The sequence below is a fragment of the Capra hircus genome, chromosome 2 (assembly GCF_001704415.2).
Source record: "Capra hircus breed San Clemente chromosome 2, ASM170441v1, whole genome shotgun sequence".
Lineage (NCBI taxonomy): Eukaryota > Metazoa > Chordata > Mammalia > Artiodactyla > Bovidae > Capra > Capra hircus.
Window position 1 is genome coordinate 65,353,327 of NC_030809.1, and position 72,089 is coordinate 65,425,415.

A 72,089-nucleotide genomic window follows, 5' to 3' on the forward strand; every position below is an offset into this window, starting at 1 on the left:
ATTGTTTGTTTATTGTCCAATCAGAGCTCATGAAGACTCTTCAATGTCCCCAGGCTCTGTCTCTTCCTGTTCAGGCCCAGAACCATCTCTTTGTATTCTTTATTGTCACGTGCACATTCCTGGCTAATTTCTTATTTCCCACTGCAAGGAAACAGTGGTAACACTATTTCAATTCTGTGCCATGTCTTTCTGTAACCAGTTCATAAACTTTTTGCGTCTGCAGGTCCCTAATGCTGTATAATTCATGCTGGCTTGCACTGTCACTCCCGAAGCTCCATGTGCCATCGTGCTGCTCGTGACTACTGACTTCACCGACCTTAAGTTAACTTTGTGCTTTATTTACTGATGACCACATGGGCAAGTCCTGCCCAAAGATGGCAAGAAAATGGGAGCAATAATTCATTTTCCGGTCATGTTAAATTTGCCTCTTGGAATTTTGTAGCATAAACATAAAACAATATATATCTTCCACCCATGTCCTCTCTGGAATCATTAGGCTGTGATCACTGTGTCCCCAGAATACGATCGTTCTCACTGCGGCCCAAGCCCCAGCCTTTCACTCACGGCCCCCAGCCTGGAGCGCAGGCAAGGGGGCGTGGCCGGAGCCCGAGACTGGGGCATGCGCATAGGAGTGTTCGTGCCCTCTCAGGCACAGCTTGAGACGCGCTAGGGGACTGTGACGTCACCACACCCGTTGGTCATAAGAGAATGCATCAGTTGGAAAGACCCTTCGGCATTTCTCCAAAGCCTTCAGAGGAGATAGGCGTGGCCACCCGTGTGCTCAGCGTGTGCGTGCTGTTTCTCCTCTGTCCATGGGATTTTCCAGGCAGGAATGCTGGAGCCGGTTGCCATTTCCTCCGCCAGGGGAATCTTCCCAGCCCAGGGGTTGAACCTGGAAACCGTGTCTCTTGTGTCGCCCTGCACTAGAGGGTAGATTACTTACCACTGCACCATCTGGGACGCCTCCTGGCCACCTGTAGAGGCTACCTGACTTGGATCCTGGGGAAGAACTGTGGGTGCCATCCTGTGTGCCAGTGTTGGGAGACACAAGGGATGAAGGAGGCCTGCCACCACTCCGCTGCCCTCAGGTGCCATGGACTGTGGAAGCACTGGTGGTGGAAACACACCCAGCAAGACTCAGCCCACGGAACCACGGTGGCGGCTCAAGCCTGAAGCTCCACTGTGGACTGTAATAGCTCAGAGCCCCAAATTCACCCTCTGTCTGGCATGAACGCGAGTTACCCCAAAGCAGCATGTCAGCTCCACTTTAAGGGTGAAGGTCCAGGCCAGCCAGTGAAAGAAATACACAACCACCCAGAAATTTGATCTACTCAGCTGTGATCCACTCCTGGAACCACAGACTGCTCATGGGGCCTTAGGAAGTCCTCGGGGGCTTCAGTTGTCTTGTAGATGCCCTGTATTGGGTAGAGGGCCTGAGAGCACCTGGAAAAACAGGGTTAGTGTCCTCACCAGTCTAAATCTGGTGTAGGGCTGCCCTGCTCAGACGCTCTTCCAGCCCTGCAGATCTTAGGTACTGGAAAGGATCTAAGAAGAAGGGTGTGGCTAGAACCTGGGAACACATGAGATCTGGGGATCTGGTCTGGACCTCGGGTACCCCGCTTGGACTCCTAGCCAAGATTGGTCCCAAGTACCCAAGGGGGCCCAGAGAATTTCAAGGAAGGTAGCCCCTTTTAGGTACAGGGCCAGGGCAGGGGTCAGCTTGCCTAGGCCTAAGGGAGGTACTTCCAAAGAAAACACTGAATGAGATTTTAAGTCTAAGGTTCATGAAAGACTGACCTGCATAAGAATTTCTCTGCCCTGTCCAGCATTCAACCTAGTTGCTCTGGGCCTGGTGGGCTTCAGTGGGGCAGATATACTTGGCCTGGGGAGTGATGGTTCAGGTCTCCCAGGGAGGCCACTATTTGAAGAGAGTAACTCACTGGGCCCGTGCCTCTCCTCTGGCCCTGCCTCTCCTCTGGCCCTGCCTTTCTGTGCCAGGGCAGAGGTGCTCAACCAGGATGGGCACTGCAGTTATCTGGTGATGTCCCAGTCCCATGCCAGACCAGTTACATTGAATCTCTGGGGGCTTCTGTGCTCAGAGAATGGATGAAGAGGGAAGAGTGTACAGCACTGGCTTTGAGGTCAGTAGAAAGAGAAAGTGTTGGTTTCTCAGTTGTGTCCAACTCTTTGCGGCCCGATGGACCGTAGCCCCACCAGGATCCTCTGTCCATGGAATTCTTCAGGCACAAAACTGGAGTGGGTTACCATTCCCTTCTCCAGAGGATCTTGCAGACCCAGGGATCAAACCCAGCTCTCCTGCACTGCAAGCAGATTCGTTACTGTCTAAATCACTAGAGAAGCCCCTTGAAGATCGGCAAGACTGAGTTTAAATCTTAGTTCCTCTATCTATAAGCTGTTTGACCTTGAACATGTTAATTAACCTCTCTGAGGTTCAGTCTCCACCTCTGTAGATGGAATAGGACTCTGCCTCTCAGGACTGTCACAAATGCAGTAATTGAGACCTTGGACTTGGAGGTCAGGCACGTTCTCTGTTCTTTATTAGCTGTGTGACCTTGGGTGATTATCTAACCTCCTTTGAACCTTCATTTCTCCAGTTTTTAAATGGGCATTATAATGTTACCTCCTAGGGCTGTGGAGATGGAGTAGGATCAAGTATGTTAAATACCTAACATAGTACTTGGTGCATTATTAGGAATTTTTTAAAAGGATGATTCTCCTGCCTGCAGACCTGACTATAAGGAGTGGATGACCCAGATCCCTCAGCGGTTTTTGGTTGTTTCCACTTTTGCTTTCCTGTCTGCCTCTCCCGCCCCTAAGCCTGACAACACACACCTCATCAATCCTTCTCTACCCTAACTGCTCCAGTCATATTAATCTTCCTTGTTCTTTCTTATCTCCCAGCCTTTGCTCCTGTCAGGTGCAACAGAGTGATATCCCCTCTTCTCTCTGCCAAACTAGGCTGAGCACCTCATTCATGCCTTTGTCAAATTAAAATCTTCTCCATGGCAAAAAAAATACCATAAAGAAAGTAAAAGGACAAACCACGGGAATCTATTTACATATTTATATCCGCACAACATGAGCTCTTCCAAATTAGTGAAAAAGAATGATCACTCAATTAAAAACTAGGGAATGGACACATGAGACAGCTTCTAAAAAAGGAAACAAATGGTCAATAAACATATGAAAAGCAGCTCAGACTCACGATTAACAAAAATGAACATCAGAGCAATGAGATGCCATTTTCACAATTTTGTTGGCAAAATAATGGTGACCACAAACGATCAGACAAGAGGATGGAGAGAAAGCCAGTCGGGTACTGTTAATGGGGATGTGAGCTGGTGCAGCCTCTTGGGACAACGGTTTGACAGATTTACCAGTATTTTTAAAGCTTATCCCCTTTGAGAGGGCCGTGCCACTGCTAGGAGCTATTTCACAGTTGTAATTACATGTGCACCTCTGTTCATTCAACGAATCTGCCGCTAACCCCCACTGTAGATGCTGTTCTTGGCAATGAGGGGAGGGCAAGACACAGTTACGTCTGGATTAGCTTCTTATGGCTGCCAGAACAGATTACCATAAACCGAGTGACTTACAACAACATGGCTATATCACCGCAGATCTGGAGGTCAGGCGTCCTACCATCAAGCTTTCATCAGGGCTGAGCTCTAATGCAGGCTCTAGGGGATGATCCTTTTCCCTGATTTCCCAGATTCTAGAGGCTTCCTGCATTCCTTGGCTCACGGCCCCTCATCCTCTCTCTGACTCTGACCTTCCTGCCTTCCTCTTAGGAGGACACTGTGAGACATTTAGGGCCCACAGGAGTAATCCAGGACGATCATCCCAACCCCAGATCTTCATTTTGATATTTTTATGTATTTGCTTCTGTCTGGGCTGGGTCTCTGATGCATTGTACAGCTTTATGTCTAGTTGTCACCACAATAGTGGAGGCTATTCTCTGGTTGTGGTGTGTGGGCTTCTCATTGCAGTGGCTTCTCCTGTTGTGGAGCACAGGCTCTAGGTGAGTGGGCTTTGGTGGTTTTGGCTCATGGACTCGACTCAGACTCAGAGCACAGACTCAGTAGCTGTGGCACATGGGCTTAGTTGCTCCAAGGCATGTGGGGTCTTCCCAGACCAGGGGTCAAACCTGTGTTCCCTGCATTGGCAGGCAGATTCTTATCCACTGAGCCACCAGGGAAGTGTCATAGCTTTAATCACAACTGTAAAGTCTCTTTTGCTACAGAAAGGAACATGGCCAAAGATCCTGAGGATTAGGATGCGGGCATCTTCCTGGGTGGTGCTAGTGGTAAAGAACCTGCCTGCCAATGCAAGAGACATAAGAGACCCAGGTTCCATCCCTGGGTCAGAAAGATCCCCTAGAGAAAGGAATGGCAACCCACTCCAGGATTCTTGCCTGGAGAATTCCATGGACATAGGAGACTGGTGGGCTACACAGTCCACAGGACTGTAAAGAGTTGGATTGACTGAAGTGTGTTCTGCCTGCAACACAGCCTTTTGGGGTTAATATTCTAGTGATATTTATACACAAAGATATTCATAACAGCATTACTTGTAACAGCAAGAACTTAGCAAAGAAAAGCCTAACCATCAGTAGTAGTGAACTAGTTAAGCTGGTTATGATACACCCGTTTAGTGGACTCCCAGGCTGCCTAGGAGCTGAACAGTAGAGCTGTATGCAGTCCCAGGGCTCCGTCTCCCAGACACTTTGCTGCGTGAAGAAGTGACTCCAGAGCAGGATGAAGAGTAAGCTGGATAGAAAGAAAAGCACTTGTACTTCTACAGGTATAGACTATATATGAAACAATACACAGGAAATTGCGAATGAAGACTGAGATGGGGAACTAGAGTTTGAGTCAGAGGGAAACTTACTCTTCATAATATATCCAGTCATAATTCTTTTCTTTTTTTTTTTTACCATTTGTGAAAATAACTCTTCAATTAAAAAGAAATCTAGCTAAAGAAAAGATAAAATGCTACCTTCAGTGTCTTATCTATCACCTCCATCACTTCCCCAAAGCTCTACCTCATCATCTTCCTCCATGACCTCCCCCTCCCAGGTGCCCCAAAGGAAGAAGGAGTTGTCTACAAACTTGAAGCAGGAGACACCCCCATCCTTGGACGACTGGCTAGAGGGCCAAGGGTGCTCAGAAACTTCAGGCTAAGGCAGCGACAGAGTGTGGAGAAGGGAAGTAAAGGCAGGAAAGAGAACCCAGCTAGTCTTCATTCATTCATTCAACACAGAGATGTAGGAAAGCCCTGTGTGTAGGGTCTGAGTCAGGGCCTGGGAGGGGGAGCTTGGAGACCTCCCAAGGGGATGAGTTTGAGCCCCATCTCATAAGGTCCCCCGTCTCATTTCAGACTCAAAAACGTGTCAGTTGGCCACCCTCTGCCAGGTCCTGCGTTGGAATTCTGCCCCATGGAATGATGAAGTCAGATTTGAACATTAGAGATCCCTTTGGGCTGCACGGGGCCCAGAGATTGGATGGGCTGAGGATTAAGGCAGGAGATACACTGGAGGCTGGTTCAGGGGAGAGGGGACAAAGATCCAGATTGAGACAGTGGCTGCCAGGGAAGAGGGAGAGGATCTGAAGGTGACTTGTGATAGAAATGAAAGGACTCGGAGAACTGGAGTGCTTGTGCCAGGAACTACTGGCTCTCTGAGAGACTGCTTAGATGACAGCATCTTCAAGTGGGAGAAGCGATCTGGTGAGCAGGTCTTAGGTTGGGTCTGTGCAATGGAGGCACCCGTGGGGCCCTCAGAGGGTGGTGAGGCTGCAGCGGTGGAAGCCAAGGCGGCACAGGCAGCAGGGGTGACACCCGGGACGGGCAGAGCAGCAGCCTGCTGGAGGGGAGAGGCTGCGTGCGCCTGCGCGGCCCTCTGGCTTAGGTTCCGCCCATAGAAACAGCAAGGCCTTCTAAGGTGCCATCAGCCGAGCTCTGCTGGAGAAGGAGAAAACATGAGCTCCATGCGAAGCATGTCACTCACTTTTTTTCCTCTCTCCTTTTTCTTCTTCCTCTGATTTTAGAGGGTGCTTTGGGAGGAAGCAGGTGGAGTTGCAGGATAATCATCCCCAGCCACCCCTTGGCATAATCCTCACTAGGGAACGTGTGGACAATGAAGAGAGAGGGAACACCCATTTTTGAGTGACAGGCAAAGGGAAAGAAGCCGGGGAGGAAGGCTGAGGGAGAGTCAGGGAGACAAGTGGAGTGAGACTCCAAAAAAGATTGAGAAAATCAAGGGGAGAGAATGTTTCAAAAAGCCCTATGTGCTTTTTGAATTAAAAAAAATGTTTGTTTGAAAGGAAGTAATGATTAACACAAGTATCTCCAATATCTATGTATCTATCTATCCATCCATCTACCTAGTCAGTAAATACTTAAGACATGCCTGCCAAGAACAAGACATCATATTAGAATCTGTAGGTAATGCTATTAAGGCACAGTATACGCTAGTCAGTTGAAAACTGAAACTAGCTATAAAATATTTAAATAGCATTTTAACCCTGGAGTCACAATGGAAAATACTGAGAAATTTGACTGCACAAAAACTAAAAGCTTTAGTATAAGCAAAGAAAATCTTCAGGACAAACTGTAAAGGTATTTGTAATGCATATGACAGACAAAAGACTAATTTCCTCCACTTACACTGTAAGAATCATTCTGAGACAGACCTCAAATGAGCAGATGTGAACAGGAAGTTCTCAAAAATGAGAGCTGATATGAAAGTAGTCTCAACCTAACGCATAATTAAAGCAGTGTAATTCAAAACTTCATTAACCACATCTCAGGCTGGCAAATATGAAAATGCTCATTACTATCCAGTGCCATGCAGAGTATGGGGAAACAGACCGCCTCTTACTACTGGTACCAGTTCACTGCTGCAGAGCTTTTATGGCAGGTAATTTTGGACCAGGTCAACGTTTAAAATATATTTCTCATTTGACCTAGAAATCCCATCCCTAGGAATGAGCTTTATAGGGGTCTTGCATAGACACCAAGGTGGACCAAGAAGGGTGCTCCTGGTGGCAAAGACTGCACACAGCCTAACATCCATCAGCTGGTGAGTGGAGATATAAGTTATGCTGTGCCTGACTGTGGAATATCATGTAGCCATCAGGAAGCCATCAGCTCAGCAGAGAACAGTGTATCATCTCTCTTTATGACATGTCACTGATAAAAATTATATACACTATATATGGATTATATTTACATTTTGTTTTGGAAGAAGATTCATGACGCTAATAACTGTTTCTGTCTTGAGACACTATGTGAATGATTGTTCCATCAAGCGAGATAACAGATGCAGGTGCAGGTCTTTGGGTGAAAATCATGTCTGTTGACTCTTGAGTTTAAAATATACTTGGGAGGAGGTCTGAGCACAGTTCAATATAGAAACAAAGTCTGCTAGTATCTAGTTTATGTTTCCAAGTTCATATAAACTTAAAAAATTATGTGCATATACTATATTTTATAATATATAAAATATTTTATAAAGATTTAAAATAAATTGCATATTAAGGCAATACTTGAGCTGTTAGCCCAGGGCCACATGTGAGAAACATCATTCAACTTTTCCCCCAACAAGGGCCAGGATGGGAATTCTTTGTGATCACCCTGATGTACCACAAGTTGTTTCTCTACTTTGTGAAATCCTTTAATCACTTTTTGTTCATGGAGGTCCTTAGGAAAAACCCCTGAAAAATTCCTGAGATGCAACGCCCCCCAACCTCCACACCCAACCCCACCATCTTGCCTCAAGATAACCATAACAAGATTTTGTTCTGAATCATTTCCGCTTCCTTGTAGTCCCCAAACATCAAAGTATGGTCTTCGCCAAAGATCTAAAGAGTCACCCAAGTGGCGCTGGTGGTAAAGAATCCAGCTTCCAGTGCAGGAGATGCAAGAGACACAGGTTCCATCCTTGGGTCAGGAAGATTCTCTGAGGTAGGAAATGGCAACCCACTCCAGTATTCTTGCCTGGAAAATTCCATGGACAGAGCAGCCTGGTGGGTCATAGTCCACGGGGTCGTAAACAGTCAGACATAACTGAGAACGCATGTCAACATTAACATTTAACAAATCACTAATTTAGACAACTGTGTGTGCCTGTGTGTCTCTGTGTGTGTGCATCCCAAGGTGAACAGAACAGTGTGATCGGTGGACAGAGCAGTGTGATCAGTGGTCCCTGAATCAGGGACCAGAGGACTTGAGTTCTAATCCAGCTCAGCAGTTGACCAGCTGTGTCCTGCAGCCATCACAATGCCTCTTGACCTTCATCACTTGTCTCTTAAAAGAAGAAATCCAACCTAGTCATGGTCTCTAATGATCCTCGCAGGTCAGACATTCTGATTTTTCTACATTTCTTTCCTGGCCCCAACTCAAAGCTTATATATTCTTCCATTTCTCTACTTTACCTAGAACCTTTTGTAGGGCTGAGCCTGCAGAGGTCTGGTGTGCATGGCTTCCTGGGGTGGAGAGTTTGGGCCTTAGAGGCAGAAAACGTTGGCTTTGAACTTCATTTCTGCTCCTCAGCAACCATGGAATCAGCCGGTTATCTTCTCTGAGCCTTGATTTCTCCATCTATAATGTACATTCAAGGTGGTGGTACAGATTAGAGAGTGCCACCTCCATCTGAGGGGCCTGGCACGTAATGAAAGTGAGTCACTTCAGTCGTGTCTGACTGTTTGCGACCCATGGACTGTTGTTGTCCCCCAGGTTCCTCTGTCCATGGAATTTTCCAGGCAAGAAGACTGGAGTGGGTTGCCATGCCCTTCTTCAAGGGATCTTCCCAACTCAGTAATCGAACCCAGACTGCCCACATTGCAGGCAGGTTCTTTACGGTCTGAGCTTAACAGGTGCTCAATAAAAAGGGAATTATTCTAATGGTATCAGAAAGCCATGGCAGAAGGGCACAGGATGCCTACTTCCTTACCTCCTTCGAGGCTTACCCAACACCCTTCCTCTCTCTGGGCATTCGTGCCCTCTCTCTTCTGACAGTGTGTATTGTATTCTATTGGAATTGTCTGTTGATGTCTCTATCTCACCCGCTAGACTGTGAAATCCTTGGGATCCTGAATCCTGAACCCTAGTGCCTGGCACAGTGCATGCACTGTGATACATAGAGGTCTATGTGTCTGTCTTCTACAGGCTTCCCTCGTGGCTCAGACAGTAAAGAATCCACCTGCGGTGTGGGAGACCTGAGTTTGATCCCTGGGTCGGGAAGATCTCCTGGAGACGGGAAGGGCTACCCACTCCCGCATTCTTGCCTGGAGAATTCCCATGGACAGAGAAGCCTGGCAGGCGACAGTCCATGGCGTCTCAAAGAGTCAGACATGACTGAGCGACTTTAGATATATGGTCTTAGCTAAAGATAGAATGAATTACTAACTTGGACAACTGTGAGTGTCTGTGTCGAGTGAGAGTACCCACCTGGTTACCTGACACAGGTAGGTCTGGGAGGCCTGCAGACTTTGGGGGTGGTTTTGCCTCAGGCTCAAGCTATCCTCGGCCCACGTTTCAGCTCTGATTGAGCTAACCTAGGAGGGTTCCTGTATGCAGTGGGGAGTGGGGGGCTCTCTGGGTAAACTGATATGAGAAGTGACCCCTCAGCCCAGTGCCTGTTGGAGATTCAGCTGTCAGCCAGCCAGGAGTCTCAGGGAGAAGCAAGTCCATTCATCCAGGAGACAAAGAGCCTTCAGGTGCACTGGAGAGCATCTGCAAGCGCCACTCACCAGAGAAGGAGGCTCATTTTTAATTAATTGCAGCCTCTTTCATCAATGACAGCAGGGGCCACAGTCAGCATCACAGAATCACTTTAATTGCCTCTGAGAACTCTCCACACTTCGGGTCTACTGGGAAGGTCTCCTTGGCAGGCCCAGGCAGCCCCACGGGCTCTCCTGTTCATACCAATTGCACAACTCCTCAAGGGTTCCCACAGGTCAAACCCAAGCTTTTCTTTCCCTCAAAACGCCCTCTGCTTCGCTGACTAGCACAACTACACTCCTGGGCACCCCAGCCAGGAGCCCAGGAATAAGACTGGAGACCACCCTCCTCTCCAGGCATCTGGTTGGAGAGGGCTCATCCTGTGCCCCTCTCCCCTGTTCAAGGCCTTGACATCTCTTAGCTGGGCTGCTGTGCCAGTCTCCTCACCACTCTTGACCCCTAAAAGTCCAGCCTCCCCCTCTCCCCCCCGAACCTCCCCCAGCTCCCTCTTCCTAGAGCATCTTCCCTCTGCCCTCACTCCCCGAGCTGACTTTATCCACTCCCTGCCCCGGGGTGAACTCTTGCTAGAAGCTGCCCCAGATCTCCATCACCCCTCAGTGGTTCCATCCTCCTCTGGGTCCCTGGGCTCTGTATCTAACAGCCTAGCTGTCTGTTGATGGTTCTGTTTCCCAGTTGGATGGAGAGTTTTGGAGGGTCAGGCTGCAGGTTGCCTCCATCACCATACCCCCACACCTGACACATTCAGTGTGTCAGGGCAGAGTATGTTGGAACAGAGTTAAATCCAACATGTTTATAGTGGAAACAGCCAGAGGAGACAGACAGCTTCTGCCAAGAAAAAGATGAGCTGTTGAGTGCTGGGGGTATCACCTGATGACAGAGGGCGTGAAGAGTAACCAGCAGCCGCTTGGTTACTGAGGGGCTCACTGAGACCCTGGGTGTGCACCTGTGGTGTGGGTCTCTGCTGCCCTGCTCGCCTACCTTCCCAGACCACTGGCCATCCTCAGGCAGGCCTGGGATGGGGAGACTTTTCAGAGGCTCTGGCCCTCTGGTACCCAGGCCTTAATTCTTCACAGATGGCATAGTCCTGAGACCATATGCATGAAGGCCCCCTCTTGGCTCTCTTCTGACCTCTCTGGCCAGTCCTTGGAGGAAGCCCCTAGTTAGGGAGTTCTCCATGCACAAACTGTTGGAGATGTTGGGGGTGGGGGAGCTTGGGAAATGACCTAATCTCATCCCACCTTGTCCAAATAAGGAAATGGGTGCCAAAGGGGAAGGACCTGACTGGAGGTCACCAGCTAATATCTGACAGAGTAGAGGTTGGGAGTCAGGTCCCTGACTGTTTGATGCCTTTTCATTGTAGAATTCTACCTCAGTCTCCTCCAAGCTTTTCAGAAGTTCTTCAATCAGACCTGCTGTGGTTGCCCCCTCCTCCTGCCCAGCTTCTTTTCCCTGGGCTGTGGGGCACCAGCAGCGATGGCAAGAATGGGGAAGGACATGAGCTTTGGGTCAACCTTGGGATTTGAATTTCTAGCCCTGGTGCATATCAGCTCGCTGGTCCCCCTGGGTAAAAAAATCTAACCTCTCTGAGCTTCTTAGTAGAATGAGAGCTATAGAATATCATTAGATTGTTCTGAAGAACTAATGTATATAAAGAACCTCACACAGTACCAGTTCACAGTGGGTACTTAATGAATGGGAGTTCTGCAACATCCTAAAATAAAGGTGCTGACCCCCTAAATGGTCCCTTTTGAATGGCTTCTGTCCAGGGCCAGCAGTAGATTGGTTACTACTGGGCATCAGGAGGAGAAACGGAGGAGAGAGTTTCGTGGATGCCCAGACCGGGCACAGATGAAGCGTGCGTATTTCTTCTGAGCGGTGGGCTGCGTCCAGCCCTGGAGCCTTTGCTGGGATCCGCGCAGTGGCAACCCACTCCAGTACTCTTGCCTGGAAAATCCCATGGCTGGAGGAGCCTGGTAGGCTGCAGTCCAGGGGGTCGCTAAGAGTCGGACACGACTGAGCTACTTCACTTTCACTTTTCACTTTCATGCATTGGAGCAGGAAATGGCAACCCACTCGTGTTCTTGTCTGGAGAATCCCAGGGACAGGGGAGCCTGGTGGGCTTCCGTCTATGGGGTCGCACAGAGTCGGACACGACTGAAGCGACTTAGCAGCAGCAGCAGCCTCTCTAGTTCCGTCCCTGGCGGAGCCGGGCAGAGACTGAGGTCGGAGCCTGGAGGGCTGAGCACGGCCTGCAGCGCCCCCTCGTGCCCGCAGCGGGAAGGCGGCCTCCTCAGCGACAGGTCTGCAGGCCTTACTTTCTGAGCGGAAAACAGGGTCCAGTTGATCATGCCGAGTGGGAGGCAGCCAGGTTGTGTTTGTGGGGCAGGAGACTTCCACAGACTGTCCCCTGGTCGCAACCCTGCCACCGTCTGCAAAGGTCAGTCATTGCCCAGTGTTTACCGAGTTCTTGGAGTCCCCCAAGCCTGTGGTACGAAGCACCGTCTGTGTTCCATACAGTATTCTTCCCAGTCCCCACCAAAAGGGGCAGAGGGCCATAGCAGAGCTCCCATCTGCTTATCACAGGACTCCAATCAGAAAATCCAGAAAAATGTCGTTCTAACATGCATTTTAACAAGCATGCAAATTTCTTTTGATGGTTTGTATGATTTTGAGTAGGGCTTCCCAGGTGGATCACTGGTAAAGAATCTGCCTGCCAATACAGGAGACGCAAGACACAGGTTTGATCCCTGGATGGGGAAGATCCCTTGGAGAAGAATTGGCAACCCACTTCAGTACTGTTGCTTGAGAAATCCATAGAGGAGGCTGGAAGGCTACAACCCATAGGATCGCAAAGAGTTAGACGTGACTTAGCGATTAAACGACAACAATGATTTTGAGTGCATTTAGTGAGGAGTTACCATACAGCAGTTTGGTTCTTTAAGATTTTATCATACAGATTTGGGCAAGTGGTAGGGAAGGAATCCCACTGGTCCTGGGCCTGGAAGAGGGGAGTTCAGAGCGGAGACACCTCTGGCCCCCACATTCGTGGGCCAGACCAGCCCATCACTCTGTGCTGATGTGCTCACTTGTGGTTTCCCCCCTGAACCCTGACCTCAGAGGTCACGAACTAGGTTTTTAATCTTTGTGTCAGTGGCTCCCTGCATAGCACCTCACATGGAGAGGCACAGGTAAATGCCAGATTAGAGGGGCAAAGGCAAGTATAGGAAGGTAAGGTTGGGAACACGGTTGTGACAAGTGGAAGGGAAAGAGAGGTTCAGTGCAGAATTAACCACAGAGGGGCCCCCGTTAAAAACACCCCTAACTCCCCTGGCAGGACATGAAACCACATTCATTCATGTACCAGAGCCCCCAAATTTGCCATTCCTGCAGGAAACAGGACTTGACCAGGTGAACACCAGGTTAAGGTGGTACCCAGCAGGGTGGATGGAGTCTGACTATGCAGTCTTATCAAGTGCATGTCCAACAGGTGTGTGTGCGGAGGGCCACTCGTCTCTGTCATCAGAAACACCAGGTTCAAATCTTGCCTCTGCCTCTTGCTAACTGTGTGACCTTGAACCCACAGCTCCTTATCAGTGATCCTACCTTGCAGATTGTTCTGAAGTTTGAGAATATGTGCCTGGCAGAGGGAACCTTCAAGATAGTTGCCCCAGTACTTCCAATGTTTCCAGCAAAGGTGGCCATGCAGCCCTCCCCACCCCAGCTTCAGATCTTTCTCTCTCCATGTGCCCAGCACCCATTCCTCCCCAGACCCCCTCAGCTGTTGACTTTGGCTCCTGCCCTCTGAGAAGATAGAAACAATCGGATGAGAACTCCCTCATTCCTCATCTACCAAATCCGCTGGCTTCCGCATGTTTATTCAGATCGCCACCTTCCTTCCTGCTATCCGAGAACTATTCCTGTCCCTGCCAGTTGCTCAGAGCCCTCTAGTCCTCCTAAGGACCTAGCTCCTGAAATCGTGCCTTCCCTCTTGAATTATTAATTGAACCTATCTACTAGGTCATTCCCATCGGCATATATACTGGACTTTATCTTGTTAAAAAAATAAAGTCCGCCCCTGCATCCCACCTGTCTCCCTCCAGCTGCAGCCCCATTTCTCTCCACAGCCACACAGCCAAAGTGTCTGCTGGGCCCTGTCCTGTCCTTCCAGGAGCCTGTGCACCAGTGACTCAATGGCACACAGGGACACTGGGGCGAAAAGTCTGAGCTGGGGAGGAGGATAGACTCTGATGGACTCTGTTGAGTCCATTTATTGTTTACACTAAATAATTTCTTTTTTCCTTTAAAAAAAATTATGTTTACATTTTTAAATTGGGGGATAATTGCTTAACAATGTTGTGTTAGTTCCTGCTGTTAAACGAAGTAAATCAGCTATATGTATACAAATATCCCCTCCTTCTTGAACCTCCCTCCCACTCACCCCCACATTCCTCTGCTCAAGGTCATCGCAGAGCACAGATCTGAGCTCCCTGTGTTACACAGCAGCTTCCCACTAGCTACCTATTTTACACATGGCAGTGTATATATGTCAATACTTCTTTCTGAGCTTCTGTGAAGGGTCCTGAATAATCATAATAACCCAGACTGAGCATTTACCACATGCCAGGCAACAGTTAACTTGCTTTCTTTTAATTTATCATTTCTTTTGGTTTTTCTAACCTTTATTTTGTATTTATTTATTTTTATTGGAGTATAGGTGCTCAACACTGTTGTATCAGTTTCTGCTGCACAAAAAAGTGAACCAGTTACATGTATATTTATATTCACTCCTTTTTTAGATTTTCTTCCCATTTAGGTCACCACAGATCCCTGAGGAGAGTTCCCTGTGCTATACAGTAGGTTCTCAGTAGCTGTTTTTTACATAGTAGTGTATATATGTCAATCCCAATCTCCCAGTTCTTTCCCCTCCCACTCCACCCCCCCCCAACCTTGGTAACTGTAAATCTCTACTTCTGTGACTCTATTTCTGCTTTGCACATAAGTTTATCTGTACCATTTTTCTAGATTCTACATATAAGTGATATTATATGAGATTTTTCTCTTTCTGAGTTATTTCACTCTATATGACAATCTATAGGTCCATCCACATCTTTGCAAATGGCACTATTTCATTCCTTTTTATGGCAGACATAATATTTCACTGTATATATGTACCACAGTGGCTTTATCCATTCCTCAGTTCATGGAATTTAGGTTGCTTCCATGATATTGTAAATACTGCTACAATGAACACTGAGGTGCTTGCATCTTTTCAATTATGGTTTTCTCCTGATATCTGCATAGGAGTGGGTTTGCTGAATCATATGATAGCTCTACTTTTACTTTTTTGTGAAAACTCTGTACTGTTCTGCACAGTTGCTGTATTAATTTACATTCTCACCAATAGTTTAAGAGAGTTCCCTTTTTCTCTACATCCTCCCCAGTATTTATTCTTGGTAGATTTTTTGATGGTGGACATTCTAACTGGTGTGAGGTGATACCTCATTGTAGTTTTGATTTGCATTTCTCTAGTAATTAGTAATGTTTAGCATCTTTTCATGGGTTTTTTAGCCATGTGTGTGTCTTTTTTGGAGAAAAGTCTATTTAGGTCTTCCACCTATTTTTTTTTGATTTTTTTTTTTATATTGAGTGCATGAACATGAGCTGCTTACTGCTTATGTATTTTGGAGATTAATCCATTGTCAGTTGTTTCATATGCAAATATTTCCCCCTATTCTGAGAGTTTTCATTTTGTTTACAGTTTCCTTTGTTGTGCAAAAGCTTTTAAGTTTAGTTAGGTCCCATTTTTTTAAAATTTGTTTTTATTTCCATTGGATCAAAAAACATCTTATGGTAATTTATGTCAATGATGTTTTGTCTGTATTTTCCTCTAAGAGTTTTGTAGTATCTCCCTTAACATTTAGGTCTTTAATCCATTTTGAGTTTATTTTTGTGTGTGGCACTTGGGAGTGTGCTATTTTGATTCTTTTACATGTGGCTGTCCAGTTTCCCAGCATCACTTATTGAAGATACTTTTCTCCACTGTATATTCTTACCTCCTTTGTCATAGATTAGGTGGCCATAGGTGATTGGGTTTATTGCTAGATTTTCTATTCTATCCTGTTCCATTGATCCATGTTTCTGGGTTTTTTTTTTTTTTGGGGGGGGGGAGTACCATACTGTTTTGATTACTGTAGCTTTCTAGTATAGTCTGAAGCTAAGGTGCCTGATTCCTCTAGCTCCATTCTTCTTTCTTTAGGTTGCTTTATCTATTTGGGGTATTTGATGTTTCCATACAAAGGGTACATTCTTTTGTTCTAATTCTGTGAAAAATGCCTTGTAATTTGATAGGGATTGGATTCAACCTGGAGATTGCTTTGGGTAGTATAGTCATTTTAACAATATTGATCATCTAATCCAAGAACATGGTATATCTCTCCATCTCTATCATCTTTGATTTCTTTCATCAGCATCTCATAGTTTTCTGAGTATATGTCTTTTACCACCTTAGGTAGGTTTATTCCTATGAATTTTATTCTTTTCAATGTGAAGCGAAATGAGATTGTTTCCTTAATCTCCCTTTCTGATTTTTCATTGTTAGTGTGTAAGGATGCAAGAGATTTCTGTGTATTATTTTCATATATTGCAACTTTACCAAATTCGTTGATGAGTTCCAGTAGTTTTCTGGTAGCATTTTTAGGATTTTCTATGGATAATATCATGACATCTGCAAACAGTGACGGTTTTACTTATTTTCCAATTTGGATTCCATATATATATTTTTTTGTCTCTGATATCCATGGCTAAGACTTCCAAAACTATGTTGAATGGAAGTGGTGGGAGCAGACAGCCATGCCTTGCTCCTGATCTTAGAGGAAACACTTTCAGCTCTTCACCATTGAGTATGTTAGCTGTAGGTTTGCTGCATATGGCCTTTACTATGTTGAGGTAGTTTCCCTCTAGGCCCACTTTCTGGAGAGTTTTATCCTAAATGGATAAAAACTTTGTCAACAGATTTGAGATGATCATATGTTTTTACTGTTCAATTTAATGTAGTATATCACAGTGATTGATTTGCATATATTGAAGAATTTTTGTATCCCTGGGATAAATCCTACTTGATCAGTGTGTATGATCCTTTTAATATGTTGTTAGATTTGATTTGCTAGTGTTTTGTTGAGGAGTTTTGCATCCATGTTCAACAGGGACATTTGTCTGTAATTTTCACTTTTTGCAAGATCTTTTTCTGGTTTTGTTATCAAGGTGATGGTGGCCTTGTAGAAGGAGGTTGGGAGTGTTTCTTCCTCTGCAGTATTTCGGAAGAGCTTCATATGGGTAGGTGTTAACTCTTAGAATTTGCCTGTGAAGCCATCTGACCTTGGGTGTTTATTTGTTGGAAGATTTTTAATCAGTTTCAATTTCAGTACTTCAATTAGTACTTCGATTAGATATGTTTTCTATCTTCCTGGTTCAGTCTTGTGGCATTATACCTTTCTAAGAATTTGTTCATTTCTTCTAGATTGTCCATCTTATTTGCATATAGTTGCTTGTAGTAATGTCTTATGATCCTTTGTGTTTCTGTGGTTTCTGTTGTAACTTCTCCTTTTTCATTTCTAATTTTATTGATTTGAATCCTCTCCTTTTTTTCCCTGATGAGTCTGGCTAAACGTTTATCAATTTTGTATATCTTCTCAAAGAACAAGCTTTTAGTTTCATTGATCTTTGCTATTGTTTTATTTGTCTCTATTTCATTTATTTCTCCTCTGACCTTTATGATTTTTTTCCTTCTATTAACTTTGGGTTTTGTTTGTTCTTCTTTCTCTAGTTGTTTTAAGTTGTTTATTTGTGATTTTTCTTGTTTCTTGAGGTAAGATTTTATTGTTATAAATTTCCTTCTTAGAATAGTTTTTGGTATGTCCCATAGGTAGTTGTATTTTCATTGCCATTTGTCTCATTTGCTGTTTTTTATTTCCTCTTTGATTCCTGCAGTGATCCACTGATTACTCACTAACATACTGGTTAGCCTCCATTTTTTTTTAACAGGTTTTTTTTCCCCCCTGTGATTGATTGCTAATCTCATAGTGCTATGGTCAGAAAAGATGTTTGATATTATTTCAATTTTCTTAAATTTACCAAGGATTGATTTGTGACCCAAAATGTGATCTGTTCTGGAGAATGTTTCATTTTTATTTGAGAAGAAAGTACATTCTGTTGTTTTTGGATGGAATGTCCTATAAATATCAATTAAGCCTATTTGGTCTAATTCATGTACTGTGTTTTCTTATTAATTTTCTGTCTGGATGATCTATCCATTGGTTTAAGTGGGGTGTTAAAATCCTCTGCTGTTATTATGTTACTATTGCTTTCCCCTTTTATGCCTGTTAGCATTTGCCTTATATGTTGAGGTGCCTATATATTATATACTGTGTGCATATATATTTCTAATTGTTATGTCCTCTTGGATTGATCCCTTGATCATTATGTAGTGTCCTTCTTTATTTCTTATAATGGTCTTTATTTTAAAGTCTGTTTTATCTGATATGAGTATTGCTACTCCAGCTTTCTTTTGATTTCCATTTGCATGGAATATCTTTTTCTGTCCCCTCACTTTCAGTCTATATGTGTCCTTAGGTCTGAAGTGGGTCTCCTGTAGACAGTGCATATGTGGGTTTGTTTCTGTATCCATTCAGCAACATCCATACCTTTTTTTTTGAGCATTCAATTCATTTACATTTAAGGTGATTATTATTTTTTAATATTTTTATTTATTCATTTTGCTGTGCCAAGTCTTAAGCTGAGGCATGTGGGATTTAGTTCCCTGACCAGAATCGAATACAGGCCCCTTGCTTTGGGAGCATGGAGTCTCAGCCACTGAACCACCAGAGAATTTCCCCAAAGGTGATTATTGCTATATATGTTTCTATTGCCATTTTCTTAATTGTTTTGGGTTTGTTTTTGTATGTCTTTTTTTTCTCTTGTGTTTCTCACCTAGAGAAGTTTCTTTAGCAATTGTTCTAAAGCTGGTTGGGTGGTGTTGAATTCTCTTCGTTTTTCTTAGTCTGTAAAGCTTTTGCTTTCTCTGTTGAATCTGAATGAGATCCTTGCTGGGTGGAGTAATCTTGGTTGTAGGTTTTTCTCTTTTAATACTTTAAATATATCTTGCCACTCCCTTCTGGCCTGCAGAGTTTCTGCTGAAAAATTAGCTGATAACTTTATGGGGATTCCCTTGTATGTTATTTGCTGCTTTTCCTTGTTGCTTTTAATATTTTTCTTTGTATTTAATTCCTGTTAATTTGATTAATATGTGTCTTGGCATGTTTCTCCTTAGGTTTATCCTATATGGGACTCTCTGTGCTTCCTGGACTTGGGTGACTATTTCCTTCCCCACATTAGGGAAGTTTTTGAGCATATTCTCTTCAAATATTTTCTCAGATCCTTCTCTTCCTCTTCTTCTGAGACTCATAATTCAAATGTTGGTGCATTTAATGTTGTTGCAGAGGTCTCTGAGACTGTCATGACTTTTTTTCATTTTTTTCCCCCTTTGCTGTGGCAATCATTTCCACCATTCTATCTTCCAGCTCACTAATTTGTTCTCCTCCCTCAGTTATTCTGCTTTTGATTCCTTCCAGTGTATTTTTCATTTCAGTTATTGTATTGCTCACCACTGTTCATTTATTCTTTAGTTCTTCTAGTTTCTTGTTTAACATTTCTTCCATCTTCCTAATCCATGTCTCCATTCTTTTTCTGAGACCTTGGACCATCTTTACTATCATTACTCTGAATTATTTTTCAGGTATATCTATTTTCTATATCTTCTTCATTTATTTGGTCTTGTAGGGTTTTACCTTACTCCTGTGTCTGCAACATATTTCCTCTGCTGTCTCATTTTATCTAACGTACTGTTTGTGGTCTCCTTTCCATGGGCTGTGGGATTGTAGTTCCTCTTGCTTCTGGTGTCTGCTCGCTGGTGGGTCAGCTTGATTCAGGGGCTTCTGTTGGTTCCTGGTGGGAGGGACTTGTGTCTACCCTCCAGCGGGTGAAGCTGTGTCTTGTTTCTCTGATGGGTGGGGCTGCATTGGAGAGTGTGTTTTGGGGTGTCTGTGAGTTTAGTATGATTTTACTGCTGAGAAGTGGGGCTGTGTTGCTGTCTTGCTGGTTGTTTGGAAAGATTCCCTGAAGCCTCTGCTATCAGTGTCATTGTCCCCATGGTGAGCCACAGACAACCCCTTTCTTCCCAGGAAGCCCTCCAAGACCTCTAGGTAGATCTCTGTATCTGCTGTGGGCACTTTGCAGACAGCTCAAACTCTGACCTGGCCCAACACCCACATGTACTTGTCCCCAAAGTCCACAGCTGCTAAAGCTAGACCAGTCTATTATGGGGGCACTTATGTCCATTCATACAGTCTGCAGATGCTGGGTTTACCAAGCTGATTGCTGGAGTTTAATCCATGACCTGTGCAGTTTCTTGGAAAGATATCAGTTCTTGTTACTTAGTTGCACAGCCCCTGGGCTCAGTTTTGGTTTTGTGCTCACCTCTGCATGTGGGCGACCCTTAGGTGCCTGTCCCTTGCCCAGGCAAGAGGAAGAAAGGCAGTGGCTGACTAGCGTGCTCTTGCTTGCTTAGGCGGGAGGGGCAACAGGCTGCTACAGACTGGGGTGCAGGCTCACTCAGATGAGAGAGTGATAAGGCAGCCATGTATGGGGTGCATGGGTTCACTTTGATGTGATTCCCCTCTAGTGCCTGTGGAGGTGGGGAGGGGAGAGTCTGGTGTGATGGGGAGAGTCTCCCTGTCAAGGACTTTTGATGGCGACCCCTCCACTTGTGTGCCACTCAACAATGGCACCTTGCTTCTGAGGCAGACCACGTTTCCTCCAGGAGCTTTCTGGGATGTGGAGCTCCTCACTCTTGTCTCCTCAAGCTGTCTCCATGCAGCCAACAGCAGTCTTCTGCCCAGGTCTGCTCTCCTAACCCCACACTTCAGCACCTGGCCCCTGCCTGCATTGGCAGACAGCCATCTCAAGCTGGGGCTCCAGGCTATGACCAGGCTCCCTCTATTTCAGTGTACTTTGCTGCTAGAAAGGGCACCTCCCCAGATGCAATAACCTCTCCTCTCCTTCAGCTCCCCGCTCCCAAGGGATGTGGGCCCCATCCTGTTCCCTCTTTCCTTTTTCTTCCCCTTTTCTCCTTCATCCTACCTGGTCATGCTGGGATCTTTTCTTGTCCTTTAGGGTGTCTAGGGTCCTTTGCTAGAGATCAGCAGGTGCTCTGTGTGAACTTTTCAACTTGTAGATGTACTCTTGATATACTTGTGGGGAGAGGTGAACCCCAGGTCCTCCTATTCCATCATCTTGACCTTGACCTTAACTCATCATTTCAGTGAATCCTCACAAAAAATCTAAGAGGGGGAAGCTGTTACTAGTTTTTATTTTACAGATGAGGAAACTGGGACCCAGAGAGTTTCAATAATTTAATTGTGCAGGTGAAGGCCTGTTAAATGGCAACATTGGATTCTAACCCAGGATATTTGACTCCAGAACCTCAGTCCTGAGTTGCATTTCTAGAGCTAGATGCTGGGAAACTCTCTTTGCCTGCCTTGCCAGGCCAGTGATGGGGGTCTTGCACACAGAGGGTCCTTCGAGGGCCCTGCCATCTGTCATGCCCAGCCAGTATGCTCAATGCTGGTGTCTGTGCTGCTGGCCTCAGCCAGGGTCCAGCATCCCCAGGAAGGGGAAGCAGGAGGGAAGAGAGTGTTTTCAAGTGGACGGCAGTGTCACACAGAGGTCATGCCCAACATTTGGCGGCCCCAGGCCCCTAGCCTGCTCTCCAACAGTTGAGAATGCTGTCCTGCTAATTTTACCCAGTTCCTCTTCAGCCCCACAACTAGCCACCAGTCAGCCACAGCACCAGCATGCCACATGCTTCGGCCAAGTTCTGTGGTCACTGTGGTTCCAAAGGGGTTTCCTCAGCTTAGCTCAGCCAGAGAGCTAATCAGAGAACCCACGTGGCAGACGTGCAGGCAGCAACTCTCCTGCTGTGTGAATCCCCCTCTACTTCTTACTAGCTGCATGTAGTTCTCTTAGGCCATTATTGCTATATAACAAACCACCCCTAAACCTAGTGGCTTTCAACCACAACCATCTGTGATTACTTACGGATTTACGGGTTAGTCTTCTGATGTGGGCCAGGCTTGACCAGTCTCAGCTGGGCTCACTAACGTGACTGTGGCCAACTGTATGCTGACTCACGGATGATGACCTCAGCGGGGGCAATTGGGTCATGCTTCACACACTTCACACTCCTTCACATGCCTCCTCCATTAAGTTTAGCCTGGGTTAGTTTCATATCATGGTGGGAATTCCGAGAGAGATAGTGAAAGCCCTGCTTCCTGTTGAGAAGAGCAGCAGTCACATTGCAAAGGCTAACAATAGAAAGATGGTGAACTGGAGCCAACATACCACAGTGCCAAACCTCGCAGAGACTCAGTTTGCATACTTGTTAGGTGGGAATGGTGTCCTTTGTATCATGTGCTGCTGTGGTGTGCTGTGTTCTTCGATGGGATAGTTGGTCAGGTGTGGCCTCAAGAGGGGACCCAGAAGAGTTGTAGGGATTACACTCACCAAGACAGAGTCCCTACAGGTTGAGAGGGGCCCCAGGGAGTGGGTCAGCCACTTAGCCGGGGAGCCAGGAGAGGGTGAAGACTCATGGACAAGGGTCTTCACTGGGGGGTCAGCATGGGGTACACAAGCAAACAGTGCGAGGGGATTTCATTGGTGCATTTGAGTATCACTAGGTCACAGTCACTGTGGGTAGGGGGAGGAAGGGGAATTTGTGGCAGGGTCCCAGCTTATCACACCGGTGCACCTGATTACCTGGGCTGGTGCTCACAGCCTGTTTGTGGCGATGCTGAGACAGTGAGTGGCAAGATAGGATCTTTTAAAATTTACAATTCACCTTGCAAAACTTGGACCCCATTTTGTTTCAAAAGCTGATCTCCTAAAGTGTGAAAGGCCTAGTGACTAGATTTGCCTTTGGAGAAAATCTTCGTATTGAGGAACCACTGCACAACAAGGATACGTCTCTTGCCAGAGGAAAGACTGTGAAGCAATACCAATGTTGAAAAGCTAAGTGCTCTGTTTAGCATTCCTTCAGCGAGCCAGTCAGAAAATATTTATCACCAGTTTGTTGTGTAAGAGACATTATGTAAGAGAAACTGAATGAACAAAGGGCTGGATGTAACAGAGGGGAAATGAAACATCAAGGCTGCAGGAAGACTTTGTGAGGTTGTCAGGGGCACAGCCTTGTAAGTCACGATGGTGAGTTTGCCCCACTGCCTAAGGGAATGGGGAGCCATTGAAAGATGTAAGCATGGAGCAGCATAGTGAGCTGTATGATTTCTAAAGATCTGTCGGGCTGCTGCCTGCAGAATGGATAGGTGGTTGGTGGAGCATGGTGGAGGAAAAGAGACTGATTAGAAGCGCCAAGCCTCCAGGCCACGGGGCAGTGGCCTGGACCGTGATAGTAGTAGCGATGGAGAGACCTGAGTGGACTGGAGAGACTTTTGGGAGGTAGAATACTTGGTGCCTGGTGGAGGCATGGCATCTGACACCCAGTTTCTATCTTGGACACTGGATGGAGGGAGCAGGTTTTAGCTGCCGAACTTTGAGGTGCTAGCGTGGAGGCAGCTGGTGGACATATATGTAGCCAGAGCTCAGGAGAGAGGTCTTCACTGGGAGTATAGATTGGGGGGTCAACACCTAAGAGATGAAAACCAAAGCCATGGGAGGGAAGTTTTGGGTGTGTTGAACCATGTCTTTCAGCTTTCTTGCTGGAGGAGGGGAGGGGTCGGGGGAGGTTGGTCCATTCTCTGTAAGGATTTTTGCAGTTCTGCCTATAAACTATTATTTGTTCCTCTGGAAAGATTGTGTGTGTGTGTGTGTGTGTGAGAGAGAGAGAGAGAGAGAGAGAGAGAGAGAGAGAAGAGCGCATGTATGCTCACACATCCCTAAGGGTGATGCAAGGGGTCCCCCAGGTAGGAACCAGTCCCACAGTCCATCACTCTTGGAGGAGGCAGATCCTGGGAAAGGAGATGAAAATGGGAGAGTTGGGCCTGATACTGCAGGGAGAACCCTCCTCTATTTCTGTCTCCTCATCTTTCCCTCCTTCCCCAGGGAAGGGCAGGGGGCTTTCCTAATACCCTTCCTTCCTGCTTGCTCTGCTCAGACCACCTGGACTTAAAACACTGTGACCAAGTCAGCCAGGCTTGGCTTTTGATAAGTTAAATGGAAAAAACTAGAAAACTGTTTCTGCTTTCCACTCTGCTTTCATGGTTCTTCTGTTTCTAAAGAGGTTCAGGAAGTCACTTTGAGATTCAGATGGGAGAGATGACCCCTCCTCTCTGTTTCAGGTTGGACCTGCTCTTGACTTTCCTTGTGGGTGGGTAGGTGGGGGACTTGTTAGGATAGAAGGAATGGGCAATAAGCTTTGAGAGATAAGGATGTTGATAAGACCGACAAGGTACATTTGTAAAGTATTACACCTTAGAACCCTGACAGGGCCTCCTTCCTCCCTGACCTTCCATTCTTCCATCCTGAAGTGTCAAGGAAACCTGCATCATCATAGAGGTTTCTGCCAAATTAAAACAACCAGCTTTCAAATCCTGGCCCCAGCCCCGCCTCTGTGCCCAGGTCCAGAGAGCTCTCCCATCCCCCTGCAGCTCCGACCCTGGTGCTGATTTCTGAGCAGCTGCCGCCTCTGAAAGTGCAGACTGGGTCCTGGGTGGCTGGGTCCTGGGTGGCTGGTTGAGCTCCTGAGGGAGGAAGCCCTGGGAAGTCCGCTCGTCTCCCAGCCCCTCCGCTGCTCCTCCTGGGCTCTACCGCTTACCAGCGCATGCAGGTGTGCTGAGTCGCATCAGTCCTGCCCGACTCTGCGACCCCATGGACTGTGGCCCACCAGGCTCCTCTGTCCATGGGATTCTCCAGGCAAGAATACTGGAGTGGGTTGCCATGCCCTCCTCCAGCCGGATCTTCCCAACCAGGGATCAAATCCATGTCTCCCCTGGGTGAATAAAACGGATGAAAGTTCCTGCATTTATGGAGCCCACATCCTAATGAGAACAAATTTTCATGCCCCTATGCTTAAAGGTATAGTCCCTATTTTCCATGCATCCTGGTGTCAACTACATGAGGTCTTTTCATTTGCTGGCGAGTAGCTCCAGTGCTGGGGGGACCATCCACTGCTGAGCAAAGAGGCTACATCTGATTGACTGAAGGGCTGGTCATGACTAATTCTGACAACAGGTGAGCCCCAGTTTCACCATGGAATTTCAGCCCCCATGTGCCCCAGTTCTGAGCTAAGATTCCACTGTCCCTGTGCACTGGGTGGGAGTGCGAGGAGCATGAGGACTCAATGAAAGGCTGTGTGCATTGAGTGGGTGCATCCCTGAGGGATAGGAGGGATGAGCTAGTCATTTCAGCCACAGCCAGGCAGTGCCAAGTAGCGCTTTGAGCTTTATTAGCTTTATTGAACCCGCTTCAGAGGCTGTCAGCCACCCCTGGGAGCCCCTCAGAGAGCACTGCCTCCCTTCGTGGGCTGAGTGTCTTGGCTGTGGACACCTTGGGGGCAGAGTGGTGAGTGGACTGTGGGGTCAGCTGCAGTTCACGCCTGCATCCTCATTGTGGTTGCAGTTGTGAGAGCCCCAGCTGCTCTTGCTGCAGTCCCACAGGGTCCATTCTGACCCTGAACATGCAACATCATCCAGCCAGATGTTTCCAGAGCCTGGACACAGAGACAGCAAGGAGAGAGAGGAGTGTGGGATTAGGGTTCAAGCTGTGTGGTCCGTCTGTCCTCGGGGTCTTCCACAGGGAGCTAGACTGATCATTTCTCCTGCAACTGCCCAGGCCCAGGGTGAGGACGACTGTTCTGCTCTCTTATGATGACTCTGCCTCTGTTCTGCTTTCTACCCTTTGATAGAGGTCTCATCCAAGTATTTAATATGTAATCCAAGCATGATTTGAAATCTCCTGAGGATCTCTCAGGGTTTGTCTCTTCCTTAAATGCCTTTGTAACCAGGTCATTCTCAGTTCCGAAGCATTCTACCTCCTTCAAACCCCGTTCCTTCTGATATAATCGATTTCAGATCAAGAGCTCAGAGAAATTACTGGCTTATTTGATTCCAGTAATTTACACTATAATGTGACAATCTATATAGGCTTAATCCGTGGGAGGAAATGTGTATTTTTAAGGAGTTTTATAATCCAACTAGACTCAGATTAAAAAACAGGTATGCATTTTGGTGGGGTGGAGGGGGAGGGGTAAGGGCAGAGAAGATTTGGGGGCGGGAGCAGGATAAACCAGCCTAGTGTCCTGGCCAGGTCAGCTCTTGGTGGTTGTTGAGTTGTTTCGTTGCCAAGTTGCTTTTGCAACCCAATAGACTGTAGCCCATCAGGCTCCTCTGTCTACGGAATTTTCCAGGCAAGAATACTGGAGTGGGTTGCCAAGCCCTACTCCAGGGGACCTTCCTGACCAAGGGATCGAACACACGTCTCCTGCATTGGCAGGCAGATTCTTTACCACTGAGCCACCAGGGAAGCACCCATCTGCTTTTATGGCCAAAGAAAATGACCTTTTCCTGCAAAACATAGTTGAGTCTCCAGCACTCCAGGACATCTTTCCAAAACGGATTTTAGGAAATCCCTGCTCTGATTCACTGTCTCTTCCCTTCTCCTTGAAGATGATCAAGCTTGGGCTGCCCAGGCCTTTAGGCTCCAGAGAGCTGAGATGACCACTGTGCTTGCCTGCCCGACATCTTTGTTCTCCTGGCTTCCACCCCTCAGCTGTCCTTCAGAGAGCATCCCTCACAAACACTGTCGGACACGTGGCATTCTGGCTTTAGGGCTGGGTGGACAGCAGCTTCTGTCCCTGTGGAGGAAGAGAGCCTTCTTTCTCCTGGGGCTGCCAGCCAGAAGGGTGTAAGCTGGATCCCTGAGCAGTGAAACTTTTCAGTTGCTTGAACCAATCCCTTTCTTTTAAGCCAACCATGATGAGTCACTTGCAACTGACGGGTACCAACACCCTACCCAGGAGAGAAAGCTCACATCAACACCTCAAAAAAAAAAAAAAAAAAGACTCCTGGTTGAGGACTGATTCACTCACCAGCTCCCACATTGTAGAGAGCACTTCCAGAGGAGTAACCCAGCATGCGGCAGAAGACAGTGGCATCTGAATTGTCCCAGCTGTCATCACAGATTGTCCCCCATGCACCATTATAGAAAACTTCAGCTCGGCCTCGGTTCCTAGAGCCGATAATCCGGACGGTTAACGAGGAGTCACCTGGATGGCAAAACACATGTGGGAGAGGTAAAGGAGCAGCAGAGGGCTTTGGGCAGATGCAGGTTCTGCCTTTTAATTTTTGGAAGTCCTATGTTGTTGTTCAGTCACTAAGTCGTGTATGACTCTTTGCGACCCATGGACCGCAGTATGCCAGGCTTCCCTGTCCTTCACTGTCTCCCAGACTTTGCTTAAACTCATGTCCACTGAGTTGGTGATGCTACCTAACCATCTCATCCTCTGCCTCCCCCTTCTCTTTTTGCCTCGGAAGTCCTACAGTTAGGGAAAAGAAGTCTTCTGCTTGGCTGTCATCATAGCAGTAAGATCCCACATTATGGCGCTGAGTGCCCAGCACTACCAGCAGCCTCTGTGCACTGAGGCTTGCAGGCGTGAGGCCATAGAGGGAAGTGCCTCTGCAGCTGGCCTTGCAAATCCACCCTGCCATGGTTTGCTTGCGTTGTGGAGGAAAAAAAGGGAGGAGGAAGAAGGGAGGAAGAGAGGGAGGGAATTGGGGGTGGGGAAGAAGCGAGGAAAGAAGGGAGAGAGAGAAACTGTTACCTGTGGCTCTGTGACACGGGCAGGCTTATTCAAGGGACAGCCTTTTAGCTTTCCCCCAAAATGAGGAATCTCTCTGAGAACCAAGGCCTGTCCCCCAGAACACATACAACTTTCAAGTACAGAGTAGCCTCTATAGCATACATTAAACAGAACAGAAATAGCAATTACCTTTTTGACCTTTTTCTCCCTTGGATCCTTGTGGCCCAGTGGCTCCTGCCATGAGGAGAAAAACCACACAGTTTGAAGGAAACCAAGTCAGGAACCCCCTGTTCTCCTTTGCCAGCAGTGGGGAGGAGTGGTGGGGGTCAGACTCTCTCCTCCATCTTTGCCAGCCCCCTGGCATCATGGGGACTGGATATGCCATGATCTCCATGGGTGAGCAAGAAGAAATGGGCCTGAGCTACAGCAGGAAGGACTTGAGCTAGATTAGAGAAGGACATTCAAGAGGCATGGAGGGGGAGGTCTCTCCTGAGGTCAGTCACGGAGACTGTATGGTCCGGGGGCCTGGCTGGGCGTCGTCCAGCACATTGTCACCTGCTGCGCTGAGTGCCCAGCTGTGCCTTATTCACCTCTGTCTTATTCACCTCTGTAAGCTCTGGGCTGAGGGCAACCCCAGCACAAGGCTTCTCTGCAGAACCACTAAGCCTCTTGCCTTCTGGTTCTGAAAACCACTCCCAACCCCTTATAACAGGCCTGTCCTTTGAACTCTTATGTCAGAAGCCGAGACCTTACCTCTCGATCCGGGCTCTCCCTTTTGGCCACTTGGTCCAGGTGCCCCCTTGAGGCCTCCCAGGCCCAGGCTTCCCTTCTCTCCCTTCATGCCTGCAAGGCCTGGGGAAGAGAGACCACTGCCATCAGATGTTCTGCTCTGCTTTCCAGGGGAAACTAACAGCCTTGGTGTTTAATGAATGAATTGTCCTGAAGGTCCCCCCACCCCATCAGTGGGCTATTTGGATGTTCAGCCTTGGGGCAGGGGCAGAGTGTTGCCCCTGCCACCCCCCCGCCACCTTCCAGGTAAACTCTGGTTGGGGGCAAGAGGGTGAAAATAGCTGACAGGATTCCAAAGTTGTTGGTCCTCATTGGGCCATTATGTGGAAGCCATTCTGGGAGAATTTGCTAGAACATTTCCAGGCCTCAATTTCCCTGTTAGTAAGTTAGAATAGGAAAAGAAAATCCACCTTAGTAGTAATAAAGACTGCTCAGGAAATGTGTCTGAGGAGTTTTGTTTTGGCTCCTTAGGGTGGGGCCGGCAAGAAGACTAGAAATGCTGTGTGTAGGGGTGGGGACTAACGAGGACTGTAATGATAGTCCTGTGAGAAGTAGCAGGAGAAGGGGGTGCCTTGAGGGCCAGTGTGAACAGGGAGATGGACCAAAGAGACACAGGCCAGGCAACCACCTTGGGAACTGGAGAGAAACGTTGCTTAGCTCCACAGCGGCTGTGCAGCCTGAATTCACTGCCATGCGGCAGCTCCTGGGGCTTCTTTACCGTTTTCTCTCTCAACTCCACCCCTTCAAACCCTTTCCCCTGGTTTATCATTGGAAGAGCCTGAGGCTTGAAAGACAGACCCCTGGAGGCCTTGGTGCTCTGGGGGAAAGTTACTGCAGTTACAGCCCTGCTTTCAGGGTCAACAAAGCCCGCCTCAGAGAGTCCTTCCAGTCATTATTGTGGAAAATTAAAATGAAGCCAACACTTTACCTGGAAATCCTGATTCTCCTTTTGTTCCTTTCTGTCCTTGAAGTCCTAAGATCAAAATACAGAAAAGGGAAGAAGATAATAAAACTTAGATATTAAACACTTTTAATCTTAGACAGCCTCTACCTTCTGTCTGATTAATGCGGATGGAAAGGTACTTTGGTTCTCCTCGATTGTTTAAAGCCTCTTTAGCAGAGCATAAAAGCAGACAGACTGCAGATAAATGGGTACGTGTATTGGGGTGAAATAGAAACGTGGTGGGTGAAGGTCTGGATTAGGTGAACAGACCCCACACTCAGTAACTGGCCTTCTTTGTCCAGTAATAACCTGGCTTGATATCTATTCCTTCTTGTTGCAAAAGAAGGAAACGATTGGAAAAAAGATTTTCTATTGGAAAAGAATTGAGAGATGTTTTGAAAATAAAGTTATTTTTATTTCTAAAATACTGTGGAGGGGACTCAGTGGCCACTAGAAGCTCTGGGAGTCTCTCACTCTCAGTAGATATTCCATAAGTCTATTGGTTTATTTCACTGTGGCCCCCACTGTAGCTAAACAGTTAGGCAGCTAAAGGGTCTCATGTCAAGAAAATGGAAAAATAACCACTGCCATTATTTGGGATGATCCTATTTGTAGTTCTGATGTGAAAGTTCCTCCCTCCTTCCCTCCCTCCCTCCATTCATCTCTTTGTTCACTAGCTTATGTAGAAGGCCCACTATTCCCAGCACCATGATGGGTCATTACTTATTGGGGGATAATAACCTATTGGTTTGGCAACTCCGTGATCTCTCAGTTTCAGGGAAACAGGACTCTCCAAGACAGTCACATAAACTTGGGGAAAGTAAAGCTCATTACTGATCATGAAGTAACACTTTCTTGAGGGTAACAGTGGGATTGTACTTCCACCATGATCTTGACTGGGGTCGCTTCTAACAAGCCAGCTCGGCTTTAACCAAAATCCCACTCATGGGATTGGGTAGCGGAGCCCCTGCCTGTCCTGACCCACCATCTGTGAAAAGGAAAGCATCTTTGAAGATGGATGGGTTAGAAGGACAGTGTGTATAGGAGTCACCTCTGCCAGGGCTCCTGACAGTCTTCAGGGGAAACCCAAAGATCAAAGGCCCAGAGTCCCAGGCTCAGAAAGTGGCCTGCCCAGCTCTCTGGCCAGAGCTTCCTGAACCTCCACCACATCCCAGACCTGGACTCAAGGGATGCCAACCTACAGAGCCCTCCCGCACCTTCCAAGACTTCACCTGCTCTGTTCCCTTTCTCTAGACTTGTCTTCCTTTCTCCATCTGGCCAAGCCCTATTCATCCTCTATGACTCAACTCCAGCTCTTCCATCACTCCTGCAAGATGCTATACTTTGCTACCCACACCAGGGGCCACTGTGACCTTGAAGATTTTGACAGAGTCAAGTCACATCTGTTTTAAAAAAAAATCAATCAATCCATTGACCACTTGATCAATGAAAAATGAGAGGGCCTGCCCCTGGTGTGGGTTTCTAACATGGCTCTTGGATGAAGGCATCCGGGTTGTCTAACTCAAGTATGACCTTCTGCACTTGCCGTGACTGTCCACAGACATCCTTGGAAGATGCCCAGCCCTTTCTCAACCTGCACTGGCCACAACACCTCCTGGCCTGCACCTGGCTTCCTAAATGGCACATGGCACTCCTCCACGCAAAACGCTCAGCAGAGTGTGCCTGACGCCATCTGACAACAGCCTGTCTGCCTGTCTCCTGCACCAGCCAGCATGTCTGAGGGCAGGAACCAGGTCTTATGTGTCTTGGAGGCCCAACACTTTCTAGACTATCCAGTGGACCAGATTTTCTAGACCATCATGGGTGCCTGGACTTACTTAGTGACTAGCAAAGTTAGCAGTTGTTTATAAAGCAGACCATATTGGTAGGATGGTTTATAACCTCGACTAAATTGGCCTAACAGCTTATGACTTGACTAAGTTGGTGTGATGGTTCATGAACTAGTCTCTGTGAGTTGGGTAACTGTGGGTCACTCCTTTCAGCCTGGGCCCCCTGGGAGAATGTGCAATTTCAGTTTTTTGACAAAGTGAAATCGCTCAGTCGTGTCTGATTCTTTGTGACCCCATGGACTGTAACCTACCAGGCTTCTCCATCCATGGGATTTCCCAGGCAAGAGTACTGGAGTGGGTTGACATTTCCTTCTCCAGGGAATCTTCCCAACCCAGGGATTGAACCCAGGTCTCCCGGATTGCAGGCCCACCAGGGTTTTTGACAACTGCTGCCCAAATCCAGAGCCCTGACCCTTGGGGCCCCACCTCAGATCAATGGGAGAGAGCGGGCTCTACATGCACAGCTGGAAGGCAGGCCAGGAGACAGTGCGAGCAAGGTGCCCACCCCCCTCCTGTTTGACAGTGGAGATTTGATTGTGGCATTCAAGGTCTTCATGGACTCTGGGCAGAGAAAAACAGCCATAGGGCCTTGGACTCAAAGGGCTCTGGCAGAAGAAGGTGCCCTTCTTAATCCAGAGGCTTCGGGGGCCAGAGCACAGGAGACCTCTGCCTTCTTCTGATGGCCCTGCTTGGAAGTAGTCCTCCTCCGTGTCCATCACTGACACCCAGCAACTCCACTTTCCCACCTACCTACAGCCTTTGTTACCTGTGTCCCCCTTGCTTCCTTTTACGCCTTCGACTCCTGGTCTCCCAGGCATCCCTGGTGGTCCTGGACAACAGATAACACAGAGAGTGTAAGGGCTGGGCTGGGTGGGTCTCCATACATCACTCCCCCCACCCACCACAGGAGCCAGGACCTCACCTATTGGCCCAGTGGGGCCAGTGCTGCCAGTCTCACCCTTGGCACCTGGGGATCCCACAGCTCCTGGAAAGCCTGGAAGACCCTTCACTCCAGGTGGTCCTGAAAGCAAAGTCGTGAATAGAAGGCTGGGGGTTGTTGGGAGAGGGCCTGGCTGCCTATGCTTTCAACACACCTCTGTTCTCTGCAGTGGCACACGCATCTCCTAACATCTTAAATGTTCCCTGGGCAGGTTAAAAGATCTCTCTTTAGAAGCCTTAAACTAGCCCTATTAGTGGGAGGAAAATTACAGTCTCAGCAATTTATTAATTTATTTCCATTCACTGCTGCAGGGTTTGAAGCTTATGGACTTACACAGAACTCTGGGTGTGAGCGTCTGGCTTCACAAGCCTGAGCAGCAGAGTGAAGAGAAGCTCTCAAAAAGAATATCAATTAGGCCTGCCCTCTGAATGCTGCTCTGTTCCTCTTAAGGATGGGCCAGGTTTTACAAAATCTCAGAGGCTCTGGGCTAATATTACAGTCAAATACGAGACAGGGACAGTGGTACCTGGAATGATGCCCATTCCTACAACTCTTACCTTGATCACCTTTGATTCCAGGAATTCCAGCCACTCCTAAAATACAGAAGGATTTTTAGGGATTGTAGATTTACCCTCTAGCTTCAGCCTGCGAGACAAAAGGGGAACACCCACAGGGCATTAGCCCTGCCAGTGCAGACTCTTACCTGGGGAACCTGGCTTTCCTGAGTCACCTTTATCCCCCCGAGCTCCGGGGGGTCCCATGACCCCCATGTCTCCTTTCATGCCCATGTCTCCTTTCATGCCCACGTCTCCTTTCATGCCCATGTCTCCTTTCATGCCCACGTCTCCTTTCATGCCCATGTCTCCTTTCATGCCCATGTTTCCTTTCATGCCCATGTCTCCTTTTCTTCCTGAAAAACCAAGAAGTTGTGGTCAGACATGGGGGGAGGGTGGGGCTTCCCTGGTGACTCAGTAGTTAAAGAATCTGCCTGCAGTGCAGGAGACCCAGTTTCGATCCCTGGGTTAGGAAGATCCCTGGAGAAGGAAATGGCAACCCACTCCAGTATTCTTGCCTGGAGAATCCCATGGACAGAGGAGCCTGGCAGTTTACAGTCCATGGGATCACGAAGAGTCGGACACAACTTAGCAACCACCACCACCATGGGAGGAGGGCAAGCCAGGCCACCACGTCCAACTCTGATACTTCCTGTCCCACTCAAATTCCAAACTCAGACTCCTTGAACTCCTTGGTGCCCAGAAGTAGAAGATACAATGACTGCCCTCAAGGAGCACACCACCTTGCCCAGAAACCAGGCATAAACTTATAAAAAATGGATGAGAGGACCTGGCCTGGCTGATGGGAAGTGGAAGGTCCCAGAAGCTGAGCTCTCCATCAGTATTGCCTGGCTTATTTCAGTGCCTGAATTTGGAGAACTATTTTTTTAAACTTCGCAAACAGAATTCTGAATATTCCAGAAAGCAGATTTGAAGTGCTGAGAGCAGAAGTTTGAGGTGCTGATGGAGAGAAAAGCATCACAGCAGCACTTATCCTGCCAGTGGCTCAGACACAGGCTTGCCTGGTGGCCAAGGTTTCACATTTTCCACTCGGCATCAGTATTCCGAGCTTGCCCCCGTCTATGCTCTCCTCTGTCCTCCGTCACTCCCTCCTCCTTCCTGCTGCTGCTCAGAGCGTTATCAATCAAGGGAGGCTTCTCACTGGGCAGGGCTCGACAACCCCTTTCCGAACCTGCCAGCCACGCATAAAGGGCCTGCTCATTGGTACCCACTAGCTGAGGAAGCCTGGTGAGGTCCCACCATCAGCAGAGCCCCACTCCTAGCAACTCCCTCAGGGGGCAGGACTGGCTCGTTAAGATGGAATTAGGTTAAAGGGCTCTATTCCATTATTTTCATGATTTCAGAGCTGGAGGGAGAAGGAAATGGCAACCCACTCCAGTATTCTTGCCTAGAGAATCCTATGGACAGAGGAGCCTGGTGGGCTGCTGTCCCTAGGGTCGCATAGAGTCGGACACACCTGAAGCGACTTAGCATGCATGCATGCGTTGGAAAAGGAAATGGCAACCCACTCCAGTGTTCTTGCCTGGAGAATCCCAGGGACGGAGGAGCCTGGTGGGCTGCCATCTATGGGGTTGCACAGAGTCAGACACGACTGAAGCGACTTAGCAGCAGCAGCAGCAGCAGAGCTGGAGAGAACGCAGAAAGGCCCTGGCCTCCTCTGTAACGAATCAGGAAAGTGAGCAAAGTGGTCTTGAGTGGAGGCAAAGAAGCGACTGCCTCACAGAACTCTCTGGATCTAAGATTTGAGAGATGTTAGGTGTAAGTCTTGAGAACGAGATTCTTTGAGGTGGTTAGGATACTTAGAGAATGATTATTCCTTGAAGGAAGACAAAACAGCCATAGAGACCTTGATTACAACTGAAGTCCCTTACAACTGCCTCAGATGCAAAGAGCAAACAAGATTTCCATCCTTCAGAGCATCCGCTTGAGCAGAAGGGCCAAAAGGCTAGGACAATGCAAGGAATTATTCCCCTGAGGCATTTGTTCGTGCCCCGCTGCTCTGGGCCAGTCAGGGTCATCACAATAAGGCAACTGTGTGACTGTATGAGGTTTCTTTTCTCTGTCTCTGCTCTCCCACGCAGTTTTCAAGATCTTAGTTCCCCAACCAGGGACTGAACCCCAAGAGAATGGAGTCCTCACCACTGAACTGCCAGGGAAGTTCCTGTATGAGGTTTCTTGAAACTGGTGTGGGCCTGAGTGTGTGTTGCGATGACTTCCGTGTCTCCATAAAGAGGACCACCTTGAGAAGCAAAGTAGTACTGGTGAAAGTACCAGAATCTGGCACCAGCTGAGGAATCACAGCTACCTCTGACTTCAGAACCTCCCCATCATCACAGCTAAAGGTGGAGTGAAGGAGACTGACATGATCCCCTGGAACCTCATTACAGTGGTATTACCCATCTTCTGGGACAAAGAGGGGAAAACCTCAGTACTCAATACTGCAGGGGCGGGTCCCGCTTGGTCTGCTAACCCCGTCTGTGGGCAGTGGATTGGGCAAACAGCGGGTAATTTGGGAAGAGGAGTCCTGATTTCTAAAGACGTGAAGCCGATGCATTTCCTCTCGCCAGCTGCAGGGCTCCCAGGCCCGAGCCTGAGTGTGGCAGTGGGTGAGTGTGAGGTGGGAACCAGTGTGGTTCAGATTCCACAGGCAAAGGCTTGGCTCTCATTCATCCCCTCTCTGGGCCTGCCGGGGCCACCTTGAGAAAGTCTGGGCCACAGAGAATTGTGGAGGGCCACCTTTGGAATCATCCTCATATGTCAACTGTCCGACCACTTACCCAGTGCAAGGGTCCCCCTTCTGTTCCACCAAGAATTCTGCAGCCCCTCTCCCCAAGTCCCACATCTGCCTGTTTCATTGTGAGGCAGCCCCAAGTCTTAACTGTTTGTTCCTCCCTTACCTCAGCACAACTGATTCTCCAGAAACCTTTGCCCCTTGGCCTCCATTCTTCTGATGGGTACCACTGAAAGCAAGTCTATTTTCTCTTCCACAGGACCTTTCTAGTATTTGAGGATGGCCGACATGTCCCCTATAAGGACTCACTTCGTGAAGGCACGCACCCTCAGTTTCTTCTGATGTAGATAATTCCCACATGCCGGCTACAGTATCACCCATCTTCTGTCTTATATTCCTGTTGTAATTAATCCTCACTGAAGGTTGTTATTACTATCCCCCTTTTATAGGTGAGTTAATTGAGGTTCAGAGAGGTTACACAGCTGGTGAGCCATGTTCCAACCCAGATCTCTCTGACCTAGGAACTGAAATCCCTTTCTGCATTACAGGATCACTCACACTACCTACACTGTAGTGGAGTTTGAAAACATGATTTCCAACTCTTATAGCTGTCCTGCAAAGCACATATAATTTAATTAGTATTTTTTTAACTTTTAATTTTTACTTTATTTTACTTTATAATACAGTATTGGTTTTGCCATACATTGACATGAATCCACCACGGGTGTACTATAATTGCCATTCTTTGCTGAAATGAAGTTAAATCTCAGCAAGCTGAGTAATATGGCTTATAACTCCAGTTACACCGGTGAGTATGCCCAGAGCTGGAGTGGCAATCAAGCCTACTGGCTCCACAGCTCCATCCCACTACTGCGCCCAGAGCCACCCAAAGGCTGGTCTCTGGGGAGGCCAGGAGCCCAGGAGTACGAGCTGCTCAGTTGTGCCCAGAGCAGGCCATGCTTCTCAAAGCCTGTCCCCAACACCTCCAGGGTCTGAATGCTCCACGGCCTCTAAAGCATCTCAAACGGCTTATTTGTGGCCGTTAGCTCGAGAAGCCCTGCTCTAGACCAGGTGCGGGCCATCAAGGGAAGATTCTAGATGTCTTATCAGCCCCTTTGTCCTCACTACCAGCGGTCTCCCCTCCTGACCCAGGCCCACCTCAGGGCCCACTTGGATCTCCCACCTTTTTCTTCTCTGGGTTCCCAGCACTGACATGTCTGCCCTTGCCACCAGTTATACATGTTTGCAGCTTTCCCATCCTGTCCTTTGCTCAACTGGACAGAAGGGGCCACCGCTGTGCCCCTGGGATGCCTCGTGACCCACCACCCTCTGTGTGACCTTGCCCCTCCCTGGCCCTGAAGGCTGAGTGAGTGAGTGTGTATGAGTTTGTAGTAGGGGTGGTGAGTGCATGTGAGTGCGTGTGTGGGCGTGTATGCATGTGAGTATATGTGCACGTGTGAGCAGGTGCCCTAGTGTGACCGTGCATGTGTGATTGTGTGCCTGGGTGGGTCCCTGAACTCTCCTCCTACTGTTTGCTCATGCTCCATTCTGAAAACCTTCCCCAGAAAAACCCTGCTGGAGACTTAGAACACTAGGCCTGCTGGGATTTCCCCTTCTATTAAAATCCTTCCAAAAATTAGTTCCTGGAAAAAAAAAAGTTTTCCCTCCTAACAAGTTTCCCTTCTGCAACTAGTGGTGTCTTTCTTTCTGTCTCGGAGTCCTGGAGACTTAGAGGCTCTCCGTCTATTTCCCCTTTCCTTGCAAATCCTCTCATTCTGCTCTTTCTTCAGTAACAGCTTTCTTGGCATCTTTATAACTCAGCAGCCTCCACCCCTCTGGGGATTGGAGGTTTGAGAGTCTAAGTGAAGAGCAGAGTGGATTGTAACAGTGATAAAGCCCCTCTCCCCCAGGGGCCATCCGAGCCCCCACATCCTAGCCTTGCCGTGGCCACTGGTAAGGCACCTGAGCATATTAAGGCCACAGACTAAAAAACAGAGCCAATCATGGGCTTTGAGTCATAATTTTAACTTCCCAGAAATCCTCTAAAGCATTCTTATCCCCATTTTACAGACACAGAAACTGAGACTCAGAGAGGTAAAGGAGTGCTCCCCAGGTCGTGCAACCAGTCTGTGGTGAAGGCAGTTGTGTCAAACTCTGGAGTCTGGGCCAACAAGCTTGACTCTCTCCAGGGATGCTCATAGGCTTGTACTCTGAGCACCAAGTCTTGGATTGTCCTCACCCTTCCATCCACACCTAGGTGTCTCCTCCGTGAAGCAGGTACTTCCCAGCATCCCAGGACACGTAGGGTCTCACCCCAGGTGACCTCCCTCACACACAGATCCCACTCGGAGTTCAGACTCTCGAGGTGGGGTGTGTGTTGCAGCTGCTCCGAGACAGGCTGCTGCCTGGCTGGCACACACACCCAGCCCCTGCTCACCTGCCTCTCCCTTGATTCCTGGTGGGCCTCGGGGTCCTGGGGGCCCTGGGGGTCCTGGAAAGGAAAAGGAATTCAGAATGTAGCCTGGAAAAGGAGGAGGAAAATGGATTATGGGGCCAGTAGACAGGCGCCATAATAGTAGAGGCGGTTTCTATGACTTCTCTGCGAGTGCTCCTGGCAGGTGGGAAAGGCGAGGTCCACCCTGGGCCCCTTTGGACCTGAAAGGCCTAAGGAAAAGGAGCAGAGATACCATGCCCCAATGACCAAGGTGAGGATGACAGTGCCTCTCACACCATCATTTACTCAACAAGTATCACTGGGCACCATGGATCACCCAAACGGCATGGAAGAAAGAAAAGATGGAGTGCCTTCCCCCAAGAAGCTCATGGCCCACCCAGCAGGCAAAATTCAGTTGTGTAGATGATGCTCCAGAGGGAGGTTGAGCCGGACAGATCTGGGTTTGAACAGCAGCACTGCCTCTTTAGCTGAGTGACCCTGGGCCTGACCTTTCATTGTTTGGAGCATCAGCTTTCTCATCAATGAACTAGGGTTCATATACCAGTTAAGCAGGGCTGTTCTGAGGCTGCCACATGGAAACCCACATGGAAAGCGTGCCCAGGCTCTGATAAATGGCACCCATCGCTGCTGCCACCCATATCAGATCTCTCCCTTTCTAGGACTGTTTTGTGGATGACAGCCTCCCAAAGACTTGGATGGATGTGATGGGGCTGCTTGTCCTGTCTTAGTCCATTCTGGCCATTATAACAACACATTATGGACTGGGGAGGTGGGGCTTAACCAAAGAAATTCACTTCTTACAGTTTTGGACGCTGGAAGCCCAAGACGAGGGGCCTGCAGGGTCAAGTGCAGGGGAAAGCCTTCTGTGTGGCAGTCTGCCACCTCTCTCTGTATCCCCACATGTGGGAGGAGCCAGGGTGCTTTCTGGGGTCTCTTCTATAAGGCAAGTCCAATGTCCTCTCCCCTCCATGGTCCCTGCTTTGGCCCACTGTTCCTCTCTCCAGCCACAGACTGGTATTAGTTTGCCACTTGGAAGTGGTCCTAGGAATTGCCCCAGGCTCTGCATTTTACCTGCCCTCCTGAGCGTTCTGGGCTGGTCTGAGGGCTTTGTGGCTCAGACCTGACCTTGGGACAGTTACTGAAGACCTCGGCTCTTGGATGCCATAATCATTTGGACAGGGTCCTTGGCTCCCAGCTTCTTGACCCCACTCTCTCCAGATCTGTCTGCAGCCACCCAGGATGCCTGTAATTTCATGCCCTCCTCATTCAGCCTTTACTCCCTCTCTTGGCCTCCAGGGTCTCATGGCAGGCCAGAGTCCGGGAAGCCCCTCTGCTGAAGAAAGGAATTCAGGTCTAAAGACCCTCTTGCCCACACACAAGCAACTCCCCCACTCTCATTCTCTCTGGAAAGTCCCAGCTCAGTGGGAAGGGACCAACCTGGGATCTGAATAAAGTTGTCCATCCGTTGCTGTAGGCTCTCCTGCTTGGTAAGGACTTGGGTGAGCTGGTCCTGTGTTTCATTGTTGTAGGGCGTCTCCAGGATCCGGAGCCGCTCCTGCAGGTTTAGAACTGGACACCCCACACCCCAACCCTTCAGCATTCTTTTAGGGACTTCATTAAATCCCAAGGCATTTGAACATAGCCCTGACATTCTGTGTTATATGTGCATAACTGTGTAAGTTCTGACTATGTAAACACATGTTTTGTGTACTGTGAGGACCTAGAGTGAGCACAGAGCTTTGTCTGTATCTTGCACATGGGCACTTTACATTCACAGATGTTACATGTCCATAGAACACACTGGCACAGTCTGTGCACCCACTGCATCCATGATCAACCTGCATGCAGTTAAGAACTTTGTGCATGCTTGGGCGTGAGTGCATGGCCACTAATATGCTGGCCTGGCCTAATCATGTGAGGCATTAATGTGTGTGTGATGTGTGTTATGACAACTGGGCACATGACACGCTTGAGCAACTTCACTGTCTGTATGATGGATTGCTTCCTGACCTAACCATATGGACTGGGACCACTTTGAAAGTCAAATGATGTTGAAACAAAACACTGATCAAAAAAGCTCCTTCCTAAACTAGAATTGAAAGAGACACATGTACCCCAATGTTCGTCACAGCACTGTTTATAATAGCCAGGACATGGAAGCAACCTAGATGTTCATCAGCAGACGAATGGATAAGAAAGCTGTGGTATATACACACAATGGAATATTACTCGGCCATTAAAAAGAATACATTTGAATCAGTTCTAATGAGGTGGATGAAACAGGAGCCTATTATACAGAGTGAAGTAAGCCAGAAAGAAAAACACTAATACAGTATACTAACGCATATATATGGAATTTAGAAAGATGGTAATGATAACCCTATATGCAAGACAGCAAAAGAGACACAGATGTATAGAACAGTCTTTTGGACTCTGTGGGAGAAGGCGAGGGTGGAATGATTTGGGAGAATAGCATTGAAACATGTATATTATCATATGTGAAACAGATTGCCAGTCCAGGTTTGGTGCATGAGACAGGGTGCTCAGGCCTGGTGCACTGGGATGACCCAGAAGGATGGGATGGGGAGAGAGGTGGGAGGGGATTCAGGATGGGGAACACATGTACACCCATGACTGATTCACGTCAATGTATGGCAAATCCACTACAATATTGTAAAGTAACTAGCCTCCAATCAAAATAAATAAATTAAAAAACAAACAAACAAACAAAGCTCCTTCCCTCCCAGAGAGAAGGAATTCTTGATGTGAGATGCATAAGGCACACCTGTGTGAAATCACTGCCTCTTTATGCTCCAGACATACACATGTGTGGTCTATTTCTCCTTGCCTCCCTCCCCCCCCACACATACACACACACATGTAACACGTAACACACACTCCCCTTTCTGCTTTCTCTTCCCCTCCCCCACCACCCTGGTCGCCCGGGGCCTGAGAGCTCTCTCCCAGCAGATGGGCAGCAGTGGCCCCAGGGCTCTCCCCTGAACCTGAGTTCTCTGTCAGGTGGGTCCACATTGTTACCCAAGGAAGGAGGAGACAGGACTCAGACGCTTTACCTTGTATCACCAATAGCCCAGCACCCACAGTGAGCAGAACCAGGTACATGACCACTAGGACCATGATGCAGTTCATTCCATTTCTCCTCTTGGGCTTTGGATCTGAAGTAGAACACAGACAGAAAGCAGCTGCTAGAGAGGGTGGAGAGCAGAGGTCCCTAGCCTGGGCCCAAATCCCCTCTGGGTGAGCAAGGGGCTCTCCATGAGGTTCCATGAGGGGAAAGACACAAAGACCAATGACACCCACATCCTCCCCTTGATCCTCCTTCCACAAGGCAAGAAGCCACTCGTTTGTGTGGCTGGGTGAAAAACGCCTCTGCATATATTCTTTGCTGAAAGAGCACGGTCCTTAAACCAGGTATTACATCGGCCTTGCTCACTGTAGAAGCCCCAGTGTGCCACCTGCTACAGGGGGTGTGCAATAGATATACATCAGATTAACTGATGAATTAACATCTTTCAAGTTCAAAATTTTTGGAGGAAAATGATTGTTTCCATTTTATAAGCATTGAGTGAGGTTTGGAACAGTTGAAAAACCTATTAGGTTGTAAGACAAGATCTGCAAATTTTGTCCAGGCCTTTGCTTTCTTTTTCTTTAGATTTTTAAATTATGAAAGTAAAACATGCATAATATAATTCATCAAACAATATGGAGAGCATTTCAAGGATTAATAATCTCATAATTAATCCCCTGAGGTCCTAGCCTGCTGAGGTAAGCTTCATTAGCTTTCTGGGATGCCGCCTTCCTCCCATTCCCCCTTCCGAACAAACCCATATCCTCATAGATGGACTGTTTCTCCTTTTAGTTTTACACTAATGATATCATGTTACAAATACATACTACTGTAGCACATGTGCTTATCATGTTGTGCTTATCACACGTGCTTTAGTAGTATATAATCAACTAAAGCACGTGTTCCTTCTGCAATGAAGAATTTTCCCATGGATTTTCTTCTAGTTTTCTCAGTCAACAGAGATTTAACTGCTCTCTTCATTAGTTGCTTCATATTCCTTAAAGATGCATGGCTAGTCTCTGTCTACCACAGGGTGTCCTCTCTACCTGCATGCACCCTGGAGTCCAGGCCCACATGAGTGAGTTCTCCAACACACATCCTGCCCCAGTTGCTCCCTTGTTTTCAGCCCTTGGGCTCACTGCCCTCAGGACAAACAACTCCCCTGTGGGTACATGTAGCCTGGTCTCCAGCCAGCTCTCCTGTGGCCATGCCTCTATAGCTCACCTCCACCCCTGATGCTGACCCCTGAGCCCAGACCACTGGGGTTACACCCGTCTGACTTCAGACAGGGTATCTCCTCTGGATACCCAAGGAATGAATATTCCTTCCTTCTTTAGGCATAACTAATTATTACTCATCCTTTGGGAGCAGAGTAGAGACTTCCCTGCTCCAAGATAAATCCTCAGGCTCCCCTGGGATGGGTGGGACCTTGCTCTGCTTCCCCACATCATTGTGTTTTTATCTGCTGTGACCCTGAGCACCTTGAACTGTTTCTATGTCTCAGTCCCCTTTATATGGCCTGGAAGTTGCTAAGGCTGCATTCCACATCAATATGATATGCTGGAAAAATGGCGACTGGCTAGTTGAATGGATGAATGAGTATTCTGGGTGCCAAATGTGGGCAGAGTTGAACACTTCCAGTTTAAAAGTATTGGAAGAGCATCAGGAATGCAACTTAAAACCTCAGGTACCATATAGTCATGATAGTGAGAATGAATAAGCGTGATGGGAAGCCTCACGCTTAATAGAATTTGGTGGATGGCAAATACAGTCTCATAGACAGCACAAAATGTGATGAAACTTAACATGTGACGGGAATAGAAAGATAAACTAAGTTTCAGAGACACACATATCATAGATGCTAGAGGTAGGGGTGAGGGCCAGCATGGAAGATACAGATATTTTCAACCACATGGTAGGAACATGGTATAAGGCATTTGAAAAAGGATAACAGGAGGAAAAACAGACATGACAGGGAGGTGGGAGTAGTTCAGGTCCAGAATGCAGATTGCTTTTTAATTCAGAGCTATAACTGGCATAAAGGCAAAGTATTTTAGAACTGGGAACTTAAATCTGTAGGTTTTGTCTTTCTCTGTACAAAGCAAAGGATATGATAAATTCTTTACCCCTATGTTGATCATAAACAGAAGCAGAAGATATTAAGAACAGGTGCCAAGAATACATAGAACTATACAAAAAAGATCTTAACGACCCAGATAACCATGATGGTATGATTACTCACAGAGAGCCAAGTCAAGTGGGCCTTAGGAAGCTCGTTATGAACAAAGCTAGTGGATGTGATGGAATTCCAGTTGAGCTATTTCAAATCCTAAAAAATGATGCTGTCAAAGTGCTGCACTCAATATGCCAGCAAATTTGGTGATCACAGGACTGGGAAAGGTCTATTTTCATTCCAATCCCAAAGAAAGGCAATGACAAAGAGTGTTCAAACTACCACACAATTGCACTCATCTCACACAGTAGCAAAGTAATGCTCAAAATTCTCCAAGCTAGGCTTCAACAGTATGTGAACTGAGAACTTTCAGATGTTCAAGCTGGATTTAGAAAGCAGAGGAACCAGAAATCAAACTAGCAACATCTGTTGGATCATCAAAAAAGCAAGAGAGTTCCAGAAAATCATCTATTTCTGCTTCATTGACTATGCTAAAGCCTTTAATTGTGTGGATCACAACAAACTGTGGAAAATTCTTAAAGAGATGGGAATACAATAACACTTTACTTGCCTCCTGAGAAATCTGTATACAGGTCAAGAAACAACAGTTAGAACCAGACATGGCACAATGGACTGGTTCCAAATTGGGAAAGGAGTACATTAAGGCTGTACATTGTCACCCTGTTTATTTAACTTAAATGCAGAGTACATCATGCAAAATACCAGACTGGATGAAGCACAAGCTGGAGTCAAGATTGATGGGAGAAATATCAATAATCTCAGATATGGAGATGACAGCATCCTTATGGCAGAAAGCGAAGAAAAACTAAAGAGCCTCTTGATGAAAGTGAAAGAGGAGAGTGAAAAAGTTGCCTTAATACTTGTCATTCAAAAAAACGAAGATCATGGCATCCAGTCCCATCACTTCATGGCAAATAGATGGAAAAACAATGGAAACAGTGACAGACTTTATTTTGGGGGGCTCCAAAATCACTGATGGTGACTGCAGCCATGAAATTAAAAGATGGTTGCTCCTTGGAAGCAAAGCTATGACCAACCTAGACAGCATATTAAAAAGCAGAGACATTACTCTGCCAAAAAAGGTCCCTCTAGTCAAAGCTATGGTTTTTCCAGTAGTCATGTATGAATGTGAGAGTTGGACTATAAAGAAAGCTGAGTGTCAAAGAACTGATGCTTTTGAACTGTGGTGTTGGAGAAGACTCTTGAGAGTCCCTTGGACTGCAAAGAGATCAAACCAGTCAGTCCTAAAGGAAATCAGTTCTGAATATTCATCAGAAGGACTGATGCTGAAGCTGAATTTCCAATACTTTGGCTACATGATGGGAAGAGCTGACTCACTGGAAAAGACCCTGATGATGGGAAAGATTGAAGGTAGGAGAAGGGGATGACAGAGGATGAGCTGGTTGGATGGCATCACTGACTCAATGGACATGAGTTTGAGCAAGCTCTGGGAGTGTGATGTGCTTCAGTCCATTGGGGTTGCAAAGAGTTAGACATGACTGAGTAGCTGAACTGACTGACATTGATCATTTTATCTCTTAGTGGTTAGAAGAAACTGTCAAGAATGATAGCCCACAAAATGGGCCAGAATCTGTCTAACAAACCTAAACAGATTATGCAAGAAACTTAAACCTGAGATCATTGAGATGACACAAATGTTGGAATTATTCAATAAAATTTTAAAGCAGCCACCACAAAAATGCTCTAATGAGTACTTACAAACAAAATTTTTTTAAAAATCTCACAAAATAGAAGATATATAAAAGACTGAGATGGAAATTATAGAATTTCAAAATGCCAAAAATCCTTTTAAAACATCACCACATTGGCTCAATAGTGTAATAAATATGACAAAAGAAAGAATCGCTCAACTAAATGATAGAACAATAGAAATTGCCCAATCTGAAAAACAGAAAATCAACAACAATAAAACAACAAATAAACAGAGCCTCAGAGATGTGAGTCAATAAAAAAAGACACACACACACACACAAAACACATAATACTCATCATTGAAGTCCTAGAAAGAGTGTGAAGCCAAAAAAAAAAAAACCTCAAAGAAATAACAATAGCTGAAAATTTCTCAAATTTGATGAAGCACCCTACAGATCCAAGAAATTGAGCAAATCCCAAACATGGTAAATTCGAAGAACTCCATATCAAGATACATAGGCAAAAATCTGAAAAATTTAGAGATAAAGAAAATAAAAAATCAAAAGAAAAACAAAACGTCTTGAAAACAGCCAGAGGGAAAGGAGGAACTACTTATAAAGTAATATCTATTTGGAATGTCAGCAGATTTTTCATCGGAAGCCACAGAGATCAGCTAGAAGTGGCACAATACTTTTTGTGTGCTGAAAGAAACTGCCCACCGTGAATTCTATTCCTACTGCATCCTTCAACAATGATTGGAAAATGGAGGTTCTCAGATGAAGGAAAACTAATAGAAATTACTGCTCATGAACTTGCCTTTAAAGGATGGCTAAAGGGAATCTTCAAATAGAATGACAATGATGCAGGCAAAGGTTTGACACCTCCAAAGGAAAGAACAGGAAAAGGGAAAGAAGAATGGGTAAAATACAAGGATATGTATTAGACTATCCCTCTCCTCACAGCTTTTAAAGATCACAATTGACGGTTGAAACAAATATATGATACCATCTAATGTGGCTCTCGGTGTATTGTAGAGGAAATACCTCAGACAATTCATTTTAAAAAGTGAAGACAATAAAAAGATATAAATGTAAATAAGATTTTTACACTTGACTCAAAGTGGTAAAATGTTGATACCACAGACTGTGCTAAGTTATGTATGTATTTTGTAATGCACAGAGAAACCGCTAAATAAACTATTAAAAGAGATGTACCACAAACAAACTATAAATAAATAAAAATGGAACTCTAAAAAGTGCTCAGTTAACCTATAGGAAGATAAGAAAAGAGAAACAGATGAATGGGAAATAGAAGAAACAAAGAGAAAACACAAACTAGGATCGCAGATTTAAACCTAAAGTAACTATAATTACTTTCATAAATAATCTAACTATACCAAGTAGAGGGCAGAAACTGGCAAGGTGAGTGAAAAACTATGACCCTTTATAAGATGTCTGTAAGAAACCAAACAGTAGAACTTCTATTCACATGAAACAGAATTGATACAACTGAAAACAGAAATGGACAAATCCTAGTTATAATGGGGGATTTAACACCCCATTCTCAGCAGTTGTTAGGAAATCAGCAAAAGTGTAGAACAACTGAACACCAACAGGATCTAACTAATATTTATAAAATGCTCCATGCAACAGCAACAGAATATGCATTCTCTCCATGCATACATAGAATATTTACTAAGACCATATCTTGAGTCATAAAACAAACCTCAACAAACTGTAAAAGAAATTAAAATTTACAGATATTCTCTGACAATAATGGAATCAAAATAGAAGATAATAACAGAAAAATCTTCAAACAATTGGAATCATTTTTTAACTTTTAAATAATGCATGGGTCATAGGAAAAGTCTCAAAGAAAAACATCTTAAAAAGAATTGAATGAAAGTGGAAATAAAAGATATCAAATTATGGAATGCATCTAAAGCAGCACTGGAAAGGAAATTCACAGCACTAAAAGTTTATAGTACATATGAGGAAAGTTCTCAAATCAATAAACTAAGTTCTTACCTCAAGAAAACATAAAAGTAAGTCATAAACAACCAGGAAAAAAAAAAAAAGAAATAATAAAGACCAGAGCAGACATCAACGAGATTTAAAATAAGAATACAAGGGAGAAAATGAAAAACCGAAAATCTGGTTGTTTGAATAAAATCAATAAAAATTGATAAAGCGCTCTCAAGACTGACAAAGATAAAAAGAAAGAAGACACAAATCACCAATATCAAGAATAAAACAGGATGTAGCACCACAGATGCTGCAGCTGTTAAAAAGAAAACAAGAAAATACTACTAACTTTATGCTAACAACTTGGAATGAACCAATTCTTGAAAAATCACAAACTATAAAAAACTCAACCAAGGTGAAAGAAATAATATAAATATCTATGCCTATTAAACAAGTTTAATTTGTAATTTAAAATCTCTTATAAAAGAAATGTCCAGGTCCAATATCCTAACAAACCTTTAAGAAAATAATTAACACTAAGTTCAGACAATCTCTTACGGTTTACAGAAGATTAAAGAGTACTTTTAGGTAGTTTTGTAAGTATTATTATAATATGAAAATCAAAGACAGTACAAAAAGGAAACTAAAGATCAATATGTCTCATGAATGTTGACACAAAAATCCTCCACAAAATAGCAGTAAACCGTATCCAATAAAGCATTAAAAAGATTTATATACTAAATGGGATTTCCAGGTATACATGACTGGTTCAGTGTTAGAAAATCAATGTAATCTACATATCAATAGACTAAAGAAGAAAAATCATGTAACTGTATAGTTAGTTAATGCAGAAAAAAGTACTTAACAAAATCCAATTCATGATAAACTATCATAATTATCACTCTCATAATAAATAACATATTTATAATATAACTCTCAGCAAATTAGAAGAGAACATTCTCAAATTTTCTTTTTCAAAAAAGAATATCAACAGCTACCTAAAGCTTACATCACTCTTTTTTTCTTTTTTTGATGTGGACCATTTTAAAAAAGTCTTTATTGAATTTGTTACAATATTGCTTCTGTTTTATGTTTTGGTTTTTCACTAGAGAAGCATGTAGGATCTCCGTTCCCCAACTAGGGATTGAACCCACACCCCCTGAATTGCAAGGCTAAGTCTATACACTGGCCTGCTTATATCCTATTAATGGTGAGACAGAAAACTTTCCTCCTTAGACTGGGAACAAGGCAAGGATGTGTGTTCTCACTCCCTCTTTCTATATACAACCTGACAAACAAGTGGAAATCAAAATTTAAAACACACATTTATAATTGGTCTAAAGAAAATGAAATACTTTGATATAAATTTAACAAAATGTACACAAGATCAGTATGCCGAAAGTTACAAAATTTTCATTTAAAAAAAAAAGCAACAAAGACCCAAAGAAATATGGGAACATACCAAGTTCCTGGATTGTAAAACAACATAAAGATGTAAAGATATCAGTTTTTGAACTATCTAGATGGACAGGGAGGCCTGGCGTGCTGCAATTCATGGGGTCGCAAAGAGTTGGACATGACTGAGCAACTGAACTGAACTGAACTGAGAGGTATAATATAATTCTTACAAAATCCAGCAAGGTTTTTGATGGTATAAATTTACCCCAAAATTTATATGGAAAGGCACAAGCCCCAGAATAGTTAAAATCATCTTGAAAAAGAAGAATAAAATGTAAGAAATAACATTACTTTATGTTTAGAGTTACAATAAATCTACAGTATCAAGACAGTGAGGTATTGGTGCAGGGATAGACATGTTGATTAATGGACAGAATGAAGGACACAGAAATAGACTCATACAAGTAAGTAGGTGAAACTGTTAGTTGCTCGGTCGTGTATGACTCTTTGTGATCCCATGGACTGCAGCTCACCGGGCTCCTCTGTCCATGAGATTTTCCAGGCAAGGATAATGGAGTGGGTTGCCATTTCCTTCAAGTGTGCCCAACTGATTTTTGACAAAGGTGCAAAAGTAATTTACTTGAGGAAGGATAGTACTGATTGCTTCAATACCAGCACATGGTATTGAAGCAGTTGGACATCCATAGGCAAAATAAACAAACCTTGACCTAAACTTCACATCAACTCAAAATGAACCATGATATTATATTATAAAACTATAAAAGCTTTGGAATTACACATAGGAGAAATCTTTAGGACCCAGTGCTAGGTAAAAAGTTCTCAGACTTGATACCAAAAGCACAATCCATAAAAGGAAATGTCAATAAATTGGACCCTAATAGAATTAAATACTTTCACTTTGCAAAAGACTTTGTTAAGCAGATGAAATGACAAATTACAGACTGAGAAAGAATATTTGCAAATTGCATATCCAGCAAAGGATATATATTTTAAGTATATGAAGAATTCTCAAAAAGTTTAGCTTTAGCTTAGTAAAAAAGAAAAATCCTATCAAAATATTAGCAAAAGACACAAAGAGACATTTCCCTGAGGAGGGTGTATAAGTGACAAATGAACACATAAAATGATATTCAACATCATTCAGTTCAGTTCAGTTCAGTTGCTCAGTCATGTCCGACTCTTTGCAACCCCATGAATCACAGCATGCCAGGCCTCCCTGTCCATCACCAACTCCCGGAGGTCACTCAAACTCATGTGCATTGAGTCAGTGATGCCATCCAGCCATCTCATCCTCTGTCGTCCCCTTCTCCTCCTACCCCCAATCCCTCCCATCATCAGGGCTTTTCCAATGAGTCAACTCTTCGCATGAGGTGGCCAAAGTATTGGAGTTTCGGCCTCAGCATCAGTCCTTCCAGTGAACACCTAGGACTGATTTCCTTTAGAATGGGCTGGTTGGATCTCCTTGCAGTCCAAGGGACTCTCAAGAGTTTTCTCCAACACCACAGTTCAAAAGCGTCAATTGTTAGGCGCTCAGCTTTCTTCACAGTCCAACTCTGACATCCATACATGACCACTGGAAAAACCATAGCCTTGACTAGATGGATCTTTGTTGGCAAAGTAATATCTCTGCTTTTTAATATGCTGTCTAGTTTGGTCATAACTTTCCTTCCAAGGAGTAAGCATCTTTTAATTTCATGACTGCAATCACCATCTGCAGTGATTTTGGAGCCCAGAAAAATAAAGTCTGACACTGATTCCACTGTTTCCCCATCTATTTCCCATGAACTGATGGGACCAGATGCCTTGATCTTAGTTTTCTGAATGTTGAGCTTTAAGCCAACTTTTTCACTCAACATCATTAGCTACTAGGAAAATACAAATTAAAATTACAGTAAAGTATTACTATCACATGCTTATCAAAATGGCTAAAGTAAAAATAGTGATAATACCAATTGCTGGCAAGGATGCAGAGACAGTGAATCAGTTGTACACTGCTGATGGGAATGTAAAATGGAACATCCACACTTGAAAAACAGATCGACTGCTTTTTATAATACTAAACATACCTAGAATCCAGCAATTAATTGCACTTTTTGGCATTTTTCCCAGAGAAATGAAAATTTGTGCTTGCACAAAAACTTTTCCATAAATAAGCATCGCAGCTTTATTTGTAATAGCCCCAAACTGGAAACAACTCAAAAGTCTTTCAGTGGGCGAATGGTAACTGTGGTCCAGTCATATCACAAAATAATACTCAATAAAACTCATTAATAATAGAACCAACTATTGATACATACAACAACTTGGATGGATCTCAAGGGGGAAAAAAAGCCAATCTTTAAAAAGTTACATACTTGTAATTCATGTCACTTTCTTTAAATAGAAAAATTATAAAGAGCTGATTAGTGGTAGCTGGGGATAGTGATTGTTGGACGGGAGAGAGGGCATGTGTATCTCTAAAAAATACCATGATGGAGATTTTGTGGTGATGGAATTGTTCTATATTTTGATTTTGGTAGTGCTTACGCAGGTATACACATCTGATAAAATTGTAGAGAACCATATTCACACACACAAATGAGTGCATGTAAAACTAAAGAAACCTACATAAGCTCTGTGGATTGTACGGATATCAGTTCCCTGCTCATCATATTGTACTAGAGTTATGTAAGATGTTATCACTGGAAGAAAATGGGTGAAGGTCACGAAGACTTCCCTATACATTATTTGCAACTTTCTGTGAAATTACAAATATTTCACAATAAAAAGTGGAAAAACACCTCTGGGTAGTCAGAGTTTCAAAAAATGTTGAGAAATAAGGACATGACAAAACGCAAAAGTCAGAACAACAATGTGAAATGAAAGTAGTCCTTTCAGCAAGGCTGACCCTGCATAGACTCCAAAGTTAAAGTCTTTTCAGTTCAGTTCACTTCAGTCGCTCAGTCGTGTCCGACTCTTTGCGACCCTGTGAATCACAGCACGCCAGGCCTCCCTGTCCATCACCAACTCCCGGAGTTCACTCAAACTCATGTCCATCGATTTGGTGGTGCCATCCAGCCATCTCATCCTCTGTCGTCCCCTTCTCTTCCTGCCCCCAATCCCTTCCAGCATCAGAGTCTTTTCCAATGAGTCAACTCTTCGCATGAGGTGGCCAAAGTATTGGAGTTTCAGCTTTAGCATCAGTCCTTCCAATGAACACCCAGGACTGGTCTCCTTTAGAATGGACTGGTTGAATCTCCTTGCGGTCCAAGGGACTCTCAAGAGTCTTCTCCAACACCACAGTTCAAAAGCATCAATTCTTCGGCACTCAGCTTTCTTCACAGTCCAACTCTGACATCCATACATGACCACTGGAAAAACCATAGCCTTGACTAGATGGACATTTGTTGGCAAAGTAATGTCTCTGCTTTTGAATATGCTATCTAGATTGGTGATAACTTTCCTTCCAAGGAATAATCGTCTTTTAATTTCATGTTAGCAAAATATTTAAAATTAACTTCAGAGCAAAAAGAAGGGACAGCTAGGTCCAATGCTGGGGCCAATGCTCTATGTTAATTAAAACAAACAATACCTGCCCGCCCCCCATAACTTCTCTATTTGTATTTTTTTGGGTCTTCTCTGTCAAGAAGGATGTTCTTAGGATGGTGGGAAGAAATATCATGATGAAAGATACAACACCTAAAATAACTGAGGGCTTTGCATGAGAGGGCTAGATTACATTCCACAGAAACTGGCAAGAGCATGCTGATCTGGTAACAGAAGTTCAGATATCAGACACATCCCGTAAGGAGAGTGACAGGAAGATGTGAGCCAGAGAAATGCTCATATTTTCAAGAAGGTGAAAGAAGTACATTCCAGAAAGATATGGACCACAGAAACAAGTGTGTATTCTGTCATTTGGGCTCAAATGCTCCATTGTTGAAGGGAAGAGGAACTGATATTTGTTCATGAAGGAAAACCTGGAGTTTCATTGTCTTAAGGGCAGCAAGAGCCTTCAGTCTGCGGAGCCTCTTCAGATAACTTACGCAATCTTCAGTTGACAGAGAGATAGGTAGACAGATAGATGATGGATAGATAGATGGGTGGACAGACAGATAAGTGAGGACAGACAGATAGATGAGGCTGGAGCCATTTAGAGCTGAAGCAAATAGTTTTTTTTAGTCTCAGTAAGCCCTGAGGGGGCACTGGTGTTACATAATCTCACAGTGAGCACTATCCATAACGGTATTCATCTAGAAAGTTCCATGCATTCCATGTTCTTTGTATGAGGAGATAGGAACTTTGTGGATGCATTTAGGAAAATGTTCTCTCCAAACAGGAGTGATTGTGGTTAGACTTTTACATCATGGTATCTATAACCCCAGTCAGAAATCTAGGGTTCACCTTTGACTTATGCATCATCCTCACTTGCCATGACTCCCCACTCTAGCCTTACTGATCTGACTTCTGTTTTTCCAGAGCATTCTCTCTTTTCCTTCCACACAACCGCTGTCTCTCATCATCTCTGGCTGCCAAGCTCCTCTCTGTCCCCAGAGTTACTCTTTCCAACTCATCCCCCATCTGTGAGGATAAGTAACTGAAGAGCAAACCACTGCCTCTTAGCCAACCTCAGTCTCTACAAAGCTCCCCGCTGCCCTTGCCACCTACAAATTGGCACCTGCCATCTACCTCTACAAGGATTAGATAATGAGCCGCTGCAGCTGTTTTCAACACCCTCTGAAAGGAGTTCAGTGTGGAGGTCAAGAAAATGAGGCATTCTTGTACTCTGGGGAAAATGGTAGAATAGGTCTTCAGATAGATATTTATAGGATTAGATTTTATAAGCCCAATTCTTTCCTCTCCTCACATCTGAAAAAGCACTAAAATCATTAACAGTGACATCTGCTCTTTGTGATTGGCAGCAAGCCTCTGCCAAAATGTGTACTTGACTGCAAGTACCCCCTTCACTAAAGTCATATATAACTCTGACCTTCCCCTTTGCCTCTTTGGAACATTTTCTCAGAGCTATTTGAAATGCTATCTCTGGGGCTATTGTCCTTATTTTGTCCCAAACCGCATTGAAATATATGCATTTGTTGTTGCTGTGTTAGTAGCTCAGTTGTGTCTAACTCTTTGTGACCTCTAGACTATATAGCCCACTAGAATCCTCTGTCCATGGAATTCTCCAGGCAAGAATAATGGAGTGGGTAACCATTCCCTTCTCCAGGGGATCTTCCTGACCCAGGGACTGAACCCTGGTCTCCTGCATTGCAGGCAGATTCTTTACTATTTGAGCCACCAGGGAAGCTCAAAATACGTTACCATGTGTAAAATAGATAGCTAGTGGAAAGTTACTGTATAACACAGGGAACTCAACCTAGTGCTCTGTGACAACCTAGAGGGTTGGCATGAGGATGGGAGAGAGGCTCTAGAGGGAGGGGATATACTTATGAACTAAGATGGCTCAGCAGGAGAGAACCCACCTGCAATGAAGGAGATGTGACAGGAGCTGTGGATTCAATTCCTGGTTGGGAAAATCCCCAGAGAAGGAACTGTCAACCCACTCCAGTATTCTTACCTGGAAAATCCCACAGACAGCTCACGGGGTTGCAAAAGAGTGGAACACAGCATAATGACTAAACAACAACAATGGCTGATCCACGTTGTTGTACAGCAGAAACCAATACATTATAAAGCAATTATCCTCCAATTAAAAGAAAATCAACTCACCACTCTCACATTGTGCATTTTTTTTCTCAGTAGACGTTTTCAGGACAAGGTCTGGCTTAATTGGTCTTAATCTCAACCCCCAGTGAGTTACTCCACCCAATTTTGAACGAAACAATATGGAGTTGTTTTTCTTTTTCTGAATATTCTTGTGAAAGTATCACAAACATGTGGTGCCCTACCCCTGTCCCAGCTTCCATTTTCTTTCTCTAATGGATCCTCTTTATCCATTAAACTTTAGAAGAGATCTCAGCTCTGCCCTCCAGGGCCCCGCACCAGATTAGATCTGTCCATAAAGTCCTGTGCAAATCTCAGTGACAGCCAGTGACAAATTGTATAGCAGTGAGTTATGGATAGGCTCACTCTGCCGTCCTCCATCCTACATGACTACCTGTGGTCGTGTACTATATCCTCCATCTTACATGAGGCCAGAGACTGGGTTGATTCTTGTCTATCATTTTGGAGCTGAGTACCGAGCTCAGCAGGTAGTAGGTACTGAGTCTGTTTGATCACCTGACTTTGCTTGAACATTTTCAGTATCTTAAAAAGCCACATGTCCATAACGCTGCCTTCTCCAAAGTTCTGAATAGCCAACAATTATTAAAATCATCTGTAATTCAGCCTTTATTGTTATCCCACTTGAACACCTAAAGGCAGAGCACCAGACCCTTTGTCACCCTATCTTTCCAGCTACTGATTTGCACAACAGACCCTGGAAAGAGGGACAGTTAAGCCAGGGAACAGAACTGCAGTTGTTCCTACACATACAACTTCCAGAAAAGACTGAGCATGGGAATGGCTAATTGACTTGGAAGACAATTCCAAGAGGATATTCTGAAATAGGAAATCAGAGATCCCCTGTGGGAAGCACTCATTGGTGACTTTCAGTGTTATGAGTTCTAGGAGATTTTCAAAAATGCATCACCTGTATAACACTGAGGGAGAAAATAAAACAACAGAGCTGACTGATTTTAAAATCTGAATTTAAGACAGACTAGTTATGCCGCTATAACGTATTCTTGGTTGTTTAGTTGCTAAATCATGTCTGACTCTTTTGTGACCCCATGTAGCCCACTAGGGCAGTAGCTCTAGGCTACATCATTTTGTGACTGAAGCCCACTAGGCTCCTCTGTCCATGGAATTTCCCAGGCAAGAATACTGAAGTGGGTTTCGATTTCCTTCTCCAGGGTATCTTCCTGACCCAGGGATCAAACCCAAGTCGCCTGCATTTCAGGCAGACTCTTTACCACTGAGCCACTGAGGAAGCCCACAAGTAGAGAATGCATTCCTGAGCAACACATGAGTATTCACAGAAGCTATCTTAAAGAATTTTAACAGAATTGCATTAAATAAATATGACACTTGGCCTCAGTTTTGTAAAACTTTTTCATCCCTCTTTTTTTCCATTTTCCTTTTATTGCAAACATCACAGACATAATCTGTGTGTCAAAGAGACATTAGTAAAAAGGAGGGACATATAAAAAGCATTAGTATTAATGAAAAGGAAAAATATTTAAATACAATTTAAGTGAGTTGTAAAGCTAAAAGAAAGAAAACCCAACTGTATGCTAAAGACATAGTTTCTATTACTAGCGTTATACAAATTTCCAGTGGAAGCATTCCAGAAATGCATCATTGAATCTCTAAGGCGCAAACCTAGACTTTCAATGGACTTGTCTATTCCTATGTTGCCAAGAGAAAGACATCACAGGCAATGTCATTATTGGGGAGTAATACTTTACCATTAACTTCAAATGTCTCCATCCTAGACAACATGGTTTGGTCGAGAGCTGTTCCGTCTTCAGTGCTAGCCAAGAGCTCTTTCTCTTTGAGAATTTCCTCATTTTCCATTGCTAAGGTTTATAGATGGCCAAAGTTCTGGAGCCAGCAGAAATGCTCTCTCCAAGAGGAACCACTTGGGGAGAGATTGTTCCCTTTTGACTACTGCTTCTACTTGTAGAACACACAGTACTTCCTTTGACTCTGATTTCTGAAATTGCAAAGTGTTTCCTGACATGGTCAGGATTAGGCATTTCTCAAAAATTGGCTATTCATACGTGGAGCTCCTGCTTAGTGCAACTGCTTGTTAAGGGGTATGGGGAGTTGGGACACAAATCACAGGTCCCTGAAATCACTGCTTGTTCTGAGGCCCCCAAGAGCAGAACCAATGACCCCCATCTCCTCTGCCTGTCCATACTCTGCCTTCACCCCAGACCCAGCTTATTGTCATGGGACTTCTCCAACCCACAGTGAAATCTGACTCCTCTGACCTATTTCAATCCTTTGAGCTCATCCTTGCTACACAAAGCGTAGGATGTGGACTAGTAGCGTCGGCATCACTTGGGAACTGTTGTAAAGGCAGAGTCTCAGGTCCCACCCCATAGAGGCTGAATCCAAATCTATAGTTTAACAAGGTCCCCAGGTGATGTACATACACATTCAAGTTGAAGAAACACTGCTCTACCCCATATGTTTTAGCATTTAATTATGTTTCCTCTCATTGCTTTTCCACGTTATCTCTGTGTGTGAAAGTGTATGCTTGCTCTGGTCCCAATAAGATCTGAGCCCCTTAAGAGAAACCCCTTTGCTCTCTTCCCTACACCAGGTACTCTCTACCAGGGAGGTTATATAGCACAGTAGTCAACACATGGACCCTGAAAGCTTAAATGCCTGAGTTCCAATTTCACTTCCTGCAAGTGGTTGTGTGACCATGGGAAAGTCATGCCAGCTTTGAACATCTCACTTTTCTTGTTCATAAAATAAGGAAGGTGGTAATAATTTGTGTGTGCATTAAATGACTTAATGGTGTAAGGTGGCCAGGGCTGCATCTGATGGGCAATGAACACTAACACTGTGCTGCTGCTATTATCAGCAGAGACATTGTGAACCCACTGGGTTCAGGCAGATGAAGGTAATAATAGCCTTTGCCTTAAGGGATATCAGTCCAGTATGCAGAATGGTTGTGGATACAACTGAATTCTAGAAAATTGATGTTGGTGATTGGAGCCCCTAGGAGGACAGGGGTGACCTGGAGGCAGAGAAGGCAGGGCTGGGAATGCCACAAAGAGCTTGTCCATTGGCTCTGGGTTTGAAGGGGTGACTGGGGGTTAACTATAGAGCAGAATAAGGTGACGGCCTTGCAAGTGTGAAAAAATGGCAAGCGTAGCATCATGGCAGCAGGATACTTGGAGGCAGAAGAATCATGGACCACTGGAATACTGGGGGCATGAGCTGTGACGTGGCAGGAGATAAAGCTCAACTAGACTAAGTCTCTTTCTTCAGCCAGCAGCATATCAAAAAGCAAACTCAGGAAAAGGAGTTACTGACAAGGTAGTGCCCTTCAAGGTAGAGGTCCTACCTTGCTCACAATTTCAGCATTGTGAGGTCACAAGAGGTCACTGGTTTGGGCTGAGACTTAGAAGCAGAATCCAGGACAGGAAAGGTTAAAAGAGAGAATTGGCAGTGAGGAAATGAAGGCAGCTGGTAGCTCTAGTCACAAGTTGGGTAGTGGACCATCCAAGAGGCCAGGGGCTATAAGGGCTTCCTCCATGGGCAGGAAATCTCCTGGCGAAAGGAACCCATTACTTGGGCTGCAGTGCCTCCCCTCTCTGCCTGGTTATCTCAGCTCTGGCCAAGGGCAGTCCTCACTCGTGGGGGTGCAGAAGGGACTCTTTGGAAAATGCTTGTGTTAATTACGGAGTGTAGTCCTCTTTAGCAGGAACATTTAGTGGATATCAAGTATAGTCAATTAGCTCTGACTCTGGGGTCAGACAGACCTGGGACCCAAAGGCAACTCTTTCACATACTTGCTGTGTGACCTCAGGTGATTGGCTTAGCTTCTCTGAACCTCAGCACAGTGTAACAGCTCATAGAAGCATTAACTGTTATCCAAGATGTATCAGGTGTCAGGCACTGTGCCAGATATATATACATGACTCAACACTCACAATAACTTGTATCTTGCCTCAGATCTTGTGGTTAGAAAGTGATAACGCCTGAATTCAAATCCAGGACATCTTGCCTTTACAGTTTGGTTTAAATCTAGTTTAATCCAAGGGTTTTAATCCAGAAACTCATACCAGATGAGTGTTTTAAAATATTCGCTGCCTTCTCCTACTCCAGCCTGAGATCCTGATTTTACTCAGAAGCCTCATGGTTGGTTCTAATGCACAGCCAGGCTGAGGACTGCTGTGCAGAGTAATAAAGCAGTCACAGGCAGCACAGAGACCCATGTGAGCCCTCAAGACTCCATCCTAGGAGGACCCATGAGGTTGAACCATAGGAAATTACTGATATTAATCCCATTTGATAGTGGATAAATGGATACTTCATAAGATTCAAGCTAGTCCATCTGCTTAGCAGGGCCAGATAAAGCAAACCAGGCACTAGCTTGGGGTGAAAAAGATTCAGTAATCAAGGTAAGTAATATTTTAACACAATCCTTAAAAATCAAAATTAATGCAAAAGGTCTATCATGAAAACAAAGAAAACATTTTAAATAGACCACAGGACCCCATGCTGCTTTGTGCAATGACTCTGGTCACCCATTCAACCAGGTCCCAGCACTGCTCCTTACTCTGTTTCAGTATCTTCATTTGCAAAATGGAATACCGACAGTTTCCCTGTTTTTCCATAGTGTAAGTTTGGGGATCAAACTAAATAATAGAAGTCTAAGTGTTTGTAAACAAAAGGGCTTTCAGTGGAATAGCATCTTATACCAAGCTGGTACATAGTGTGAAACTTCTGGATGTGGATGCTACCCTTAAAAATCCCTAAGTCTTCCATAAAGTGCAAAAGACACGAATTGGAGAATCTTGTACAGTTTTTTCCTAAGTCCCACTCAGACACTTTTATCTCCAGAACACAGATCTGGCTGTTACTTTCCTTGAGCACCAGCTAAAGTGGTTGACTTGCATTTGAGGACCATGCTGTTCAAGAAATGCAGGGTTTGGCTTTCCTTTCCATGCAGAGTGCATATAATTGCATTGAAGAATTTAAATGTTTTCAGAGGGGTTCTCAAGGTTTGATGTTCCCCAAATTGCCTTTCTTACACAGGGGTTATGGTGTTAGAGTCCCAGGAAAGCATGACCCCAACTCATGGTACCCTCTACAGAGCCTGACCCTCTGAACTAGTGGCTCCCAAACCACTACAGTCATTGTGACACTTGGCAGATCAAGAACTCCTGAGTAACCCCATTCCAGCTTAAAACTGGGGCAACCATGATAACACATGATGTAAAATTCACCTGCACAAACCAAAATATTCAAAACAAACAAAACTTCTCAGCAAACAGACAAGCCAGGTCTCCAAGATGCTCTTTGAGTCCCTGTCACCTCTCACTGACAGTTTGGCCCATTGTTCTGCCATCTCCTTAAGCTCACCTGTGGAGATGATAGAAAGAGGGACCTGGGCTAAAGAAAGTAGAAAGGAGACAAATATTAAACATTTCTATCTATTGACCTTATTTTTCTTGCTAGTCATGCATGACAGTGGTGGTCAGTGTCCCCCATGACAAGCTCAGCACTTACTTAATAATTTCATTAATGGTACTTAATGAAGCATAATTATTATGAATTCATTTTAAAAATTAAAAAAGCTCAACAACACAAGTGAGCATCATTAGATTAATAGGTAAATAAATTTTGGTATATCCATTCAATGGGCTACAGCAATAAAGAGAAAGAGGCAGCAACATAAATGAATCTTAAAAGCCACTATGTTGAGTGAAATAAGCTAGACCCCCACAGGACATTATATGAGTTCATTCATGTAAGTGTCCAGAACAAGTAACACTCAACTATAGTGTCAGAAAACAGAACCATCAGGCTTCCCTGGTGGCTCACTGGTGAAGAATCCATCTGCCAATCCAGAAGACATGGGTTTTCTCCCTAGTTTGGGAAGATTCTACATACCACAGAGCAACTAAGTCCATGCACTGCAACTACTGAAGCCTGTACGCCCTAGAGCCCATTTTCCACTGAAGCCTGTACGCCCTAGTGCCCATTTTCCACTGAAGCCTGTACGCCCTAGAGCCCATTTTCCACTGAAGCCTGTACGCCCTAGAGCCCATTTTCCACTGAAGCCTGTACGCCCTAGAGCCCCCCCCCGCCCCCCCCCCCCCCCCCCCCCCCCCCCCCCCCCCCCCCCCCCCCCCCCCCCCCCCCCCCCCCCCCCCCCCCCTGAGCCCATTTCCACTGAAGCCTGTACGCCCTAGAGCCCATTTTCCACTGAAGCCTGTACGCCCTAGAGCCCATTTTCCACTGAAGCCTGTATGCCCTAGAGCCCATTTTCCAGTAGTAGGAGAAGCTACTGCAATGAGAAGCCTGCACACTGCAACAAGAGAGTAGCCCCTGCTTGCTGCAACTAGAGAAAGCCCACACAGCAATGAAGACCCAGCACAGTCAAAAATAAGTAAATAAAATTACTGTTGACTAAAAAGATGCACAACATTTGAGAGTGATGAGTTAAGTTTGGGCAGAATGAGGACTGCAGCCTGGGAGACAGCAATCAGATAACTTTGAGACACTGCTCCAAAGAGGCAATGGGGAAAGGTCAATATATAAGATTTTGGTGAAGGGAGAGTTCAGTGCAATCAAGCACTTACTTTACAAAAGGTTTTCTGTTAGTTACGAGATGACGTGACCATGAGGGATTTTATTGCTTTCCTAGAAATGAAGAGATGCAAGGATTGAGATCATGAAAACAGTTCCTGAAAATATCTATCTAAAGACCTGTTCCACCTGTCTCCCTGGAGCACAAAGTGCCTCGCTCTCCACGCTGAATTCCCTCCAGGGAGTGTTGAAGGTCAGCAGCTGCAGCAGAGCAGGCAGATGGAAAATGCCCTTGTTGTGGTTGTTCGGTTGCTCACAAATGCTCTCGGTAAGTGCCACTTTGTAGTTGACAGACAAGTGGCAATTTGTAGTTGACAATTTTAAAACAATACTTAAAAAAAAAAAAAAAGAAGAAGAAAAACAGAACAGAACCACTGTTTCCTGGAGGTAGAGGTAGGGGAGAATTGACTGATCAGGAGCACCAGGGAAATTTCTGCACTGATGGCAGTGTTCTGTGTCTTGATTGGGTGTTTGTTACAAAACTCACCAAATTTTAAATACATGTATAGTATGAAATTTGAAATACATATATAATATGTAAATTATACTTCAATAAAGTTAATTAAAACAGAAGTTAAAGAAAAAACAGTGACAAAATTATTATTGCTGGACCCTGGCCCAACTTGTAGAACTTTGTCCTTTGAGAAACATTGGAGGGTGTAGATGACCTTGCTGAGCCACCCACATCTTCTCTTCCCTGTGAAGGGATGCTCACACACATTTTGGGATTGCTGCATCAGGACTGCAGCCTGTGTTCTAGAACAGAGGGAAGAAAAGGGAAGCAGACTGGTCTGTGGTGCAACTTTCCCACTGAACCAGCACTCCCATTCAGGGCACACCCAGGGCAAAAGCAAGAGAGGCAGCTGTGAGTTTCTGGTCTGATTTTTTTTTTTTTTAAGTTCTCCTGAACACAGACATCACCCTCTGCCTTCCTGACACATACAATGTTTTCACAGGGGCCAAAACTTTTTTCTGTTGTTTAATCACTAGGTTGTGACTGACTTTTTGTGACCACCACGGGCTGTAGCTGCCAGGCTCCTGTGTCCATGGGATTTTCCAGGCAAGAATACTGAAATGGGCTGCCGTTCCTTCCTCCAGGGGATCTTTCCGACCCACGGATGGAACCAATGTCTCTGCACTGGCAGGCAGATTCTTCACCACTGAGCCATCAGGGAGCCCAAAACTTTCACTACCCTGATTTAAACGTATTTGTTTTGGGGGGGGCGGAGATTACTTATACTGAAGAATAAATAAGCAATATTATTCCTTTTCCAGAGAGACTTTAGAGAGTTGGAGGATATGCATGGGCAGTTGAGAGTAACAACTCTGGATCCTGGAAGCCTCTGCACAAGAAAGTGTTAAATGTGCACTTAAAAAAAAGAGAGAGCTCGCCACTATTAGGAACTGTGCAGGCTTTGTGCCAAGGGTCACCTGTGCTAATTCTCATTGATCTAAAACAATTTTGCCTGAGCAGTTCTGGACTGAGAACAATGGGGATGAAACAGAAAAGATAGGAAATCAATCAGAATTGCCTAGAGTTGGTTGTCAGACATTCCCCATTCATTAAACAGATGTTCATTGAGTGCTATCTCCGACCCAAGCCCTGCACTGGTAAGAAAAGAAAGCAGAGTCTCTCATGGTCTGGATCTTCACCCACCGCTCGTCACATGCTATCAGGTCATACCCTACCTTGTCATTTTTCCTGATAGTAAATCCTTCATAATCACTCTTCCATTCTACTCTCTGGCACACCTCCAATCTTTTCAGTTCTTCCTTCAGTATGCTAGTCCCAACAATCCTTTGCCTCTAGGACTTCTGATCTGTTATTCTGCCACACTTCCACTGTCCATTCCCCACTTCTTGTCCTTTCTCATGTTTAAGCTTACAGTCATTTTAACTAGCCCCTGGCACACATCCTCAACTGTTGCTCCTGTTTTGCTTCATTGTACTGACTTGCCAAAAAACATAGCACAGGTTGGATCCAACTCTCTGGGCAACTGAATTTAACTGGAGTAAATGATGTGATTATGTTGGTGGTCTCATTGTGACCACCCATCTGGCAATAGGGTATAGGTTTTTATTCAAGTCTATCTGCCAAACAACCAATTCATTGTCACTTGATCTCCTGTCTTCACTCTGAGCTGATGATCTTGCCCTCTTCCTTATTATGAAAATTCAAGCAACCGGAAGTGAAACTCTGGATTCCCACCATTACTACCATCTCGACCAAGATGCCATCCACCTGCTTCCTTATGACCTAGATGAACTGTTCAAGCTCCTGTCAAGAACCACTCTTTCAACCTGTGCACTGAATTCCACCACCTCTTACCTACTTCTGAGCATTTTCGCAGCAGCAGTCCTTCCTCTCTCCTTCACAGCATCAGTAATACAATTTCCATTGGATTATCACCAATTGCTGAACACACATATTGTTAGCTCTCCATTTTGAAACACTTAATCTTGGTACACTTCCTTCAACCTACTACCCAATTTTTTACCCTTCTTTGTGGAAAACATCCTTAAAATTGTTGTTGATACCCACCGCTGGCAATTCCTCTCCTTCTGTGCTCTTTAAATCCACTCCAATGGAACGTTCATCCCCATGATTCAGCCAAAACTACTCTCATGTTATCACCAATGGATTGCTCGTCCTCTTCTTAAAATAATCTCTTCTGTTGTCTTTTAAGACATAGCACTTTCTTGATAGTTTTCCTATTTCACTGGTCACTCTTGGTTTATTTTGCTGATTCAGTCTCTCTTTCTTCATCTCTTTTTATGTTATGGTGCCCCAGGATCTGATCCTTCATTGTCTTTCCCATTTATACTCACTTCTTTGGTGATGTTATCCGGTCTCACAGGTTTAAGTTCCACCTGTGGAATGACACCTATGTGTCATTATTCATAAATCTGCATTTCTACATCAGACTTCACTCTTGAACTACCGATGCCTATTTCTACACACCTGTCACATAGACATCTCAAGTTCTAAATTCTCCTGAATTTGCTCCATCTTAGTTGATGGCAACTTGTTCACTCCAGTTGTTTTGATTAAAAAACAAACAAACAACTGATACCAACCTTGAATCCTTTCTGTCTCACAGTCTTTTTCTCACCACACTCAATGCATTAAGAAATCTTTGCTTAACCTTCAAAATATATCCAGAATTTGAAAGTTCTCACCATTTCCCCACTACCATTCTGGTACAAGTCACCACAGTCTCTCACCTAAATACTTCATTAACTTTATTTTTGTAAAGAAATAGGATTTTAATATAATATTCAACCCTAGCATTTACTATTCTTTTCCTTTCAGTTTTATGGAGATATATAGTCTAAGGTATATAGCATAATGATTTGACTTACATACATCATGAAATGATTATTGCAATAAGTTTGGGGAACATCCATCATCTCATAAAGATATAATATTAAAGAAATAAAAAATAATTTTTTTTCTTGGGATGAGAATGCTTAGGATTTACTCTTCTAACGACTTTCATATATAACAGTCTGCAGTGTTAATTACACGTATCATGCTTTACATTGCATTCCTACTTCAGTAACTTTCTAACTGGTGTCCATACTACAATATGGTCCACATTCAATATAGCAGCCAGAGTGATCCTTTCGAAACATAAGTCAGGCATGATGCCAGAGAAGATGATGGAATAGAGAGCTAGCAGGTATCTATTTCTCCAGCCAAATAGCAATTATACTGGCAGAAACCGTGTGAAGTGACCAAGTTGTAGTTCTGAAGTTTATTTGAACATTTGTGGCTTTTAGGAAACGACTTGGCCGATAAATTGCAGTTAATTTCTATCTATAATATTTCAGCCTTCAGCATGATGGCAGCTGCCCATCTCCTACTTGCCCTCACTGGCAGACATTTGTAGGGATAGAAACCCAATTTCTGGCATGACTTTCTAGAACCAGAGTATGCAGTAAGGACCTTGTCCTCCAAATGTTGGGGTTCTGTGTTCTGACTTGATTGCTCCTTCATGTTACTAAGGAGAAGACATGGAGGATGTATGCTATTGTTTCAACCTTCAACAGCTGAATTAATTTCCAGGAGATTTACAGGAGCAGTACCTGCTGTTTTGGGTGTTAAAAAAAAAAAACCCCTATATATGGCAGAATTTGGATAGCATACCCAGACAAAGAGGTAGATTAAAAAAGAGCTGAGAAAAACTTTAGGTTTTCACTTAAGGAGACACACTTCAACAATTTTTAAAAAATTAAAAACAACAATAACAACATTTTTTTTTAATTTTAAAAGCCAGCAAATCAGAGGAAGATGCTGATTTACATATTTAACACATTATAAAATTCAAATGTCCCGGCTTTCAACCAAAAAAATCACAAGCCATTCAAAGAAATAGGTAAGTATGGCCCATTCAAAGGAACAAGATAAATAGACAGAAAATATACTTCTGGAAGCCACAGATGTCAGACTTAACCATACAAAGACTTTAAAACAATTGTCTTAAAGATGCTCAAAGTGCTAAGGGGATGCATGGACAAAGACAGAAAACAATGCAGGGGCAAAGCTAGACTATCAACAAAGAGATAGAACACACAATGGTCAACCAAAAAGAAATTCTAGAGCCGAAGGATATGAAGAGTGAAATGACAATATGCTCAGTTCAGTTCAGTTACTCAGTAGTGTCTGACTCTTTGCGACCCCATGAATCGCAGCACACTAGGCCTCCCTGTCCATCACCAACTCCTGGAGTTCACTCAAACTCACGTGCATCGAGTCGGTGATGCCATCCAGCCATCTCATCCTCTGTCGTCCCCTTCTCCTCCTGCCCCCAATCCCTCCCAGCATGAGGGTCTTTTCCAATAAGTCAACTCTTCACATGAGGTGGCCAAAGTACTGGAGTTTCAGCTTTAGCATCATTCCTTCCAAAGAACACCCAGGGCTGATCTTCTTTAGAATGGACTGGCTGGATATCCTTGCAGTCCAAGGGACTCTAAAGAGTCTTCTCCAACACCACAGTTAAAAAGCATCAATTCTTCTGCACTCAGCTTTCTTCACAGTCCAACTCTCACATCCATACATGACCACTGGAAAAACCATAGCCTTGACTAGACAGACCTTTGTTGGCAAAGTAATGTCTCTACTTTTTAATATGCTGTCTAGGTTGGTCATAACTTTCCTTCCAAGGAGTAAGTGTCTTTTAATTTTATGGCTGCAATCGCCATCTGCAGTGATTTGGGAGCGCTGAAAAATAAAGTCAGTCACTGTTTCCACTGTTTCCCCATCTATCTGTCATGAAGTGATGGGACCAGATGCCATGATTTTAGTTTTCTGAATGTTGAGCTTTAAGCCAACTTTTTCATTCTCCTCTTTCACTTTTATCAAGGGGCTCTTTAGTTCTTCTTCTCTTTCTGCCATAAGGGTGGTGTCATCTACATATCTGGACAGGTTCAAAAACATATTTGAGCAAGCTGAAGAATCAGAAAACTTGAAGATACCATCATTGAGATTACTAAATCTGAACAAAAAGAAAAAAGAGTGAAGAAATTAAACTAAGTTTGAGGAATCTGTGGGGCACTGCTGACCAACACATATATTGCAGGAAGAAGGAAAAGAGAAATAGCAGGAAGACTATATGAAGAAATAACGGCTGTCAGCTTCCCAAATGTGATGAAGTACATTCATCTGCAAATTCAAAAAATTCAATAAACAAGTAGGATAAATTCAAAGAGACCCACAGTGATACACATTATCGTCACATTGTCAAAAGACAAAGAGAATCTTGAAAGCAGCAAGACAGCAGTGACTTCAAAGAATCTTCAGTCAGGATCTCTATGAGAGGCAACAGAACACTAGGGCAGCAGGGTTTTTGTTTGCTATTGAAGTTGGTATAAATTCTAATTAGACTGTTATAACTTTAGGATTTGAATTTAATGGTTACCTAAAAGAAAATATTTATAGATTTCACATGAAAGAAAATGACAATAGAAATCAAAGCGTTACACTAAAAAAATTCAACTGAACACAAATAAGGCATTAATGGAGGAAATGAGGGGGAAAGCTACAATTCATGTAGAAAACAAATAGCAAAATGGCAGCAGTAAGTTCCTCTTTTCCAGTAATTATTTTAAATGTAAATAAACTCTACAACCCAAAGAGTTTGGAAGAATGTGGGATTTAAAAACATAATTCAACTATATGTTGTCTACAGGAGATTCATTTTATTATTTATTTATTCTCCTTGCGGTGTTTTATTTCATGAATTTTTATACCTTCTGCTCAAATAATTTTCTTTTCCTGGAGTTGCTTTAAAATATTGTGTTAGTTGCTGTTGTACAGCAAAGTGAATTGGTTATATGAACACATATATCCACTCTTTTTAGATTTCCTTTCCATTTAGGTCACCACAGATTATTGAGTAGAGTTTCCTGTGCTATACAGTAGGCTCTCATCAGTTATCTATGGTTTATAAAGTAGTTACATATGTCAATCCCAACCTTCCAATTCATTCCACCCACCATTTCCCCCTTGGCAACCATGTTTGTTTTCTACATCTGTGATTCGAATTCCTCTTTGCAAGTAAGTTTATCTCTACCATTTTTCTAGATTTCACATGAAAGTGATATTATACGAGATTTGTTTTTCTCTTTCTGACTTACTTCACTCTTTATGACAATTTCTAGGCTCATCCATGTCCCTGCAAATGGCACTATTTCATTCCTTTTTATGGCTGAGTAATATTCCATTGCATGTATATACAGCATCTTTACCCATTCCTCTGTTGATGGACATTTAGGTTGCTTCCACATGTCCTGGATATTGCAAATAGAGATGCAACGAACACCAGGGTGCATGCATCTTTTCAAATTATGATTTTATCCAGATATATGTCTAGGAGTGGGATTGCTGGGTCATGTTAACTGTGGTGTGCTGCAGTCCATAGGGTCACAAAGAGACTGGGCGACTGAACAACAACGGTAGCTCTGTTTTCAGTTTTTTAAGGAATGTCCATAGTGGCTGCAGCAGTCTATATTCCTGTCCACAGTATAGTAGTGTTCTCATTTCTCCACACCCTCTGCAACATTTATTCTTTGTAGGCTTTTTAATAACCATTCTGAACAGCGTAAAATGATACTTCATTGTAGTTTTGATTTGCATTTCTCTAATTATTAGTGATGTTTAACATCTTTTCATGTGCTTGTTTCTGTATGTCTTCAGTGGTCAAATGTCTATTTGGGTCTTTCGCCTACTTTTTGATTGGGCTGCTTGTTTTTTTGATATTGAGCTACATGAGCTGCTTTTATATTTTGGAGATTAATTCCATGTTAGTTACTTCATTGCAAATATTTTCTCCCATTCTGAGGGTTGTCTTTTTGTTTTATGATATCCTTTGCTGTGCAAATACGTTTAAGTTTAAATAGGTCCCATTTGTTTGTTTTCGTTTTTATTTCCATTACTCTAGGTGGTGGATTGAAAAAGATTTTGCTGTGATTTTTGTCAAAGTGTGTTCTCCCTATATTTTCCTATAAGAGTTTTGTAGTGTCTGGCCTAACATTGAGGTCTTTAGTCCATTTTGAATTTATTTTTGTGTATGGTGTTAGGGAGTATTCTAATTTCATTGTTTTATATGTAGCTGTCCAGTTTTCCCAGCACTGCTCATTGAAGAAACTCTCTTTTGTCCATTGTATATTCTTGCCTCATTTGCCATAGATTAGGTGGCCATAGGTGCATGGGTTTATCTTTGGATGTTCTGTCTATTCCACTGGCCTATACATACTGTTTTGATTATTGTAGCTTTGTAATATAGTCTGAAGCCAGGGAGACTGATTCCTCCAGCTTCATTCTACCTCAAGATTGCTTTCTCTATTTGGCTTTTTTGTGTGTGTGTTTTTCCATACAACATGTAAAATATTTGCTCTAACTCTGTGAAAAAATGCCTTTGGTAATTTATAAGGATTACACTGAATCTGCAGTTTGCTTTGAGTATTATAGTCATTTTCATAATATTGATTCTTCCAATCCAAGAACGTGGTATATCTATTTGTGTCATCTTTGATTTTTTTCATCAGTATCTTACAGTTTGCTGAGTATAAGTTTTTGCCTCTTTAGGTAGGTTTATTCTTAAGTATTTTATTCTTTTTTTCTGCAATGGCAAATGGTATTATTTCCTTAATCTCTCTTTCTGATCTGTCACTGTTAGTGTATAGGAATGCAAGGTTTTTGTGTATTATTTTTGTATCCTATAACTTTACCAAATTCATTGATGAGCTCCAGTAGTCTTCTGGTAGCATCTTTAAGATGTTCTATGCATAGTATCATGAAGTGAAGTGAAATGAAAGTCGCTCAGCTGTATCTGACTCTTTGCGACCTTATGCACTATAGAGTCCATGGAATTCTCCAGGCCAGAATACTGGAGTGGGTAGCCTTTCCCTTCTCCAGGGGATCTTCCCAACCCATGGATAGAACCCAGGTCTCCCACATTGCAGGAAGATTCTTTACAAGCTAAGCCACATGGGAAGTCCAATATAGTATCTTGTCAAACAGTGACAGTTTTACTTTTTTTCCAATTTCAATTCCTTTTATTTCTTTTTCTTCTCTGATAGCTGTGGCCAAGACTTCCAAAACTATGTTGAATAAGAGTGATAAGAGTGGACATCCTTGTCTTAGAGGAATGCTTTTAGATTTTCACCATCGAGTATGATGTTAGCTGTAGGTTCATTGTATATGGCTTTTATAACTGAGATAGGTACTCTCTAGGCCCACTTTTTGGGGAGTTTTTATTCTAAATGGGTGTTCCACTTTGTCAAAAGATTTTTCTGCAACTATTGAGATGATCATATGCATTTTATTCTAGTTTGTTAATGTGGTGTATCACACTTGTGTGTGTTGAAGAATTCTCACATCCCTGGGATAAATCCCACTTGATCAGCATGTGTGATCCTTTTACCGTGTTGCTGGATTTGGTATGCTAGAATTTTGTTGAGGAGTTTTGCATCTATGTTCATCTGTGATACTGCCCTGTATTTTTCTTTTTTGTGATATCTTTGTCTGGTTTTGGTATTAAGGTGATGGTGAATGACGTCGGGAGTGTTTTTAGCTCTGTGCTTTTTTGGAAGAGTTTCAGAAGGGTAGGTGTTAACTTTTCTCTAAGTGTTTGTTAGAATTTGCCAGTGAAGCCATCTGGCCCTGAACTTTTATTTGTTGGAAGATTCTTAATCACAGTTTGAATTGCAGTACTTATGATTGGTCCATTTATATCTTCTATATCTTCCTGATTCTGTCTTGTGAGATTGTACCTTTCTAAGAATTTGTCCATTTCTTCTATGTTGTCCATTTTATTGGCATATAGTTGCTTGTAGTAGTCTTTTATGATTCTTTGTGTTTCTGTGGTGTCCATTGTAACTTCTTCTTTTTCATTTCTAATTTTATCGATTTGAATCCTTTCCCCCTTTTTTTTCTTAATGAGTCTGGCTAAAGGTTTATCAATGTTGTTTCTCTTCTCAAAGAATCAGCTTTTAATTTCACTGATTTTTGCTATTGTCTAGCTTGTCTCTGTTTCATCTATTTCTGTTCTGATTTTATGATTTCTTTTCTTCTACTAACTTTGGATTTTGTTTGTTTGTCTCTCTCTAGTTTCAGATGTAAGGATAAGCTGTGTGAGATCTTTCTTTTTTCTTGAGGTAAGATTTTATTGCTATAAATTTCCCTCTTAGAACAGTTTTTGCTGCATCCCATAGTTTTGGATTATTGTGTTTTCGCTGTCATTTGTCTCAAGGTATTTTTTTATTTCCTCCTTGATTCCTTCAGTAATCCATTGATTATTTAGTAACATAGGGTTTACCCTCCATGTGTTTGTGAGCTTTTTATAATTTATTTTCCTGTGATTGATTTCTAATCTTATAGCTTTAAAAAAAGGAAGGATTCTTGATATGATTTCAATTTTCTTAACTTTACTGAGGTTTGGTTTGGGATCCAAGATGTGTTCTATCTTGGAGAATGATCCTGCACACTTGAGAAGAAAATCTGCTGCTTCTGGTGGGATATCCTATAAATACCAATTAAATCTATCTGGTCTAATGTGTCATTTAAGGTTTGTGTTTTCATATTCATTTTTTTGTCTGAATGATCTATCCATGAGTGTAAGTGGAGTGTTAAAGTCACCCACTATTATTGTGTTATTATTGATTTTCCCTTTTATGGCTGTTAACATTTGCCTTACATACTGAGGTGCACCTATGCTGTATGCATATATTTTTCAGTTCTCATGTATTTTTCTTGGATCAGTCCCTTTATAGTTGTGTAGTGTCCCCTCTTGTCTCTTATAATGGTCTCTATTTTAAAGTCTATTTTGTCTGATATGAGTATTACTACTCCAGCTTCTTTTCAATTTCCATTTGTGTGAAGCATTTTCTTCCATCCTTTCACTTTGAGTCTGTGTGTGTCCCTAGTCTGAGGTGGGTCTCTTGTAGACAGCATATGCATGGATCTGTGTTTGTATACATTCAGCCAGTCTATGTCTTTTGATTGGAGTATTTAACACACTTTAAATTAATTGATATATATGTTCCTATTGGCATTTTCTTAACTGTTTTGGGTTGTTTTCATAGGTCTTTTCCTTCTCTTGTTTTCCTTACCTAGAGAAGTTCCTTTAACATTTGGCATAAAGTTGGCTTGGTGGTGCTGAATTCTCTGCTTTTCCTTTTGATTCCTCTGTCAAATCTGAATGAGTTCCCTGCTGAGTAGAGTAATCTTGGTTGTAGGTTTTTCCTTTTCACCATTTTAAATATATCTTGCCACTCCCTTTTTACCTACAGAGTTTCTACTGAAAAATCAGCTGATAATCTTATGGGGATTCCCTTGTATGTTACTTGTTGCTTTAATCTTGCTGTTTTTAATATTTTTATTGTATTTACTTTTGTTAGATTGATTAATGTATGTTTCAGCATGTTTCTCTTTGGGTATATCCGGTATAGGGCCCTCTGTGCTTCCTGTGTGACTATTTCCTTTCCCATACTAGGGAAGCTTTTGATTATAATTTTTTTTTGATCATTTTTAGTTTTTTTTAAATTTTTATTTTTACTTTATTTTGCTTTACAATACTGTATTGGTTTTGCCATACATTGACATGAATCAGCCACGAGTGTATATGAGTCTTCTCAAACATTTTCTCAGACCCTTTCTCTTTCTATTCTTTTTCTGGGACCCCTATAAATCAAATGTTAGTGCATTTAATGTTGTACCAAGAGTCTCTGAGATTGTCTTCATTTCTTTTCATTCTTTTTTCTTTATTCTGTTCTGTGAAAGTTATTTCCACCAGTCTTTCAGTTCACTTATCCATTTTTCTGCCTCAGTTATTGTGCTATTGATTCCTTCTAGTGTATTTTTCAATTAGTTATTCTATGGTTCATCACTGCTTGCTCTTCAGTTCTTCAAGCTGCTTGTTAAACATTTCTGTATCTTCTCAGTCTGTGCCTTTGTTCTATTTCTGAGATCTTGGATCATCTTTTCTATCACTATTCTGAATTATTTTTCAGGTAGATGGCCCATTTCTTCCTCATTTATTTT

General features: G+C 44.1%; 1 protein-coding gene across 3 annotated transcripts; it reads right to left on the bottom strand.

Annotated features, from left to right (window-relative positions):
* On the bottom strand, positions 25,253 to 55,845 carry MARCO (macrophage receptor with collagenous structure). 3 transcript variants are annotated; one of them, XM_013970393.2, is made up of 14 exons: positions 55,675 to 55,845; positions 40,983 to 41,084; positions 39,346 to 39,477; positions 37,891 to 37,944; positions 33,049 to 33,057; positions 32,851 to 33,012; positions 32,705 to 32,740; positions 32,130 to 32,228; positions 31,974 to 32,036; positions 29,343 to 29,387; positions 28,379 to 28,477; positions 27,815 to 27,859; positions 26,915 to 27,091; positions 25,253 to 25,537 (listed from the first exon to the last, which is right to left on the bottom strand). In XM_013970393.2, exons 1-14 carry the CDS (start codon positions 55,781 to 55,783, stop codon positions 25,407 to 25,409), a joined length of 1,263 nt encoding a protein of 420 aa, XP_013825847.2. In that variant the 5' UTR covers positions 55,784 to 55,845; the 3' UTR covers positions 25,253 to 25,406. The 3 variants fall into 3 exon arrangements, with proteins under 3 accessions (XP_013825847.2, XP_005676306.2, XP_005676307.2); XM_005676249.3 differs by having other exon boundaries at positions 32,851 to 33,057; positions 55,675 to 55,843; XM_005676250.3 differs by lacking the exons at positions 32,851 to 33,012; positions 33,049 to 33,057 and having other exon boundaries at positions 55,675 to 55,843.

Bases quoted from the DNA above. Each gene is read 5' to 3' on its own strand.
- MARCO (XM_005676249.3), bottom strand. From the start codon at position 55,783: ATGGAAAATGAGGAAATTCTCAAAGAGAAAGAGCTCTTGGCTAGCACT. The intron at 41,085-55,674 runs GTAAAGTATTAC...GTTCTACTTCAG, and splicing joins GGAGACATTTGAAGTTAATG to ATCCAAAGCCCAAGAGGAGA. The intron at 27,860-28,378 runs GTAAGGTCTCGG...TCCTCATGGCAG, and splicing joins GGGAGAGCCCGGATCGAGAG to GAGCCACTGGGCCACAAGGA.